Source organism: Gossypium arboreum, chromosome 10 (assembly GCF_025698485.1).
Source record: "Gossypium arboreum isolate Shixiya-1 chromosome 10, ASM2569848v2, whole genome shotgun sequence".
In the NCBI taxonomy this organism is placed as follows: domain Eukaryota; kingdom Viridiplantae; phylum Streptophyta; class Magnoliopsida; order Malvales; family Malvaceae; genus Gossypium; species Gossypium arboreum.
The window spans coordinates 13,614,972-13,687,060 of record NC_069079.1 but is presented as its reverse complement, the minus strand read 5'-3'; the positions used below and the strand labels follow the sequence as shown (position 1 = coordinate 13,687,060).

The window sequence follows — 72,089 nt, the reverse complement described above, 5'->3', positions numbered from 1 at the left end:
AGACGACTATTATTCTGCTATGTTGAAAAACACTGAGTCGGAATTACTTCAAGAAGTGCTAAAAGAAGTCACAGTTCCTAGATCTAAGTGGGTAATTAAGAAATACGACAGTCACACTTGCCAAAGAGAGTTTCTAAACCTAACAAGAAAGGTACGATTTTATTTCATAAGATTCAGCCTTATGCCTATCTCACACAGTTCCACTATCATGATGGAATGAATATTTTTGTTATGTATGATCATGATAGAAAGGTCTATCAATATGGGAAAGATTATCCACAAAGAAATTCAAGAATGTGCTACTAAGCGGGCTGGTTACTCTCATTTTCCATCATTATTTACACTACTATGCTTGCAATCTCACATCCTTTCGAAGGTAGATTTCAAAGCAAGAAACCACCCAGACATATCACAGACAATGACGTTGCTAGAATAGTAAGTGGCATTGCTAGGCAAAAGCAACCAGCTAATGAACAATTCGATACAGAACCACCCGATCATCTAGTTGAGCCGGAGCCTGATTTCATGACACCCACCAGACCTATTATACTAGAATGGACCGAGCCTAGAACTACCTTTCCATCATCCAAAACTACTGCATAATCGAGCCAAACTGAAATATGAGTATGCTATAGTACATGTATCAACAGTAGTAAGCTTATTGGAGATATGCAAAAATCCGAAACAATTTGGTAAGGGGTGCATTTAGAAAACTCACACATAACCCATTTGATTCTATGCATGAATTTCCAGATTTTTTCTTCAATCCATGAACGCCAACTTCAAAAGCCAAGTGAGACAAATTCATCACCCCGAAAAGAAGATCTAAATACACAAAGGATCGTGGGAAAGTGGAAACAATTTCAAATAGTGAGGATTTTATCAAACAAATAAGGGGTTTTTCTTTTTTCTTTTTTTTTCATTTTTGGACATGTTAATTTAATTATTTCTTTTTATTTTCATTTTCTACAAAATAATAATTAAAGTTGCAATTATGATTAAATTGGACAAATTTGCAAATAAAAATTTTTAAGTCCACGAAATATAAGAAGTGTGGTAATGATTATGTATATGTCTAGGATTGGATCTATCACAGCTTGGTATTTAAGCAGTTAATTTGACTCACCTCCCTTTCTTGGGATCCTACCTGGTGCATAGTTTCTTTTCACCTTTTTTTTTTATTTTTGTCCCTTCTAATTTACATTTTAAACAATGAGGACATTGTTTCTCTTCAAGTGAGGGGACCAGAAATAAATTTTTTTAGGGGGATTTTTTATGAGAATTGAATTCTTTCCATCAAGTTATGTTTAAGTAAAAGGTTGCTCAGAAATTTAATTTTTGCTTAACTATGTTAATTTTAGTATGTATAAAACTCTATTATTTCAACTATTTTTATGTTAGCTTAATTATGACAAAAATGCATAACTTAGCAACTGTGTATAAGTTAACCCATAAAAAATTAATTTCTTAGAAAAATTAAGCTTGAATGAAAGTTTAAGTCTTTAGAATTGATTAGTAACTTCCTTGAGGCGAAATCCTAGGAGGCATGGTAATTTGGAAATAATTTAGACAATTTTTTTTTTACTGTTTGAGCCTTTCAAACCAACCTTAGTAATGATTATCTCTTGAAACCTCACTTTGAGCTGTTTGGCTTGACTATTTTCTAAACTTTACATTACTGAGCCATCTCTTCTTGTAAATTTATCTTTACTTGTCTCAAATTTTAGACTCGATACATTTAGAATATCTTTTTTTATTAAGTTTGGGGGAAGTAGAGCATGTTGAATTATTTGTTCGAATAAAGCAATAATGCTTAAAAAATAGAGTAGTTGAAAAAGATGTACAATGAACATTAGTACTCAAAGACAATAGAATTGGATAGTTGGAAGGTTCGAGGTAAGTTGAGTCTAAGGTTTTTAGCCTAAAAAGTTTCTATCTCTTTTCTATACCTTAACCCTATCCCCATTACAACTATATGAAAGACTTATTGATGTGGATTACTATGCCGACTACATTAGTGGAGAGGAATTATCGAGCTCATCATATGAAGACACAAATTAAACTTAAGGATCGTTGCTTAGTTTAATCGAAAGAAATAAAATTTGATTGGGAAGTACTTAGCACACATTTGTTAAAGGAAGTATTTAGTACATATTTCTGTTAGCATCTTAATGTTTGGAATAATTGAGTCTTATGTATACTATAGTATACTATAATTTTTCTATTTTAGAGCACGATTTTGCAAAACATGACTATGGGAAAGATTTGATTTTGTTTGAAGGGATTCTTGAAAAAATGGTTCTTTGAGTTCTAATGTAAGTTAGCATTACTGAGGACGAGTAATGAATTAAGTTGAGGGGAGTGATAACTCTAATTTATATAGACTTTTTCAGTATCTTTTTACTAGTAATTCATGCAAGTTCTAAGTATTTTAATAACGAATTTTGTAATTTTATTACAAAATCACTTAGACAAAATTAAAGACAAATTTACATTTTCTTTTTTTTTTTACATGTTAATTTCACATAGTTTTATGCAATAGGAGGAAAATTGACCTCGAAGCTTACCTACTTAACGCTTAATGTTTTAACATTTTTCTATAGCAAAATCCATGCAAAAGAGGGTTGATAATTAATTAGCTATGGACGTCAAAATTTTATTATGTTATGGATAATGGATAGACTTGACCTAGTTTAGAAATTGGATCAATGAAGTAGTCAAGCCTACTACTCAATGTTGAAGCCAAATCGTCCAATTAAGGAGGAACAAGCCCAAATTCAACTACAAGCAGCTCATTCGTCCATTTCATATTTAATTTAGGGTCCTTAAAATTGTAAAAAAATTACAAAATAGCCCCAACAACTTTGTTAACTGATCGTTCAACTCCCTTCTTGAAAAATGCCTTGGACTAGCTATTTTTAGAAAATACAAGCTACTCTCTTCTAGTATAAATACCACCCCTCACTCCCTCATTCATCTATCTTTCTCTCTTGTCTCTCTTTGTTTTCCTTTCCCATTTTCCTATTTTTCAAGTGAGTTGTGCAAAGATTTGAGAGTAGCCCACTCAGCCATTGGAGGATAATTTTGACTTGAGTGCTACGCCAAGGAGTGAAGCACAAAGGAGGGGCAAAGAAGCTATGCCACAGAAAACCATTGGAAATGGCTTTGCATTTCTTTCCCTTTACTATTTTAATTTATTGTTGTTCAATTTAAGAAACATGTTTGCAAATAAAAGTTTATATTTTTAATATAATTATGGTTGTTTAATTTCTGCGGTGTTAGAATAATTTAATTTTCATAGCTTAGATTATTTATGTTGTTAGTAATGTTATGTGCCTCGACTATTTATGCATTTAGATAAAATTATGACTATGTTATTCACGCATTATAAATGTGAGGAATGCAATTGAGTTAATCATTAAATCCTAACTGAACTGTAATTAATTGACACACTATCTAAATGGTGCATTTTTAATATATACTCGAGAGAACCTTAGTACCTTGCATAATCATAAGATCATGTGATTAAACGGTTTCAGTATAAAAATATTATTGTTACCTCACATAAATATTTTTTTTCTGCTTATTAAATTTACTAAGTTGTTGACATAGACCTATGTTATACTTAATAATTTAATAAGTTGAATTATTAGATGATGCTTGAAATGGTAGCCTTGAAGCTGTAAAAGACATAGATATTTGCAGATAAGAGGTTAAACTTCAGAGTTCGAGAGAAGCCAAAGTACTCGTAATTAAAATAGGATTAATAAATACTGAGTTTCCATTTAATTTCCTATAACATCAATAATAGTATTTAAATATTTCTAGGTTAGGAAGGAGAATTATTCTAACACACGCATGATCTTGTGATTTCTCTAAAAGACTTGCATACTCATTCCTTCATTTATTTAATTTAATTTTAAGCATATTTAGCTTAGTTTAATTTAATCAAACCCATCACTCAAATTTATTATCATCACCAACCAATTTGCTTGTAATTAATTTTGCAATACTTGATTCACATAGATAGTCCCTATGGAGATGATACTCGATAGATTTATCACTTTTTAATTTGTTAATGATTGTATACACTTGCACCTCAATCGAATCATCTCGAGATAGTAATCACCTTAGTGGCAGTCTATAGTTGGCACTACTCAACAATTCTCAACTTAGTATGCCTCAACAAAACCCTTTGCAACTCAAGAGAATTAAAAATGAATAACCTGCTTGGTGTAGAATGAGTTAGAAAGTTTGGCAGGAAAGAAAACCTAGGGTTACTATTTTTTGGTTGAAGTAAAGGAGAAGAATCAAGAAAATAGGTATGATTCATTAGGTTAAAAGTTTCAATTTTAAATTAAGAGTGTTCTTTCTTTTCTTTAAGTTTAAGTTTAAAAGAGAAAAAAGACGTCGTGGGGTCCTAAGCCTGAGATAAAACTAAAAATATACCTAAATCCAAAACAATGTCATTTTGATTATTTGAATTTTCAGATATTTGAGTTGTAAAAATTTTAACTCGATTAACTTGAAAAATGAACTCATTTATTTGAATTGACTCGAAAAATCAAATAACTCAATTCAAATAACTTGAAATTCAATTTTTTTTATTCGATTCAATTTTTTCTCAACCGTAATAATAGATGTTTAACATCACTAATACCCCCTGAGATGAGAATAGTGTTATTTTTAGAATTTGCACATATTAGAATTTTTAAAGTAAATAAAATAGAAATCATGAGTATTAGGAGAGAAGGTAGTTGGATACTACAAGGAATTAAAAAGTTTTTTGCATTGAGAGAAGTTGAATTAAGGTATTGACTAAATTGAAATAGTGTGAAAAGTTTTGGGGAAAAATGTGAAATTTAAAAATAAGAAATATTGAAATAGATTGATAAGGAAAAGAGGAATGACTAGAAGTAAAGTTTAACTAAGAGAGTACAATAAATTATGGATGAGATTGAAATTGAATGTGGGCACTTGATGAGTATAATGATGTTTAGAATTTTTTAAATTAAATATTATTAATAATTTAAAATATTAAATTAAATATATTTTAATAAAGAAAGATGTAGAAAAATCTCTCTATCATCATCTTCATCTCTTGCCTTTCACATCATTTCCATCTTCCTTCTTAGCCAACTTTCATTTTTTTTCATTTAGTCCTTTTCACCATTAAACTTCAAATTTATTTCTTGGATTTTAGTGAAATAAATAGAGAAATCTCATAGAAAGCTAATTTTATTGTAAAGTTAGCTAGTGGTCACATTTGAGGAGAGAGAAAAGTGAAGTTAGGTATTTGAGTAAAAGTCAAGGTAAATATGATGAGGCTTTTTTTAAGGATTTCATGTATATTCATTGAAAGTGAATGGAAATTATATGTGATTATGGTTTTGGTATTAAATTTTGTATGTGTGTATTATGTTAATGAAAAGAAAGAGAAGAGAGGTGATCTATAACAGTCAATTTTTCAGTGGTGATGGAAACAGTAGTTTCAGGGCCACCAAATCCGACGAGTAAGTTCGTAAATATTATTAGTTAATATCTACAAGTCAAATTTGATTTTGAAAAGGTTTTTGATTTGATAATTTATGTTATTTAAGCAATTTATTAAGTCTGAGTGGTAAGACCCTAAAGTTAAGTGGTTTTAGGAAAATAAGGTATCAAGACCTCGTTTCTATGTCAAGCCATAAATATTTTTATAAATATTTACAGAGTGTCATTAAGGTGGTATTAAAGTTTCATTGAAAATTTTTAATGTTTCAATAGTTAATTAAGCAAAAAAGACTAAATCGTAAAAGTTGAAAAAGTCAATCGCTATTAGTTTAAAGGTGTTAATTGCTTAAAGAATTATAGTTGGATGGCCTTAATGGGTAATTTACCCATACCTAAGATAGTGGGACAGTTGGATGCTTTAAAATCTTTTAATTTTATATGTTTTATAAGTAATTTATTATTATTAAAGTAAAAGGTTAATAAAGTAATAATAATTCAAAAGTGCCCATCTTCAACATTAAGCTTTCTTGGTTTCAACCGAAAGCCATGGCTATGGTGAAGTGAGGTTCGGAAATGTTTCAATTTTGTGCATATCAAGACTGAGTGAAAAATCGAGGAGAATGGAAAATTACCAAAATATTGGAAAATTACCAAAATATCCCTGTATTTTGACATTTCTGCAATTTAGTAAGGTAAGTTCATAATGTTTCAATACATAAATAAATTTCGACTTGCGTTTTTATAATATATTTCTTTAATCAAATGTTCATAGTTAATTATTAAATGATTGCACTTACATGCCCCAGTTTGTACTTCGGTACTCTTGATTGTACTTACGTGCCTCTGTTTGTACTTCAGTACCCTTGATTGCATGTACATGCCCCTGTTTGTACTTTGGTACCCCTGATTGCACATACGTGCCCCTGTTTGTACTTTGGTACCCTTGATTGCACTTACGTGCCCCTGTTTGCACTTCAGTGCCCCTAATCGCACATTCATGCTCCTAATTGCACTTTGGTGCCCCTGTTATACATTTTTGATGCCCTGGTAAGGTGTAGTTATCTAAATATCTGAGTCAAGTTACTAGTTCAACGGTCATAAAAAGGTAAATAACGGTAAGTGTATCGAAATCTAAGTTAAGAACCTATGAAAAGGTATGAATTATTGATGATCCAAGTATGAATATTCATCATTATGAAAAGTATGATTTAAGTGATGCTATGTTTATGTACCTTATCTTACCATGTGATGATATTGCTAAGTTATGTGTTTAATCACTAACTTGGGTTGTTAATGATGCTTAGGCTTGTGCCAAGCTAGTAGTTGGATTATATTATGTTAGTTTTAAAGTTATGTATTGAAATAGTAAATGACCAAATGGAAAGATGCTTATGTTCATGAAGAAGTGGTAAGAATCAAAGTATGTAATTTCTTATGAAATGTTTTATCATGTAGTTGATTTTAAAAGGGTTGTGTTTAAATGCACTAGCTTGTGGCTATGGTTGATGTTATGTTTATGCCTTATGTGTATACAAATGAAATGAGTGAGAATAAGTAATGAAATGATAAGTGCATAGTTGAGATGTAATGTGATGAAATAAAAAGATTGTCAAGTTAAAGGACTTACTTGTAAAGAAAGAAATTTACTTATGCTATATGTGAATTTACTTATGTCATGAATAAATATACTAATTTGTGAATCGATGATGTTATTTAAGTTTATGTTAAGTAAATGGAATGGTTCATGATCTATTGAAAGGTTTAATGATTATGTAATATGTTTTATAAAAATTCTATTGATACGTGATATTCGTGACAGGTTTTAAAAATTTATAATTAATAGTTCTTAGAACTAACTATTATCACGATGAAAGCAAGTGTACCTATCAAACAGTAGTATAGCTTTAGCAAGACCGGATTGTTGAACCCAAAGGAACCAAGAGTACTAGTAATTACTTTCTTTTTATTATATAACCTAAAAATTAAGGGATTTGTTTACCTAAACTAATTAACTAAACTAGGGTGCACAGAGAGAAAATTGGGAAAAAGCTTTTGGGAAAACTCGATCGATTAAGACAATACCCAAGGAAAAATCCACCTAGACTTCACTTGTTATTTGACTCTCAATCAGACGATTTATTCATTTGACTTGATCCGTAGAAATCCCTAAGTTATATTATTATCTCTCTCGAGACTAATAACGTCTAACCCTAGGTTGATTAATTGAAATCTCTTTCTAATTAATGCCCTAGTGTTGCATTAACTCGATCTATGGATCCCCTTATTAGGTTTCACCCTAATTCGGCAAAATCTTATTACCCTATCTCTAGGCGTGCAATCAACTCTGCTTAATTACGACAAATGTACTCTTGGACAAGGTCTATTCCTCCTCTGAAAAAGAGCATTAACTTGAATCAATATCCTGGAATATTAAAACAAGAATTAAGAACACAAAATTAAGAACAAGTCAAATATTTATCATACAATTCAGATAATAATAATAAGATCTGTCTTAGGTTTCATTCCCATTAGTTATTTAGGGGGTTTAGTTCATAATTATAAAACAAGAATTAAAACAAGAATTAAGAACACATAATTAAGAACAAGTCAAATATTTATCATACAATTCAGATAATAATAACAAGATCCATCTTAGGTTTCATTCCCCTTAGGTATTTAGGGGGTTTAGTTCATAATTATAAAAGAAAACATCTCAGAAGAATAATGAATACAAAACAGAAAGAAAACCCAAAACCCCTTAATGGAAATTGAATGGAGATCTTCAGTCTTAACGATGAATCCGGCTTCTAAGATGGACAATTCAACTTCCCTTAAGTAATTCCTTGCCTCCTTCTAGGTGCCTCCTTAGGTGTTTAAATAGGCTCTCGAATGCCTAAGAGCCCTCAAAAGTGGCCTTTTCTGAGTAGGACTATACTTGGGCTCGGTAGGGACGCGCCCGTGTAACACGTCCGTGTGCGATTACTCTAGCCCATGGTCAAGGTTCTTGAATAGGCATGGGGGTGTAGTCTACCCGTGTAAGTCGTGCTTCAATCCTGCCAAATGGACACGCCGTGTGACACGCCCGTATGACACACCCATGTGAGGAAGTCCAATCCGTGTTGATTTCCTACATGGGTCCATTTTCTCCATTTTCGGCCCATTTCTTGCTCTTTTTATTCTCCTATGCTCACCTAAGTATAAAACATGAAATTAAAGAATTAAGAGCAGCGAATTCACCAAATCTAAGGAGAAATCATCCATAAATGTGCTAAGTATGGGATAAAAATATGTATAAATTATTGTTTATCAAATACCCCCACACTTAAGTGTTTGCTTGTCCTCAAGCAAAATCCTCAACTCACAATCAAAATAAATTCTTCTCAATTTATAATCCCTATCAATAATATCTCAAAATAATCCATAAGTATTCATACATTGAAAATTCAACTAAAAGTACATCAAAGTTTCAAACATTCCAAGTTGAGCATTTTATCATGAAAACATAGGTGTCCCCCCTCATCTATGTAATCACATTTGATCAAAATATCACAGAGTTAAACTTCCTCACTAAAGGTTCACTCAAATCACTCGAGGTGTTTAAAGACATCAAATAAAGCACTCATTAGTCAATATGAAAAGTTATTACCATAGGCTTACTTAAAAATCAAATCTCCACCACTATATATTAAGATGATACATTAATCAAAAAGGTCTTTAGAGGGTTGTAGTGTGGGGTGTGGTCACAAGCTAAAAGAAAAGGTTAGAATCGGGATTGAACTGAAAAATTACCTGGCTAGAAAAATAACTAGTCATCAGTTGAATACAAGTGAGCTTCTTCTCAGAATATGGAATTAACATTTAAGCTCAAAAATGACAAATTACTACTAATATGTATGTATTGTATTTTTTTTTAGAACAAGTCAAATAACATAGAACTTAATTATTGCAACGAAGAATAAAACATAGCTATGCAATTAATTCAAAATCAAATCTCGACAAAAATAAGGATCAAATTAGGGGATTTCAACAATAATGGGCTATGGATTAATATTGAGGGTAAATCAATTAATGGCTTGTTAGGCTCAAAGGGGTTCACTAAGTATTAATTATGAAGGTAGGTTTTTGTGGAGTGAGTGGGTTAAACCTAAGTGCCTTTATCATCTCGACATATCAAATTAAATGGTGTGGTCTTGACATGCATAATCAAGCAAGTTCTAGAATAAAAAATCAATACTGACGCACTCATAATAAAAGTGAGCATAAAGGAAATAGCATATGCTTAAAAGGCTCAAGATCTTACAATAATTATGGCTTTTTGATGTTTAAATTAGTGAATTTCAATTCAAGATAATACCTAAACTTAGGGAAGTAACCTAAAAGTTTTTAATTCTTTAAAAATCAACTTATCATGCTTGATTCCCTAATGTCTTAAAATTTAAACAATCAATGCATAAATGCCTATGTTTTAATTCAAAACATATCAATAAAAATCATAAATTAATTAAAATTTATTCTAATAGTGATATGAGAAGATCACGTGAGAGCAAGTCCAAATTCAGGGATTTTTGATAATGATATAAAAGACCCCCCACACTTAAGATGTACATTGTCCTCAATGTACAAAGATGGATATATTGAAATATATAGATTTAAGATCATAAGATAGAGAGAGAAGTGAAACTTCTTGAATGATGAATGGGCTCCTTGAATTGGAGTTATAGAGAATAATCGGCCAAGGCAATGATGAGAGTGGAGGAGGATACTCCGGTGGTGGTAGAGGTTCATTAGTCCATAAGTCCTACGCCAAAAGAATATTATATCTGGTAGTAGCTATGGTCGTGGTCGAGCAGGACACAGCAGTCGTGGAGAACCTTTACCAGTGGAGTTTTTAGTTCCTGTTTGATGATGAGCTTTAAAGCTCTTTATAATTGTGATAAAATCAAGTACTCTTTAGGAAATATAAGGAAGCATAATTACTTGTAATGAAATAGCCGAAACAAAAAATTATTCAAAAAAAATTATAAAAACCAAAATTAAAATAATATTAAAGGAAAATAAAATAAAAGTACTTAAAGAAGATAAATAAAGATAAAAGTGAAAATAAAAATAATAAATAAAAAGTTTTTAAATATCGTCATCGTCGGATGGTTTGCGAGGTGGTGGTGGCGATGAGATGTGAAGGTGCTAACAAATCTGATGAAGAGTAGCATCAATGAAATTAAAACGCTAAAAACACTGCTACTCAAATCAAGGCGCTCAGAGATGTCAGAGTATGAAGCCGCCGCCTGAACTGGACGATGGATGGGTGGTGGCTGAGATGATGGGTCCTCATGACGTGGAGGGACATCATCAATAATTTCCTCTAGGTCCTCCTCCTCGGTGGACTGGATGAGGCGGTACTAAGGAGTGTAGGTGCCACGTCGTTTGTCAATCATCCTCATAGCCTGCTCGAGATACCCTGTGGGGACATCTAGCCGATGAGAGTGAAGGAGGATAATTGTGCCACTATGTTGAGGAGCCCGAAGTGCCGAGCCAATCGAGTCACATAAGGGCCAATGGAGATGACTCCCTTCCTACGTCGCTCCGTCTGATGGCGGATGGTGAGGGCAATAAAATAGGCAAGGTCGAAGATGTGCCCATTCACCATGCTCCATAGAAAGTAGGCATCGTGAGTGTTGACGACGTTGGTGCTCTCTCGTCTCCCTATTAGAGTGTGGACCAAGAGGGTGTGTTGGTACTTTAAGGAAGGAGGGAGAACCGATGCCTTGGAGCTGCTAGGGTCGTAGGTGGCCGAGGAAGAGACTAGGTCCCTCCAGCATTTGAATGGTGAATAGTAGATGTGACGATGAAGGGTGTCGAGTTCATTGTCGTCCATGAACTCCTTCGTATACAGCCCTAGTGCAATTCCAAACTCTGGGACACTCAACTGGCGCACTAGACCACCAAGGCAAAACTGGACCGTTCCAGGATCGTTGAAGTTTGTCATGACGACTTGAAGATGGAAGGTCGAGCAGAGTTCCATTGTGAGCTCGAGGTATGTCGGCTCGACGATCTCAAAGAAGAGCCTCCACGGTTCAATCCTCAAAAGGGCTCGGACCGTGTCAACCATTTGAATTTGTTCGAGTGTGGCCCAGTTGATGCGACGGCCCATACCGAGGGGTCGGGCCCATAATATCTGAAATAGTTCCTCCTAGGGTCCCAAGGAGAACTGGAGAAACGGGTGACGGATCTTAGCAGTAGGACCCGAGGAGGACGTTGCTCCTTTCCTTTTCTTTGAAGCAGGAACGGCGGTTTTCTTGCCACATGAGGTTGACATAGTATACCTGCAATGGCAAGTTGAAATAAAAATAAAATTACTCTCCAACAATAGCATAGAAAAATATGCATGGGAAAACTAATAGAGATATTTCCTAGAAGTCAAGTATGAAAGAACAACTATGCTAAAAAAGAAAAATAAACCCAATCAAATAAATTACGTCATTACTATGAAAAGGACTACGAAAGTAATGTTAACAGAAATATTTGGTGAATGAATGCATGTGGGTAAGCATGAAATCTATGGAAACAAGTAAAATGGATGAATGCAGCAAAATATATTGACTAACATGGCAAATTTCTTAACAAAGAGCATAAGTATTCTATCATGATAACTATGAACAAACGCAAGAGGGAGGAGCTTTGGATCATCGAAGGCGGTGTTGTAGTTGGCGCACGGGCGTGGAAAGTAGGGCATGTGAAGTTGCAGCGACTAGGGTTAGGGATTTTGGGGAAGAGGATGATAAATAGTGAGGTGTTTATATAGATTTTGGGGCACACGGTCGTACGGCACACCCGTGTGACCTAATCTTTGCCCGTGTGTTTCGAAATTTTTTAAATTTGGGCGCGTTTGAGACTCGCACACGCCCATGCTCTTTAGGCATGTTAGTGCACACGGCCGTGTCGTACAACCGTGTCCTACTTATTTCGCTTCTCCCACACTCATGTTCTAATGCGCAGCCCGTGTTGTTTTATCAACCTTGAGCACGGGTGATGGGCAAGGGCATGTCGCACGTCGGTGCTAAATTCTCAGTTTCAACCACGGTTTCTAGACACAGGCGTGTCGCACGCCCGTGTCGATTTGACAGACTCGCCCACGGCCACGTCACACAGCCGTGGACACTTATCGCATCCCGTGTTAAGGAAAAATTTTGCCCTATTTTCACACAGCCGTATCGTACGGTCGTGTTACATCCCGTGGTATGTGCACGGCCTATGGCACACCCGTGTGCCTGGCCGTGTGTTTCTGGAAATCCTGTGTTCAGTGACTCAGTTAGTGAATTAAATGTTAAAGACTAAAATTTAAATAAGTTAACGCCGTTAGTGCTCGGATTGCCTCCCAAGAAGCGCTTATTTATAGTCTAAGCTCGACTTACCTTTCTGGTGCATGGTCATGGTGGTACGAGGAGTTTACACTCCTCATCCCTGCTATCAATTTTATAAACATAAGGTTTTAGACGAGTATTGTTTACCTTAAAAGTGCCAAATTTGGGATGAATTACCTCGACTGTACCATATGGAAAAATACTGAGTACCGTAAGAGGGATTGCTCCGTTAGGTTCAGAAGTGGTAATACGAGGGTCTGCTGCATCTAGTAGTACTTTGTCTCCAACCTTAAGTTGATTTGGTGCAGCATTGAGCTCGTCATGGCGTGGTTTTGGTTTATCGTGTGTCATCGGTTTATGTGTCTGCCATCCATCTAGTTCTTCGATTTGTAGCCTACGTTCTTCATAGATAGGTCCTTTGTTGTTGCTTGAACATAGCTCATATAGGTTCTTCGAACTTATTTCCTGCAAAGTAGGTTGCACCACAGGGTCAGTTTTAGTAGAATGATTTATACAACCACCTTCAATTTTTGATGTGTTACTCGAATTACGAGCTTGAAGGGTGATTGTTTCATCTCCTACACGAAGTGTGAGTTCACCTTTGCCAATATTGATTATTGTTCTAGCAGTTGCTAAAAAGGGTCCCCCTAAAATTAAAGGAATGTTACTATCCCTTTCTATGTCTAGAACAACGAAATCAACTGGGAATATAAATTTGTCAATTTTAACGAGTACATCTTCAATAATCCCCCTAGGAAATCTGATTGTTTTATCGGCTAATTGAATACTCATCCTAGTTTGTTTGGGTTTCCCAAGACCTAGTTGCTTAAACATTTTGTAAGGCATGACATTGATACTAGCCCCTAAATCAACCAAAACATTATTAACATCTAGGCTACCAATTAAACAGGGAATCGTAAAACTCCCTGGATCTTTTAATTTGTTGGCCAGCTTATTCTATAGTATGGCTGAGCAAACCACATTTAGCTCCACATGCGATGCATCATCCAACTTCCGCTTATTTGTTAAAAGCTCCTTTAAGAATTTGACTGCGTTTGGCATTTGTGAAAGAGCTTCAATAAACGGTAAGTTAATATATAACTTCTTTAATAATTTAAGGAATTTACCAAATTGTTCTTCTGTGCGGTCTTTTCTTGTTGCGTTTGGGTATGGAATACGAGGTTTTTATTCTTTACTTACCGGTTTCTGGTTATTGTGGTCCACCTCACCTTTACCTTTACTTACCATAGTTTCTTGCCTCGGTTCTGGTTCATGTGCAGCTAACCCTTCCTCATCTTGAATGGTAATTGCATTGATTTTCTCCTTTGGGTTAGATTTAGTGTTACTCGGTAGGCTACCTTGTGGTCGTTCAGATATCAATTTAGCGAGCTGCCCTATCTGAGTTTCGAGCCTTTAGATCAACGCTTGTTAATTTTTAGGTGATGTCTCGGTATTCTGAAAACGAGTTTCTGACACCGAGATAAATTTTGTTAGCATCTCTTCAAGGTTTGGTTTTTTCTCTTGTTGGTAGGGTGGTTGCTGGAAGCCTGCAGGTGGTGGTGGTCTCTGATTCCCTTGGCCTCTCCATGAGAAATTTGGGTGGTTCCTCCAACCTGCATTGTAAGTATTACTATAAGGATTATTTTGAGATCGAGGATTATTACCCATGTAATTTAACTGCCTGTTCTCCATGTTGTAGCCATAGGGTGGGTATTCTGAATTGCTTGATCCACCTCTACTTGCTTCACACTGCATTACTGGGTGAACCTGTGAAGAACCAAGAAAACCATCAATTTTTCTATTCAAAAGTTCTACCGGATTAGAGAGCATGGTGACCGAATCGACGTTAAAAATGTTGGCTGTTTTCGTTGGTTTTGTCCTCATTACTTGCCACTGATAATTATTCAGTGACATATCTTCTATAAATTCATCAGTATCCTCAGGTGTCTTCTTATTGATAGTTCCACCAGCAGATGCATCAATCATCTATCGAGTCGAAGGATTCAGACCATTATGAAACGTTTGAACCTTTAGCCAGAGTGGTAACCCATGGTGAGGGCATCTTCACAAAAGGTCATTGTATCTCTCCCATGCATTGTAGAGTGCTTCTAAATCCATCTACACAAAAGAGGAGATATCATTACGTAATTTAGCTGTTTTAGCCAGCGAAAAATATTTTAATAAAAATTTTTCGATCATTTGTTCCCAAGTAGTGATTGACCCTCGTGGTAACGAGTTCAACCACTGTTTAGCTTTGTTCCGCAATGAAAAAGGAAATAACTGAAGGCGAATGGCATCATCTAAAATGCCATTGATTTTAAAAGTGTCGTAAAACAATAAGAAATTTTCCAAGTGAGCATTGGGATCCTTGTCCTGCAAACCATCAAAATGAACAAACTGTTGGATCAATTGAATGGTGTTAGGTTTTAGTTCAAAATTATTTGCAACAACACCAGGCCTAACTATGCTCAATTCAGTTCCTGTTAAAGAAGGTTTAGCATAATCATACATAGTACGTGGAGTAGGATTCTGATTAGTAGCAATTGTAGGAGGTAGTAGATTTTCTTGGTTTTCAGCCATCTCCTCGGTTGTGGTTGAAATATTGTCATCTTGCTCTTCCTCTGTGTATCTTAAGCTTTGCCTTATTTCTCTTCAGTTTATGCGAACTGTGCGATCGATCTCACTATCAAACAGTAATGGTCCCGACGGGTTTCTTCTAGTCATACATTATAAAAACCTACCAGAAATGAATAAAAGAAAAATTAGAAAATAAAATAAAAATTTAAATTGTAAATAAAGTAAAATGGCTAAAGTAATAAAAATCGATTGTTCTTAATATCTTAGGTCCCCGGCAATGGCGCCAAAAACTTGATACGTGATATTCGTGACAAGTTTTAAAAATTTATAATTAATCGTTCTTAGAACTAACTATTATCATGATGAAGGCAAGTGTACCTATCGAATAATAGTATAGCTTTAGCAAGACCGGATTGTCGAACCCAAAGGAACCAAGAGTACTAGTAATTACTTTCTTTTCATTATCTAACCTAAAAATTAAAGGATTTGTTTATCTAGACTAGTTAACTAAATGAAGGTTGCACAGAGAGAAAATTGGGAACAAGCTTTTGGGAAAACTCGATCGATTAAGACAATACCCGAGGAAAAATCCACCTAGACTTCACTTGTTATTTGACTCTCAATCAGACGATTTATTCATTTGACTTGATCCGTAGAAATCCCTAAGTTATACTATTATCTCTCTCGAGACTAATAACGTCTAACCCTAGGTTGATTAATTGAAATCTTTTTCTAATTAATGCCCCAGTGTTGCATTAACTTGATCTATGGATCCCCTTATTAGGTTTCACCCTAATCCGACAAAATCTTATCACCCTATCTCTAGGCGTACAATCAACTCCGCTTAATTATGACAAATTTACTCTTAGACAGGGTCTATTCCTCCTCTGAATAAGAGCATTAACTTGAATCAATATCCTGGAATATTAAAACAAGAATTAAGAATACATAATTAAGAACAAGTCAAATATTAATCATACAATTCAGATAATAATAACAAGATTCATCTTAGGTTTTATTCCCCTTAGGTATTTAGGGGGTTTAGTTCATAATTACAAAAGAAAACATCTCAAAGTAATAAAGAATACAAAACATAAAGAAAACCCAAAACCCCTGAATGGAAATTGAAGGGAGATCTTCAGTCTTGATGATGAATTCGGCTTCTAAGATAGACCAATCGGCTTCCCTTGAGTAATTCCTTGCCTCCTATTTCGCGTCTCCCTTCTAGGTGCCTCCTCAGGTGTTTAAATAGGCTCTCGAATACCTAAGAGCCCTCAAAAATGGCCTTTTCCAAGTAGGAGTATACTTGGGCTCGGTAGAGGCACACTCGTGTACTATTACTCGAACCCGTGGTCAAAGCTATTGAATAGGCACGGGTATGTAGTCTACCCGCGTAAGTCGTGCTTCGATCCTTCCAAATGGACATGCCCATGTGACATGCCCGTGTGAGGAAGTCCAAGCCGTGTTGATTTCCCACGTGGGTCCATTTTCTCCGTTTTCCATCCATTTCTCGCTCTTTTTATTCTCCTATGCTCACCTAAGTATAAAACATGAAATTAAAGAATTAGGAGCACCGAATTCACCAAATCTAAGGAGAAATCGTCCATAAATGTGCTAAGCATGGGATAAAAATATGTATAAATTATGGTTTATCACCTATTATTTAAGGAATGAAAAAGAAGTGGTGTTGATAGACTTCATCATTTGTGATTTGGTGGTTAAGTAGTTGATAAATCTTGAGGCATTGGTATAGCTTTTATTTATCCTATAAGTTTCATTTTTGAAGTGGAATGTATTGTTTAAAGTTTAAATGAACTTATTAAGCATCCATTGCTTACGTATTTACTTTCCTTTACTTTTTAGATTATCAAAAGCTCGATTGATTTGGAAGCTCATCGAAGATTTATCACACTATCCAACATAAATTTACATAAAGTACGATGTTTTAGTCATGGTTATAATGGCATGTATAAGGGAATTATGTTTGATGATCTGGTTGTTATGTTTGGCTTGTAAATATGGTAATATGGTTGGTGTGTGTTTGATTCTTTGGTGCCTTAATGGTTGCTGTGGATGTGACTAAATGAATTTATGTTTTGAACTACCAGTTTGATATGTTTAGATGTGGTTTGGAATATGGTCAATTGTGCTATGGCTTGGTATAAAGATAGGTAGTTATGTGTGGTTGATTTATGCCCAAACATGTTTATTTTTAGTTGAATTATGACCATTTTGGCATTAATTTGGTATATATATTTTGGATGTTGGAACCATTTGGTAATGGCTAGTTTTGTATCATTTATATGATTTTGATATATGAGAGAAATGGTTCAAATGGTAAAGTTATTTTTCTATGACATGAATATAATATGGTAAGGTTGGTATGGGTCAATTGTGGTATGTGTTGGTATGGAAACAAGTTAGTTGCTAAATGGTTAAATATACACATGTGTAAGTATGTTTAATGAATGTGTGTAAGGTGCCTTTATGGCATATTGGCTGTTTGAAATTGTTCATTTTATGTATGGTTGAACATGTTTTGATACCTTTGTCATGTGTGAAAATGGCTTGTTTAGGTGTGCTTGAATTGGGTGAAAGAAATGGCTTGAGCTTGGCCTATTCCTTTTCCACACGGCTTAAGACACTGGCGTGTGTCTCAACCATGTGTGACACATGGCCATGCAACATGGCTATGTGTCTCCTATAGGTTTTTAATGGTTACTTTTCAAGAGCTACACGGTCTAGCACACAGGCGTATGGCTTGACCGTGTGACCCAAGTCAAAGAGTTACTCGGGCATGGACACGAGCTGGGACACGGCTGTGTGTCCCTACTTTGAATGCCCACACGGCCTGAGACATGAGCTTGTGTCTCAGCCGTGTGAGTCACATGGCCGTGTGACCCCTATAGTATGAATTTTTCCATCTTTTTCCATGAAGTTCAAAATGTTTTTGATTTGGTCTCGAATCATTTCTAAAGTGTTTCTAAGGCCTTGAGGGATCAAAAAAGGATGTTATGCATGTGTTTGGAATGGAATATGATGTGTTTTATAAATGATTGTAGTCAAATGTTTTAAGTTAAAAGTTTTTGGTAATGCTCCATAACCTTATGCTGATGACGAATACAGGTTAGGGTGTTACATGATCAACAATGGCTTGATAAGGGGAAGGGAATAACAAAAGAGTGAAGGAAAAAGCAAAGAGCTCATTCCAAGTATTTGATTATAAGTAAACTTATCTTGAAAATATTCTATTAATGTACAAGTATGTACAATCGTCGACAAGTAATAAAGTAGTAAGTAAGAGTTATTATCTCCACATGGATTGTTTATGCAAATTAAAAGTTGCAAAATTAACACTTAACAAATTGGTTGGTGATGAGATAAATTAAAGTGCAATGGATTTTCTAGTTATATTAAAAACTAATCTAAGTATGCACAAAATTAAAATAACACAAAAGAATTAAGTATGCAAGTTTTTAAGAGTTAATCACAATAGCATGCATGTGTTAGAATAATTTTCTTTCCTAACTTAGAATTATTTAAACAATGTTAAAAGATGTTACAAAGACTCTGTGGCAAGTTGATAGTTTACTAACCTTATTTAATTAAGTTACAATGTTAAACTTATTTAATTACTAAGTCTATCTAGCATATTTCTATGTTTAATAAACTTATAATTTCTTAAGAAAGCATCATACAAGGTTAAGTAAGGTAATAATATTTTGGTATTATTACTAATTTAATTTCTAAATAATTAAACATACACCATACAAGTATCGTTCCAAATAATTAAAATCTTGGTCGATTAATTAATCAATTCAGTTGTTTCCTTTATTTGTAATACATGAGAAACATATTCATAATTTTACTTGTATAAGTAAACAAATCAAATGCACAAAAAATCTTTAACAGAATTAAATAATCGAAGATATGAAATTTAAATCATTCTAACACCAAAAAAATAATGCAATCATGATTATATTAAAAGCAGAAAACTTAGTTGCCATAATTTTTCTTGAAATTTAAAGCCTTGCAAACACTTTTTGAAGAATGAAAAATGGGAAGTGAAAGAAAAGAGAAAAGGGAGAAGAAATGGTGAGTGAAGGATGAGTGAATGGATAGGGGTATTTATACTTGAAGAGGCTAGCTATTTTAGCGAATGAGAACCATAAAAGTTCTTTCTCCCTATGCCCTTGAGTTAAGGAAAGAGGATGGTTGATTTGCTATTTTTAGCTTGATTCAATCTTTATTTATGAGAAAGAACCTTGAAATGGGGAGGGGAGTTGAATGATCAAATGAAGAATTTTTGTGGCTGATTTTAATTATTTTGACAAGTCCTGGGTGGCTAATTTAAGCACCTCAATAAACAGTTGACTCCCCCATGATCGAGTTGGGCTCTTCCTCCCTTAATGGGTGGTTTAGGCTTCATACTTGGTAGCAGACTTGTCCTCATTAGGGACCCATTTGCAAGCTGGGTCAAGGTGAATTTGAGAGTCAATAACTCCCATGTTGTTTGTTTAACAGCCCATGTCTGCATGGCCTATGTTGTAGGAATGCCACAGCATCGAGCATCAAATAGGTGAGCTTGAAGACTAACTTTTCTTCTATTGCACCAAATTGCAAATTGGCAAAAATATGTAAAATTAGCATGTAAATAAGTAATAATACAAACTTAAATTTATTTTTTGCCTAATTTACAAATTTCTAATAAAATTACAAAATTCGCATGAATTACTAGTCAGAAGGTGTTGTAAATCTCTGTATAATTTAGAGTTATCAGTACTTCAAAAATTTTACTTTACCTAACAAAAACCTAAGTGAAAAACTTGTTAATTTGGTATAGTAATATTTATAGGATTAATCTATATAAGAAATTCTTAATGTGTATTATGGAATTTATTTTAAAGTAAAGGTGTTAGAAGGTAAATTTAAATAATAAAGTGAATAGCTTATGTGTAGTAAATTTGAAGTAAAAGGGCTAAATTGCAAAATGTAGAAAAGTTAGACAAGTGAAATAAATAATTATATAAAGAACTTAAATGATGGGTTAAATAATAGTAAATCAAATGTCAAGTGATATTTTGATGATTGTTGTCTTTTATATAAATAAAAACTGAATTGTAAAAAGTGTAAAGCATGAATTGCCTTTCATTGTTAAGAGAAAGAAATAAATTTAATGTATAAATTGCCATGTAGACAAAGTGTGAACTAGTAAGATATAGATGACATGTCATTAAGAAATTATCATGTGCGCTAGTGATAGTGGCACTCTAGTGAAATTTAGTGATTTCATACCACAATGCTAGTGATAGTGGCACTTTGGTGTAAACTGTAAATTTTACACTTCAGTGTAAGATAGTGTATGTTTGTTTGTGCAATTAACTCAATGGTCATTCCACATATCCTACGTGCTCTATTGAGTCTACAGTTGGGCTAAAAATTTAACAGTCAGTGGACTTAATATTGAAATTAGTAAGTGACTTATAAAATGATAATTTGGTATTTCACTATAGTTATTCTCTATTTAACTTCATTGTATGTAATTATCAATAGTTAAATTCATATGTTAACATTGGTTAATTTCAATGGTAAGTTTAATTCTTGATATACTTACTAAACTTATATAAACTTAACGCGTTATTTTTCAACGCATTGGTAGAGATCTGAGTTGAAGCTTTAAAGGGAATAAATCATCTCAACTCATCACATCTCAAGGCTTAGAAGAGTATGATTTTTATGTTTTGGTTTTATATTATGGAAACTACATAGGTTAATGCAAAGCTCATGGACAAGATTTCTAGTTAAAATATATGAAGAAATTTGATCATTTTGTTAACCTTACAAATTTAGTTAAATTATGATTGAGTTATATGTTGAATTATATGATGTTGTAATGGAGAATCATGTTTTATATTGTTTAGAAGTGGTATGGAATGACTTATGATTGTTTAGACTTGGTTTTAGTGTTCCAAACATGTTTTAGGCAAATTGTCTCCGATGTTGCGACATTGGAGTCAATAGGGTAATTTGTCTCCTGTGTCGTGGCATTACTCCTTCAGTGTCACGACATTGGTTTCTCTGGAGAGCAAATTGTTTCTGGTGTCATGACACCAGTAGCTCAGTGTCGCAACATCATTCAACCTCGTGACACCCACTTTCCAATGTTGCACCATTGACCCTATTTACCCTGTTTTGACCAAAATAAGCCCCGATTGGTGCCCATTTGTAACCAAACTTTAAGAAAAGCTTAGAAATGACTTGAATACCTCCAAATGTAACACCCCTAACCCGTATCCATTACCGAAATAGGGTTACAAGGCATTACCGATAAATCACAACATAATTTATACATATATGTAATCATATTCAAAATCCATTCAACTCAACCACATTGTCCCTTATAAGGTTCTACGAGACCTCAAAAAAATGCTTAGAAATGGTTCAAGACTAAACCGATAACATTTGCAAACTTAAGAAAACTTAGAAAATTTTCTTTGATTTAAGGGTCGTGTTCCCATGTGAACATGACGTGTGCCTCACACGGCCACCATACATGCCCGTGTCACAAGCCGTGTGAAAACAGGGCATACATACTAACTTGTACCACATGGCTGGAGACACGCCCGTATGCCATAGCCATGGGAAAAATAGGCAAGTTACTGACTTGGGCCACACGGCCGACTACACGCCCATGTACCAGCCTATGTGCCACACGCACGGCCAATAGACACGCTCGTGTGCCTAGACTGTGTCAAAACTGTAAGGTATACTGACTTAATTTGAAAGGGTACCCAGGGGACACACGGCCATGTAACAAGACCGTGTGTCTCACACGGCTGAGACACATGCCCATGTCTCTGCCCTTATGGACAAAAATAGGACCTTTTAAATAGCCAATTTGCCACCATTTTCTCATGCACATCTAGCCATCAAAAGAATATCATTTTAACACATATATAGGCAGCCAAATTTTTCCAATTCACACACATATCATGCCATCTATCATCAACCAATTCAACTACTAAATTCCATATTCAAAACATACCAAATCAACATGCTACACTCATCAAATTTACATAACTTCTAAATGAATTTTCTTATCTTTCTATCAACCAATTCATGCTTCTCAAACATACCAATTCTTCATCCATAAATCATACCAAAATATACCATATCTCAAAAATTAATACCACAACATATATCTATCCAAAAGAGCATCCATACAACCATTCCAAACAAGCCAACACTTAGGACATTATATACATCACATACATCATTTATCAAACATGTAATTCAAGCCAACTTAAATGGCCAAGTACCAACATTTACAAGCCAAATATCATGGCTATAATCATAATTCAAGACATACCAAAATGACACTAGCCTATACATGTCATATACCATATATACAAAGCTTCCAAAAGTACCAACGAGATGATCGATAGTGTGATGACGTTTCTCAATGATCCCCGAGTCCGAGCTAGCTTTGATAATCTATAAAACACAGACAAATAACACACAGTAAGCTTCATAGCTTAGTAAATTCGTACTAATAAAATCTACATTTCACAATATTCAATCATCAATTAATAAACACTTAATAAGTCTCATATCATCACTCAATTCTAGCCCATGACCATTTATCATATATATATATAGATCCATCAAGCTTCATACACATAGTATCAACTACAACATAGGTTTCGTACGTACCTGTACTCTCCCGTATTTAATTATTACATTTTCACCGCTTTGTTAAATACGTTAATCCATCCAGAAATCTTTCAATACTCAAGGAACTCACACACTTAGGGCCAAAATGATTAGCCGAAGCTATAACAATATCACACACTTAGTTCCATCTCATTAAACCGAAGCTATCTCAGTACCGCACACTTAGTGCCACATATAGCTGAAGCTATTCCAATTCGCACACTAAGTGCTATATATAGCCGAACCTATCTCGAAAGGCACACTAAGTGCCAAACATAGTCGATTTTTCATCGTACGCAATCATAGTCGTATATATATATACAATTTATGCATTATTAAATCATTTAAAAACATAATTGTAACAATGTTTATCACGTACGAACTTACCTCGGACGTAAAAACGACGAAACTAGTCGATTAGTCGAGTACTTTATTCTTGCCTCGATCTAAGTTCGGGTTCCTCTTATCTTGATCTATATTATAACAAATTCAACTCATTTAATCACATAATTTTTCAATTTAGTCCACAAACACATATTTGGGCATTTTTACACTTTAGCCCCTAAAGTTACACATTTATTCAATTTACTCCCTATTTCATCAATACACAAAATTTAAAAAATTCAATGTGACCTATGCTTAACCGAATTCTCTATAGGTCCCTAGCAGCCCATATTTTTCATTTATTTCATAATTTAACCCCTCAATTTAAAATTTTCTCAAATTAATCCTTAATCGAAATTTTTGTCAAAAAATCACTTTACAAAACATGTATATTAAACACCAAGCTTGCATAATTCATCATAAAACATCATAAAACTCATGGATTCATCAATTGAATTTTTCAAAATCACTAACAAACTCAAAAATTAAGGTACAGGCTAGCTAGTACTCAAAGCAACGATCACAAAAACGTAAAAATCATAAAAAAGGGGAACAAAAACGGACCTTCAATTGAGCATCAACATGGCCGAACCCTAAAACATCATCTTTGGCTTCTTTTCTCTTGATTTTCGGTTAAAGATGAATAAAAATAAGATGAATTTTGGCTTTTGTTTTGTTTTAATTATCATTAATACATAGTTTACCATTTTACCCTTAATGAAACCATTATAAAATCATTTAATATATGCCCACTTATGTCCATTCTTACTATAAATGGTCTAATTACATCATAAGGACCTTTCATTTAATAAACCATAGCAAATAGACACATTTAACTTATAGCATGATACTTTTGTATATTACGCGATTAAGTCATTTTCTCAAATTAACCACTTAAACGATAAAATTAGCACACGAAACTTTCACACATATCTAATTTCATGCCATAAACACAAAAAATAATACTAAAATAATTTTATGACCTCAGATTTGTGGTTTCAAAACCATTATTCCAATTTAGCTAAAACCGGGTTGTTACAACTCTCCCCCCTTAGGGATTTTCGTCCCCGAAAATCTTACTAGTGAATAAATTTGGATATTGCTTTCTCATAGCATCCTCAGGTTCCCACGTAGCTTCTTCTACCCTGTTTCGATGCCATAACACTTTACTAATGCTATTCTTTTATTTCTTAGCTATTTAATTCGGTTCTTCACTACACGACAAATCTGATTGAATTTTAACCTCAGAAGGGGAAATGACATGTGATGGATCGGATCGATATCGTCGAAGCATTGATACATGAAATACATTGTGAATCTTCTCTAAATCAGATGGTAATGCTAGCCGATAAGCAACTGGTCTGACTCGCTCAATAATCTCAAACGGCCCGATAAATCTCGGACTCAATTTGCCTTTACGACCGAATCGAAGTATTTTCTTCCACGGAGATACTTTCAAGAACACTTTATCCCCGATCTGAAACTCAATATCTTTTCGTTTCAAGTCTACGTATGATTTCTGACGATCTGACACTGCTTTCAAACTATTACGAATTACTTTCACTTTCTGCTAAGTCTCTTTAATCAAATCAACCCCAAAAATCTTATTCTCACTAAGTTCAGTCCAGTACAACGGTGTTCAACACTTTCGACTGTATAAAGCTTCATAAGGTGCCATTTTAATGCTTGATTGAAAACTATTATTATACACAAATTCAATCAACGACAAATATTTTTCCCATGTACCTTCAAATTCAAGAATGCAACATCTTAACATATCCTCGAGTATCTGAATAACTCACTCGAATTGACCATCTGTTTGTGGGTGAAATGCGGTAAAAAAATGTAATTTTGTACCCAGTGCATCTTGCATTTTCTTCAAAAACATTGATGTGAAGCTCAAATCTCTATTCGAAACAATAGAAACAAGTACTCTGTGTAATTTCACAACCTCAGAGATATACAATTTGGCTAACTTTTCAAGCGAATAATCTGTACGCACAGGAATGAAATGAGCTAATTTTGTCAATCGGTCAACAATAACCCAGATTGCATCTTTCTTACTCGAAGATAAGGTCAAACCCAAAACAAAATCTATATTCACTCTATCCCATTCCACTTAGGAATCATGATAGGTTGTAATAAACCAGACAGTACCTGAAATATCATGTTTCATACCATGCCACCAATAAATTTATTTCAAGTCATTATACATTTTCGTGCTTTCCGGATGAACAGATAAACGACTACCATGTGCTTCGTTCAAAATCATTTGAATTAACTCTAAATTTCTCAGAACACATATTCAACCTCTGAATCTCAAACAATCATCTGAATCAACTTGAAACTCTGAATTAGGGTTTGAATCACATTGAGCTCGTTTTGCTAACATTTCATTATCAACTTTTTGAGCTTTACAAATCTGTTGTACAAACAACAGTCTCGCTTTCAACTTAGCTACAATCGATCCGTCATCAGATAGAGCCAATTGAGTATTCATTGTACATAAAGCAAATAAAGATTTCCGGCTTAATGCATCAACAACATTTGCTTTCCCCAGATGGTAGTTAATTACTAACTCGTAGTCTTTTAGCAATTCTAGTCATTTCCGTTCTCGCAAATTCAAATCTTTTTGAGTCATCAGGTATTTCAAACTTTTTTTATCTAAATACACATGGCATTTCTCATCGAAAAAATATGGCGCCAAATCTTCAATACAAACACAATGGCTGCTAACTCTAAATCATGTGTCAAATAATTCTTCTTATGCGGCTTCAGTTGTCTCGAGGCATAAGCTATTACTTTGCCTTCCTACATCAAAATGCAACCCAGACCATTTAATGATGCATCACTATAGATCACGAATTCTTTACCTGATTCTGGCTATACTAATACCGGAGCTTCAATCAAAAGAGCTTTCAGTTGATCAAAACTTTTCTAACATTTCTCAGACCATTCAAACTTTACATCTTTCTGAAGCAATCTCGTTAACGGTGTCATAATCATAGAAAAGCCTTTCACAAATCATCTATAATAGCCAGCTAATCCCAGAAAACTGCGGACTTCAAATACATTTCTCAGAGGCTTCCAATCTATTATTGCAGAAATCTTGCTCGGATCAACTCAAATACCAGATGTTGACACAATATGCCCCAGAAAACCAACTTCACGCAACCAGAACTCACATTTATTGAACTTTGCATATAACTACTTATCACGCAGAGTCTGCAATACAATTCTCAAATGCTCGACATGCTCAGTTTCATTACTCGAATAAATCAAAATATCATCTATAAACTCAAGAACAAACTGATCTAGGTACGGTCTGAAAATACGGTTCATTAAATCCATAAAGACAGCAGGTGCATTCGTTAGTCCAAAAGGCATAACCAAAAATTCATAGTGACCATACCTCATTCTAAATGCAGTCTTTGGCACATTAGAATCTCTAACTCGCAACTGGTAAAAGCCCAATCTCAAATCTATCTTTGAAAACATTGTAGGCCCTTTCAATTGGTCAAAAAATCATCAGTTTGCATTAGAGGGTATTTTTTCTTAATCGTCACTTTATTCAACTATCGATAATCTATACACATTCTCACCGTACCATCTTTCTTTTTCACAAACAACACGAGAGCACTCTAGGGTAAGAAACTCAGTCTTTCAAACCCTCTGTCAATTAATTTTTGCAACAGAGCTTTTAATTCTTTTAACTCTATCGGTGCCATTCTATATGGAGCTATCGATATTGGTGTTGTACTCGACATTAACTCAAAACCAAATTCAACCTCTCGAATCAATGGTAAACCCGGTAACTCTTCAGGAAACACATTTGGGTATTCACACAAAACTGGCACTGATCGATCTTCCTTTTCTTCACTTTCGTATCAAGCACATAAGATAAATAAGCTTCACAACCATTTCTCACATATTTCTGAGCCAACAACGATGAAATCTCTACTGGCAAACCATTCAGATCATCTGACTCAATTCAGATAATTTTATTATTTTGACATCTCAAATCAATCATCTTTCTTTTTCAATTCACAACAGCATCATGTAACTATAACCAATCCATACCCAAAATTATATCAAATTCGTCAAATGGTAACAACATCAAATCGGCTGAAAAGTAATTATCCCAAATCATCAACGGACAGTTCTTGCACACTTTATCAAGCAACAATCACTTGCCTAAGAGATTTGATACTCTAATTACAAATTCAGTAGACTCTACAGGAAAAGTCTTACTAGATACTAAATTCACACATATATACAAATGAGTTGATCTAGGGTCTATCAATACAATAACTTTAGTATCAAAGAGAGTAAAAGTACTGGTGATAACATCTAGAGATGATGGTTCTTCGTGAGCACGAATAGCATAGGCTCGTGCAGGTTCTCTAACATCAGATCTCGTAGCAGTGCCTTGTGTCACATCTCTACCACCACTCACATTTCCCATGTTTTTGGATGGTCTACCTCTAACTGCAGTGTTACTCGGCCTCATATTCTGAGCATTATCTTTTTCAGCTAACTCTGGGTAATCTTCAATAAAATGATCTCGTGAACCACAACTGTAACAAGTTCTATTATTATTTTTTACCCAACAATCTCCAAAATGTCGTCTTCCATACTTTTGACACTCAGGTTTAACATCTTTTACATTACCAACACTCAATACCGATGTGGCTTGAGTTTTAGGGTTGGTGTATTGCTTTTCGCGATCTCTATTCTGATATCCCACTGAAGCTATCGATCGATTAAAATAGTCTCTAGATTTCTTCGACAATGAATGATAAGATTTACTCATTGATCTCTTCGTCGAATCTCTTGCCTCTGAATCAGCCTTTCTCTTTTCTTTGTTGACATCCTCAGCTTTACAAGCCTTCTCAACCAGTACTACAAATTCCTTCAATTCAAGTATCCCAACTAACAGCTTTATGTAACAGCCCATTTTTAGGTCAAATCGAAACAGTAGTCTCGAGACCATAAATCAGAAGTAAAAATATTTATTTTATTATTCTAATAAGTTTTATAGCATTATAGAATTATTATGTTAAAGTTTCATAAAGAAATTTTACTGTTTGAATGCTTAATTCGGTATAAAGGACTAAATCGCGTAACGGGTAAAAGTTGAGTTATATTGTTTAAATGTATTAAATAGTTATGAATCATTAAATTAGAAGTCCTTATACTGAAATTTGACCATGATTAAGGTTAGTGGACATTTATGTCCATGAATTATATGATATATTAAGGTTTTATAATAGGGTTAATTTTGTAATTTAGTTATTTATGTTAAATAAAATAAACAAAACAAATTAAAGCTTAATTCTCATCTTCATGCACTGAATATTGAAGGAAGAAGAAGCTAACCTAGTTTTTTAAATTTGGCAACCTTGGATCCGTCAATTAGAAACAGTTTTTGCTCGGTTTTTAATGATTTCTACGTTTTTGTAATCGTTGCTTTGTATTCTAGCTAGCCCGTACCTCAATTTTTGATTTTTTTCATGATTTTGGAAAGTGACATTGTTGAATACTTTAATTCTTGATGTCTAATGATAGATTATGGAAGCTTGATGATAGTTCTACAAGTTTTATAAAGTGATTTTTGATAAAAATGTCAAATAGGGATTAAATTGTGAAAATGTAAAATTTGTTAGTTAAAAGTGTAAAATAATGAAAGATTTGGGCTACTACTAGTATATAGGAAATTCGGATATCATGGGTTATGGTCTAATTGTGTAAGTTTGCATTTTTATGTGTTAAGGACTAAACTGCAAAGTAGTTAAATGTTTAGGGGTAAATTTTAATTTAGCCAAAATGAATGTTTTAGGCTAAATTGAATTGAATGAAAGTTTAAATGAGTTAATTTGATATTATATGGATCAAGATAAGCAAATACTGGAACTAGATCAGGGAAAACGAAAAGTGGACAAATAGCCAATAGTTTTATTCGAGGATACGAGGTAAGTTCGTTAATTAGAATTGAAATTCTATATATTTGAAAATATTTAAAATGAATATTTTTAATTGAGAATTGATATAATTGAATTAAAAATGCATTATTGATATATATATATATATATATATTATATTTGTTACGGGCCCCGTTTGAATTATTTGAATTCATAGCATACGAGTGACTTGTCACTAGGGTTACTGATTTGGTCGAGCTCCTGCATTTGTTGCGGACTCACCACAGCTCATATGAGCTTACCGATATATCAACTCGTATGAGCTTACTGTTTTCAGCTCATTGGAGCTTACCGTTTCAGCTTATATGAGTTTACTTTTCAGCTAGATAGAGCTTACAATTTCAGCTCGATAGAGCTTACAGTTTCAGCTAATAGAGCTTACTGTTCATTAGCTCAGGAGGAGCTTACTGATCATAGCTCGAAAGAGCATAAATGATAATGAATTGACGGATTACTGATGTTATTCACTTGAGTATCCTTTGAATTTCTAATAGGTTCAACGGGCATAAAAATACTGTTATACGAATGAGTTATAGTTTATAAATGTTACTAATGTTATATATGTGATATGTGAATTTTGGAATGATGCAAAGTGTTGTGTTAATGGATGGTTTCATGTATTTTTCAAATGATTAACATGTGATGGATACTTGTGATTAGGTGTTGGTTAATTGAATTGTTGCCATTTTAATATTGCTTTGATTATGTATGAATGGTAAGTTTAATTCTGAATTATACAGGCCTACTAAGCTATAAAGCTTACTCTATTTCTTTTTCTATGTTTTATAGAGGCTCGTTAGCTCGCTCGTTTCGGACAAGTCGGAGTTGCACATCACACTATCCAAATTCTTATTGGTACTTTTGAACGTTGGATATGTAAATATGGCATGTATAGGCTTGTTTAAGAGACGTTGATTATGTTACTTGATATCATGGTTTTGGGATGCTTTTGTGTATAAGTTAAGCCATGTGATTTGGCTTATTTTGATATTATATTTTGGTTGTGTATATGTATTCAATTATGGTATAATTTAGCAAGGAAATGATGGAATGAAAATGTGCAAGTGAGCTATTGATACAGATTTGTTAGATGAATGGATTATACATGATGTTAAATAGGTAATTGAGTATGTAATTGTTAGATTTTGATATGGAAAATAATGTGTATTGAAATGGTTATCTTGGCTGCCTATTGAGTTGTAAAAATATGGTCATCTATGCTTGTGAATGCTTGTGTTTATAGGGTGGAAAAATGGCTTTATAAATGGTCTATTTTTGTCCATAAGGATAGAGACACGGGCGTATGTCTCAGCCGTGTGTGACACAAGGTCATGCTGCACAGCCGTGTGTCCCCTAGGGTACCCTTTGGAATTAAAGCCAATATACCCTACAGGTTTGACACGGTCTAGACACACGGACATGTCTACTGACCGTGTGTGGTACACTAGCTGGCACATGGGCGTGTGGCCGGCCGTGTGACCCAAATCAGTAACCTCCCTAATTTTCCCACAGCCTGACACAGGCGTGTCCTTATTCGTGTGGTACAAGTCAGTTTGTATGCCTTGTTTTCACACGGCCTGTGACATGGGTGTGTCTGGTAACTGTGTGAGGCACACGACCTGTTCACACGGGTGTGTGACACTTGAAATGTGAAAATTTTTCTAATTTTCCAAAATTTTAATATGTTATCAATTTCGTCCCGAATACTTGATTAAAACTTTGTATGCTCGATTTAAGTACATATTGAATGTGAATGAATGATATTGACAGAAATGAGATGTTATTTGATTTATAATTGTTCTGAATTGAGTTACAAGTCAAGGAATGCCTCTTAACCTATTCCGGCGACAGTTACGGGTTAGGGGTGTTACACTTTATATTTTTATTCAACCCGTTAACAAATCGTTTGCACATGATTTCCTCAATAGATACATACTCTCGAGCATATTTTCTTAAACGTACGAATTCTCTTTCATATTCTGTCACTGTCATCCGACCTTGTTTCAGCTTCAGAAACTATTTATGTTTCTTATCAAGAAATCGTTGGCTTATGTACTTCTTTCAAAACTCAGATTGAAAGAACTCCCAGGTAACTCGTTCCTTAGGAGACACCAATGTCAACATTTTCCACCAATGATATGCATTATCTCTAAGCAAAGATACCACACATTTAATACATTCTTCAGGAATACAGGACAATTCCTCGAATACTCTGATCGTTTTCTTGAGCCAAAACTCAGCTCTCTCAGCATCATCATTAACTGTAGCCTGAAACTCTTTGACCCCGTGTTTACGTATCTTATCCACTGGTGGCTTACTCAATCGAATTGGATCTATCACTTGTGCCACAACTAGGACTTTTTGAGGAATAGGTGGGGGTGGAGGTTGTTGAGCTGTCCGATTTGTTAGTACGAACTCCGTGAACCACTCACTCATCATTTAAAAGAAGGCTTGCTTAGCCTCTCCCTCTTGACTACTTGAAATAGGCCTAGAATCGGCCGGCGTTGCCACTTGAACAAGAGCAGGCACATTACTTTCCACATTATCATCTATGGCTCGACCGGGATCCATTTTCTATACGAAAAACACATTTTAACTGTCAGGAATCATCACACTATCGCATTTTATATATATGGCATGTATAGCTGGACTCTCACACGTTACGTTAGTCCTAGAATCGACTAAACCGTAACTCTGATACCAATTAAACGTAACACCCCTAACCCATATCCATTACCAGAATAAAGTTACGAGGCATTACCGATAAATCACAGCATAATTCATACATATATGCAATCATATTCAAAATCCATTCAACTCAATCACATTGTCCCTTATAAGGTTCTACGAGACCTTAAAATATGCTTAGAAATGGTTCGGGACTAAACTGATAACATTTTCAAACTTAAGGAAACTTAGAAAATTTTCTTTGATTTAAGGGTCACACGCCCATGTGAACACGCTGTGTGCCTCACACGGCAACCAGACACGCCCGTGTCACAAGCCATGTGAAAACAAGGCATACATACTAACTTGTACCACACGGTCGGAGACACGCCCGTGCGCCATGGCCGTGGGAAAATTAGAGAGGTTACTGACTTGGGTCACACGGCCAACCACACGCCAATGTGCCAGCCTGTGTGCCACACACTCGGCCAATAGACACGCCCGTGTGCCTAGACTATGTCAAAACTGTGGGGTATACTGACTTAATTCAAAAGGGTACCCCAGGGGACACACGGCCGTGTAACATGACAATGTGTTGCACACGGCTAAGACGCACGCCCGTGTCTCTGCCCGTGTGGACAAAAATAGGCCCTTTTTGCATAGCCAATTTGTCACCCTTTTCTCATGCACACCTAGCCATCAAAATAATATCATTTTAACACATATATAGGCAGCCAAGCCATGCCAATTCACACACATATCATGCCATCTATCATCAACCAATTCAACTATTAAATTCCATATTCAAAACATACCAAATCAACATGCCACACTCATCAAATTTACATAATTTCTAAATGAATTTTCTCATCTTTCTATCAACCAATTCATGCTTCTCAAACATACCAATTCTTCATCCACAAATCATACCAAAATATACCATACCTCAAGCAGTAATACCATAACATATATCTATCCAAAAGAGCATCCATACAACCATTCCAAACAAGCCAACACTTAGGACATTATATACATCACATATATCATTTATAAAACATGTAATTCAAGCCAACTTAATTGGCCAAGTACCAACAATTACAAGCAAAATCTCATGGCTATAATCATAATTCAACACTTAGGACATTATATACATCACATATATCATTTATAAAACATGTAATTCAAGCCAACTTAATTGGCCAAGTACCAACAATTACAAGCAAAATCTCATGGCTATAATCATAATTCAAGACATACCAAAATGACACTAGCCTATACACGCCATATCCCATATATACAAAGCTTCCAAAAGTACCAACGAGATGATCGATAGTGTGATGACATTTCTCAACGATCCCCAAATCTGAGTTAGCTTTGATAATCTATAAAAAATAGACAAATAACACACAGTAAGCTTCATAGCTTAGTAAATTCGTACTAATAAACTCGACATTTCACAATATTCAATCATCAATTAATAAACACTTAATAAGTCTCATATCATCACTCAATTCTAGCCCATGACCATTTATCATATATATATATATAGATCCATCAAGCTTCATACACATAGTATCAACTACAACATAGGTTTCGTACGTACCTGTACTCTCCCGTATTTAATTATTACATTTTCACCTCTTTGTTCAATACGTTAATCCATCCAGAAATCTTTCAATACTCAAGGAACTCGCACACTTAGGGCCAAAATGATTAGCCGAAGCTATAACGATATCACACACTTAGTGCCATCTCATTAAACCGAAGCTATCTCAGTACCGCACACTTAGTTCCACATATAGCTGAAGCTATTCCAATTCGCACACTAAGTGCTATATATAGCCGAAGTTATCTCGAAACGCACACTAAGTGCCAAACATAGTCGATTTGTCATCGTACGCAATCATAGTCGTATATATATATATATATATATACAATTTATGCATTATTAAAGCATTTAAAACATAATTGTAACAATGTTTATCACGTACGAACTTACCTCGGACATAAAAACGACGAAACTAGTCAACTAGTCGAGTATTTTATTCTTACCTCGATCTAAGTCCGGGTTCCTTTTATCTTGATCTATATTATAACAAATTCAACTCATTTAATCGCATAATCTTTCAATTTTAGTTCACAAACACATATTTGGGTATTTTTACACTTTATCCCCTAAAGTTACACATTTATTCAATTTACTCCCTATTTCATAAATACACAAATTCACAAAATTCAATGTGACCTATGCTTAGCCGAATTCTCTATAGGTCCCTAGCAGCCCATATTTTTCATTTATTTCACAATTTAACCCCTCAATTTATACTTTTCTCAAATTAATCCCTAATTGACATTTTTGTCAAAAAATCACTTTACAAAACATGTATTCAAACACCAAGCTTGCATAATTCATCATCAAACATCATAAAACTCATGGATTCATCAATGGCATTTTTCAAAATCACTAACAAACTCAAAAATTAAGGTACGGGCTAGCTAGTACTCAAAGCAACGGTCACAAAAACGTAAAAATTATCAAAAATGGAACAAAAATGGACCTTCAATTAAGCATCAACATGATCGAACCCTAAAACATCATCTTTGGCTTCTTTTCTCTTGATTTTCAGTTAAAGATGAATGAAAATAAGATGAATTTTGGCTTTTGTTTTATTTTAATTATCATTAATATATAGTTTACCATTTTACCCTTAATGAAACCATTATAAAATCATTTAATACATGTCCATTTATGTACATTCTCACTATCAATGGTATAATTACATCATAAGGACCCTTCATTTAATAAACCATAGCAAATAAACACATTTAACTTATAGCATGCTACTTTTCTATTTTATGCGATTAAGTCTTTTTTCTCAAATTAACCACTTAAACGATAAAATTAGCACACGAAACTTTCACACATATCTAATTTCATGCCATAAAAGCCAAAAATAATATTAAAATAATTTTACAACCTCGGACTTGTGGTTCTGAAACCACTATTCCAATTTAGCTAAAATCGAGTTGTTACACCAAAGGAGTCTAGTTATGTTAAAACGAAGTTTTAAAACTGATGATTGAGTTGAGTAGCTTAGTGTCCAAATGTGACATCTCTTACTCCTGATGTATCGATTCACTCCAAGTAAAGGATTGTTACAAGATGTCAAGTCTTATACACATTGTTGCATACATAAGGCTTCCTCTTACAGAGTAAGGAACTTTCTCTATTTGACCATTTTCTTTTAGAGTTTTACGACACATTCTTTTTCTTAGGCTTTCGCCTCTTGCAACAGGAGTATCATTTAACTTGTAGTCTTGCATTCTAAATCGTTCTAGGATTTTTTTTTTTAATGTATGACTCCTAAAAATGAGCTATTAGCCTCTTAAAATTGTCTCAAGTAATCTTTACTTCAAGAATGTAAATCTATTCACCCAAGTCTTTCATTTCAAAATAAAGAATAACCAACCTTTTACATAATTATATACTTCTTATCATTTTTAGCCAATAGTATGTCATCCACATAAAGTGACAAGATTACAAATTTATTCTTGTCTCTTTTGACATACACACAGTGATCTTCATCAATCATGGTAAAATCATACGAAACAATTGTTTGATGAAACCTTATATACCATTGTTTAGAAATTTGGTTGAGGCTATAAATTGATATAAGTAACTTGCACACTTTGTGCTCTTAACTCTTGTCAACAAAACCTACAAGATGTTCCATGTAGATTTCTTTTTCTAGTTCTCCATTTATAAAAGTAGTTTTCACATCCATTTGATGCAACTCCAAATCTAAACGTGCTACTATACTCAAAATCAAACGTGTTGAGGTAAATCTCACAACAAGAGAGAAAGTCTCTTCGTAGTCTATTCCCTCTTATTAGGTATAACCTTTTGCTACAAGGCGTGCCTTGTATCTCTCAATTGTGTCATCGGATTATGCTTAATTTTGAGAACCCATTTGTTCTAGATTGTTTTACGTCATTTTGGTAGATCAACCAATTCCCAAACATGGTTCAATCTCATTGACTCCATTTCTTTTTCCATTACTTTCATCCATTTATCTTTTTTTATCAAAAGAAAATATTTCTTCCACATCTCTTGGTTCTTCATCTTGTGGAGTAATCATGAAATCATTTCCCTCTATGTGAAGATGATGTTGAGGCATATGCCCACGACTACTATGCTTAACATAAGATTCTTGTGAAACAATTTCCGCATCTCTTCTTAAGCTCTCACTCGAATGAGGCAATAGTGTTACATTTTTTAAGAAAATGTAATAATTGATTCGAACTAATCAAATCATCAGGATCTCTTATTTCATATGGAGAAAGTCATGTTTAGTGTCACCTCTATTAGGAAAATCGTTTTCTAGAAATATGACGCCTCGAGACTCAAATTTGGTAATGCTCCCACTTTGTTGTTCACCTATGAACACATATCATTTTAAAAGTTCATAGTATCTAATAAATATACTATTTTAACCTCTAGGACCTAATTTGTCATGTCCATGAGCGAGCTTATGGACATAAGCAGTGTAACCCCATGGTCTTAAATCACTAAGATCAAGTTTTCTACTAGTCCATAATTCATAAGGAGTCAATAACAGATTCGAAGGGTACTCAATTTAATTCTAAGTAGCTATCAATAAATCATCACCTTAAAAGGTGATGGGCAAATTTTCTTCTACCAACGTAGAGCTAACCATTTCCAAAAGTGTTATATTTCTTCTTTTAGCGACATCATTTTGTTGTGGAATCCTCGAAATATGGTTGGCTGCCTATCTATCCCTTTTTTATCTCACAATTTTTTTAATTGATTAGACAAATATTCATAGCACCAGTCAGTTCTCAATGCCTTGACATATTTATTTAACTGGTTTTCTACTGATGTAACATACTTTTTAAAGCATTCTAATGTTTCAGACTTTTGAGAAATCAAATAGACAAAATCGAAACGTGTATAGTCATCTATAAAAGTGATGAAATATACACCTTCATTTCGTGTCCTAACATCTATTGGACCACAAGTATCCGAATGTATTAATTGTAATGGAAATTTGGCTTGAGTTCCTTTACCGAATGATTTTCTCGTCATTCTTCCGGCTAGATAATTTTCACATATAGGTAAATTAACAATTCTGATTAGGCTTAATAATCTCTCTTCATTAATTTGTACATTCTATGTTGTTCGATGTGACAAAAGTCTAGCATACCAAATATTCACATCCACATTTGAATAATGGGAAGATGTAATAAGTGAATAACTATAGTTTTCATTACTACTATACAAAGTGTAGTCTACATCCAGTATAATAAAATCATTTAGTAAATAAGTAGATCCATTATAAATTTATCTTAAAAAAATATCCACACTAATACTAGAGTAGTTCGGATTATAATTATAGCGAAGAAGAACTATTACTGAGATCAAATTTTGTCATATCCCATAAGCAAATAATACATCATGTAGGATCAAGGGTCTTCCACCACACAAGCTCAACTTGCAAGTGCCAATTTCCTTGACTTCAACCTGTAAGTTGTTGCCTACAAAACATCTACATATACCTTTGAGTCTTAACGATCTTAATCAATTGCCTAAAAGATAACACTTCGAAGACTTCTCCTAAAGAAGTCGATTACCCATCAACAACTCATAAATAAAAGTAAATGTTTTTTTCTTAGAACCGAAAAAAAAAATATAGATTATATTTTTTAAATTCTTTTAAAATAGGCTTTGGGTAAAGTTGAAAATATATAGGATCGTGATTCTTTTATATTTTAATAAAGTTTAATATGATGTTTTAGGATTATATTTTTTAATTAATTTTTATTTTTAAATATTATTTAAAGACTTGACAACTCTCTGATATTTTATTAATCCGAGTTAAAAAGCTCCCATGCCTTTTATTCATTTATTTTCTCTCTTTGGGTCTGAAAAGCTACCTTGATACGGAATGTGTTTAAAATATTCGAAGTCCATATTTTCCTTAATAAATTAAGGTTTACAGTCATTGCAGCTTAATTCTAATATTAGTTTAAGATCAGATGAACCCTAACTTCACCTTCAGTGTTCTATCTCAAATACTTTCAAGACTGAACCAAATCCGAAACAGAAACACAAGTCATATCCATATCTATAAATCCGTTTACCGATGTGATGCACAGTTTCAACTTCTCTACTAATGATTTTTCATTTTTGAGATATGACCCATTTCTCAACGATGGCAGTTCCTAATCCACAACATCATTCAGCAATACTTCGTTTATTGCTAACATATACCAGGGGAAGTCAGTTGTCGGTCATTTCATCATTGAGAAGAAACTACAAAATAGTTCCGATGTCCGGTTTCGTTCCCACGGTTCCTGGAGGTTCCCACCCTGCGCTGCTCAGCTCTTATGAAGTAGATCATAGAAAACCTTCGGCTTTCTATACTCCGAGATGCACAAGGCCTGAAACCAAATGTCTTTACATTTCAGCAAATACACCAGATTCCACACTTTGGTCTTGAATATGAAAACTCAAAATTGTCCGGTTTATGTTATGTTCTCAAGAGTGAAAATAACCCGACGTAGATGCCAGGATATGAAAGATGAAACGAAGGGATACATTCGGAGAAGCAAGTAGCTTACCTGCATTGCATATGCTACATGCATTAATGTAGGTTCCGACCAAGGTTTCCCTATAAACTGAAGGCCAATCGGCAAACCTGCTTTGTCATAACCGACCTATCAAGAAGACAAAGAGAATTGATATTAGTATAATTGTAATGATTGAATGAAGCTAACGGTCAATTCGCAATATAAAAATCATAAAGATGAGTAGTAATAAATTCGTACAGGGACAGTCACAGCAGGTAATCCCAAAAAGTTTCCTGCTATCTGATAACGGATAAGGGCAGCTGAAATAATGAAAAAAAAGGATGAACTTCCACTTTTATGTACACTGATAAAGCACAAGGATTTAAATGTAAAAACATACAGAAAATTCAGTTGAAATTGATACCTCCATTTATGCAGTCTACTTCACCAGTCTTTAGAGCATCATCAACTATCGAGTATGCAGTCCGACTGTTTTGACAAAAATCTCATTAAACTTTAGGCACCGTAAGATTAGGTCTCGGAGAGGGAAGTTGAAGGGAAAGACTACGGTGCTAATAAAAAGCTTATTTTAGAAAAAAAAAAAAAAAACTTTTTTCTACTCAAACAGATGCAAGCTGTAGCAGTAAAAAAAACAACTTACCCTGTTGTTGGAGCAACTATGACATCTGCCATGGCAAATATATTGTTATGAATTTGCATCTGTCGATTCCTGCATATGTGTAGTAACGGTAAATTATCATAGCAAGTTTGCGGAATCTAAAATCATAACCCATGTTACTCGGACTCGGGTAAAGGTGTTGGAAAATGAGTATATGCCCGACCCAAGTATGTTCAAAATTTTTAAGATTTCCATGCACTTGGAGAATTATATCCCCATACCCATGTCTGAATGTGTCATATATTGGTGTTGGGCATGGTACTTTAAGCAAAATGAAAAGTTACAATAGCATAGATCATAATAGCTTCCTTTAATTTGAAGCACACATACAAATATATAGATTGCTAAATTTAAGTCGACTTTGGAGAAAACTTCATTGACATTTGCTCTTTACTTCTTGAAACGGTTTCTATTTCACAAGTAAAAAGCTTTGAGCTCTTGAGAAAATAGAAGAAATGATTGAATTGAAAAATCAAAAGAACGTTATCATATCATTAACAATCATTTACGTTAAAAGTTACGAATTACAGAAAATCAATCAATCAATTAATTAATTATTGGCTACAATATACCTCATTTTCTGGGCCTGTATATACTCTTTGCCATGGAAAGCACCACATACCCTAAGTGCTACCCTTACATCCCATCCTATTTCTGCAAAATCGCTGTTTCGACAAGTTTGTATTGTAAGATACCAACTTGTAAATCCTGAATAAAATAAACATAAAAGCATAATATGAGCATTGAAGTCAGCAAGATAACTTACAGTTTTTCCATATGAGAACTCAGTGAAGTGCTGCATTCGGAACTAATGGTCACATAATGTGCAAGGAGCATCGATTCTATATCTGGTATAGTAACCCCTACAGTCTTGTGAATGATATAACTTCTCAGACTGCTGAGCAATCATTTTAATACTATATCATGAATTTATTGTATTTTATACATGCGTTTTGTTTCTCAGAAGGTTAATCATCTGATTAGGTTCTAACAAAGGAGAAGTTGATTGCTCCCGCAGTCTATTTATAGCAAATTATAATATCAAAACATGGGTAGTTATTGCTTGTAAAGAACAACCACTGAATACCTTCCACTTGTAATGGTCGCAAAGTAAGTTCAGAGCATTGGAGCAGCATATTCTGATTTCATCGCTGCAATCATTGAACCACTAATTGAGCCAATTAGTGGTACAAAAATAGAACGACAGGAATTAGAAATCATATCTTTTTAAGTCATAATTGATGATAAAACCGAATGTAAGTTAATTGATCATAATTACATCACTAACCTCTCCATATTTTGCAAACCTGATATTCGATATTGGCTTTGTTGAGTTCAGCAGCGGAAATTGCACTTTGGGCTGGAAGTATCCATGTGTCAAAGAAAAAAAGGGCAAAAGTGGTCCGAACTTAGAATGGCTCGTATAAATACTCTATGATTCAGCAGAAAAAGGCGAGTTTGAACCGGACTTGTTAAAATAAAGTATGATCATTTAGAGTTGATATTCCTTCCAGCATTTTCTGATAGTTACCTCATTGCTCATTTCTCGTCATAAAGGGAAAAATGGGAAAAACAAATGCTTTGTTTCTACTATTTCAGAAAATCTCCAATTTTGAATTTAAATTTTTTTTTTATCTACTCTCAGTATCAGAACTAGAAGGAAAAAGAAAAAAGGATGTACATGTATCCGAACCCTGTTTGGTACCATAATCAGCTTTCTCTTAAAAGGTTGATGGTCTTGCATAGTTTTTACTGATCGTATAGAACTGGTACTTACAGGTAAAGTGGTTGGCTTATGTGATGGAAGGTCGCCACTAATAGCAGCATAACTGAAAAGTTAAAACAGAAAACTAATCTGAGTCCAATCTACAACGCACAAAGTAACCAATCTACACTCTTAAAAAAAAGTAATCTATAAAAGTTAAAAAGGAAATAGATTGATAAAATGAGAGAGGGAATACTTACACAATAAATGCATCATCTAAGGTAGCTGCTAGTATTCCAACTGTCCCCACTGTCCAGTTCAGAGGAAGAACACTAGAAACAGCATATAAATTTTCATATATTGTCTAAATTTGACATAATGAAACTTATAGAATTATTTTACTAAACAGGTTCTCACCCTGAATGAGGTATGCATCCAAACGTTGGTTTGAATCCAAAAACACCACAAAGGGATGCAGGCATCCGCACAGATCCTACACAGAAACCATAGATGAAATACACTGGTTCTTTAAACTTATTCACGTGGTACGGTGTTGTACAGGTAAGCCAGCACAATATTTTGTTCTTTCAAAATGCTAATGAACATACGATTCCTTAGAGGGTGATAAATGATCTTGTGCATAACTTCTCAATCAATAGGAAAGAAAGAATGTTACACCAAGTAGACTTTCATAATATTGATGAAGTACACAAGTCTTGGGCTGAATAGTATCTAGTGAAAACATAATGAATTCAACATACTTCTTTCATGGAGGTAAATAGTATTATCTCTCATATTATTATTCATGAACCAACTGAACTCTAAACATGTTTTATCAGAACATTGTACATAATTTTTCAACAAACATTTTTGTGATTTTTCAGTTAAGTATTAAAAAAGTTTTTACCTCCACTATCCACACCAAGGGCAACAGGGCATAAGCCTGAAGATACTACTGCAGCAGATCCACTCGAAGAACCACCACAAATTTTTTTCGGATCATAGGGATTTCTAATAGGCCTGCATCAATCAAAAAATGAACATACTACCAATCTTTAATGGAAAGAACTTAGACAGGATAAAGGAAAGTTTGTTAAATTTAGCGATGTTGTTTGCCTGTAATAGAACTTGTAATTAAGACTCTATGCAGATAATTAATCTGTAATTAAATGTTATACAGATAAAATGGAGAATAAATTCGAGCAGGATATCATTGAATTTAAACATGGAATTTTTGGTTAATCAAAGGGAAAGAAAAAGGAAAATTCTCACCCGTAGTGGGGATTTATCCCACTTACTCCAGCTCCAAGTTCATGCATATTAGTCTTTCCAACAAGTATAACACCACAGGATCTGAGGCGCATAACACAGCATGCATCACCAGTACAAGGTCTAAATTTGTGAAGCCACTTTGTACCTCCTAGAAGAATCAAGAGCAAGATAAGGACAAAAAATACCACTAAGAAAAGAAAACTTATGTGCAAAAAAGACAGGGTAAGTGGAGAACTTAGGAGACCTGTGGTTGGATATGGATAACAATCTATTTCATCCTTGATAGCAATCAGGACTCCATCTAGAGCAGATATTGGATTCCCTACAGAAGAGAACAATGAGAAAACCATATGAATGTCTAGACGATATTGACAGAGGGATATTATAAATCAAAAAGATTAGAAATCAAAATGAAAGTCCACTTCTCCTATGTTTGAAAATCAACTGCTAACTTGTTTTTCTATTAGACCTTCAGCTAAGGGTTTGAAAATTAAACCATTGTGTAGAATGCGTATGTTCTTGTGGCTCAAAAGAATGGCACAAAGATGTCCCCATAAAAAAGCACATTAGGATATGTCAACAGTGATTAATTAGACTAAGTTACCTCTTTCATATCGAAGTGTTGACTCTGTAGCTTGCCTTAGAATATCTTCAGCATCAGAGTTAATGAAGAAGGACATTGGCAAAGGAGGACTGCAAGATTCACGCACAGCATCTATAAAGTGCTCCGCAACCTGCAGGATTGAAAATTTATTTCCATGACCACAGTAAACCAAAAATTATGGATACAGACTATCAAGAAAAGTCTCAAAAATCAGTGAAAAAATAATGACATAAAAATGGGAAATCAGAAATTTTCCATAAACTAGATAACCACAAATAATACCCTCAGAGGAGTTATTTCTCCAGTACTATAGGCTCTTGAATAATCTGCTATTGTCCAGCGCCGGAAGCAGCTTGATTTTAGATCTAGTGACTTATCTGAGGTTACAGGAACGCATTTTATTGCCTGTTGAACTCGTTCTGGTGGAGATGCATCAGAGTCAATTTGTTTGACTTCTTGTTGATTAAGGTCTGTTTTGATGCAATCTAATTAGACACAAGACCGGAAACACCTTTCAAAAGGAAATGCATATTGGTTTCAAGACATGAGGGTGTGAAATATGTTTATATGATGAAAACAGAATCTTAAACAAACTAATAGCAAAAAAAGCTGCACAAATATATATATATGACATGTCCCATTTTCAGTACTTCATACCCTAAGCAAGATGCACTTCTCTTTTCCCCGGTTACTTCGACCTACCTCTACTAGCAATTTTGTATCCAAGCACTTGATGATGTTATGAACATTCTTATTGTTGTATCTTACAATTTCAATAGATAAAGCAATAGAAATTCATCAAACACCTTTGGAACATAAGAAACTTCCAATGTCTGGAATCAAATTTGGCATCATGTAAAAAGGAGAGTATTCTATTTTTCTTCCATGTTGGTTTCTCGTATATGGAGGAAATAAGAGATAGTAGTGGCCTCTATCCTGGGCATTCCTTTCTTGGTCATTGCAAAAGGAAGGGATAGAAAATTCATAGATATTTTAGTGGCAGCCAATATTATGACGCTATGTTTAACTAGTTCTAAAATGCTTCCATAACCAAACCTTACTGTAGACAGGACCGAATTCCGATTTTATTTATGTAAAGAAGATAAACTATCAGCTGTATGCATAATGTAGCAATCTGAAGTTTATGAATTGTGACAAGTATCTTGCCTATACATACCAGTAATAGGATGCAAGGGGACGAACATAGGTGGTTCCTCCAGAGTTGCATTCGAAACAAGCTATTCAAGGTAAGACATGGTGAGAAAGAAATTCATAATAAATAGCAGATAAGCAACCATGTCAATTATAAACTTGACTCCTGGGGAGCAAAGATAAAGCTTCTAAGTTTCCAATATTGCAAGAATAATGAATGCCACTTCTATCACAGTCTTTATGGCCGGTTGGTTAATCTTCCATTTGACAAAATGTATAATGGTTCTCTTCATATTAGTATTTTACAAGCATATAAAGAGCAGAAAATTCCCCTCTTCTTCTTTCTTTTTGGATGAATCCCATTTTTTCTAGAAGAGCCTTATCAGTGCAGTAAACTATACATCAATGACTGATTTCTAATCAAGTGTATAAGCTAACAAGTTCGCACCTTGTGAACTTGATTGTTCTTCTTCACTATGTACAGCAACAACGCTCCAATGATCCTTGACTCCAAGAACCAGGCAAAGATTTTCAGCAGAAATCCAGCCATACGAGGAGCTATATACAGAAAAAAAATTGGTAAAATCCAGTCAGAGAGATTAGAAAGAGTCTGAATTAGTGAAAAAGAGGCAAAATGTGATAAGAAATAGTCAATTTTTTTTTTTTGAAACAAGAAAAAGTGAACGACTACTATCGAGTATGAAGCTATTTTAGTAAGTAAAATGTACGTAGAAAGAGAACAACCGCGATTCATCTTGAATTTCTTGATTTCAGTAACTAAACAAAAGAAATTCTTAAACAGTTTGATGAGACAAGTTTCTGAAACTAACATCACCTTATACTAAAATGAAACAAGTTTCTCATTTGCAGCAACAGCATTTGAGAATTTGTTCAAGCAAGAGTACTAATCACTGAAATTTAAAAAAAAAAATCCAAGCATGAATTTTGATGTAAAGACAAGAAATCGGTGAACAGAAGAATGATGGTGATGATGATTAATGCGCAAAAAAAAATGATTTGAGTGAAAAGAAACCTTTATCGGCTTTAAAATATGACTCATTGCTGCAAGGACCAAGATCAATCTGCTCTACAGGCTTGTAGACGACGCCAGCATCCCTCAACAATCCCATTTTTGCATGAAAAATTTTGGAGTTGGTGTGGGTAGTGGTGGCTGTTAGGGCAACCTCAGCAAACCAGAATCAAAGTCAATACAGTTCAACCACTATAAATATAAATGTATGTGTGTGTATATATATATAAAGGCCTTTTTCTCGGTTTTCATATAAAAGCTTCTATTAAACTCTTCACAACTATAGAAAAGAATTTTCTGTTACTTATTTACTATATTCGAGTTAATGATTGAATTAATCTAATTAAAATTAAAAATTTATTTGATTCCATCTTTGATTCAATTCTTACGACATTTATATATATAATTTCAATTTTTAATAAAAATACTGCATTCAACATGATATATCTAATAATTTCTATAAATAATAGAGACCTCTTCTTACTGTTCTTAAACTGCTATAAAAACGTGCAGTGAGAGAATTGCCATCATAATATTAATGACATTAATATATAAACTCTGATAATAAGTATGTTATAATCTAATGCATATACAATTAAATGAAGTGTTAGTTCTATATTTATTTGTTTTTCTTCCAAATTTTAAATTATATTTTATAATGTAATAATATTATTTTAAATTTTATATTTTAATAAAATTAATACACATATAATAAAATTATAATCTAAAATATATTACTTAATTGAATGTATTAGTTGGACATTTAATTGGTTTTTTCTCAAATATTAAATTATTGTTTCTACTATCGAAGAAGACAACAGAAGTAATAAATAGCATCGTCCAGAAAAAACTAATAAATAACAAAGAATCAGTGATATCACCAACTTTAATGATTTTGTCGGTACTGACTTGAGATTCCTTTTGAAGTTTTTATTTCCTTATTTTTTAAAAGTGACTGTTTATTTAAAAATTATTATAGAATTAGTTTTTTTAAACATATCAAAACGTTTTATTAAATATTTTAAAAATATTAGTACTAACGTATCATTTATATTATTTATTAAATATTTAATTGAATTATGTTATAACTTACCATTAGATATTAATTAAATTGAAAAATTTATTAATTTAACTTTACTTTAAAATGCAACTAATTTTTAAGGAATAAAGGTTGATTAATGTGAGGTAAACTCTATCAATTGTCCTTGAATTTTGATTAATATTATATTTTGATCACCTAATTTTTAAAAGTCATGTAATTATTATTAATGTTATTGAATTATTACATTTTGATCACTCATCTATTGACTTTCATTAAGAGGATGATATGATATGTTAATTTAAAGAGTTGATAATAAATTTAGTCATTAAATTATAATTAAAATATCTTTTTCTTAATAATAAGTCTAAAATTTTTAAAAATATTAAAAATAAATGAATAAAATTTATGAAAAATTGTTTTTAGAAAAAAAGCATATTTATAACTCAATTAAACAAGATTAAAACACAATTATTTTTAGAAAATGAAGAACAATGTTCATAAAAATGGATATAAAATCCTTCTACAGACAAAGTAACGATATGAATAAAACCTGACAAAAAAACAAGAGAGTTTGAATTGGAAGTACACAAACAAATTAAAACCAAAAAGCCAGAAGAGAATGTGTCTGCAACGATGTAGATAATGAAAGCAAGCTAAGAGTGAGGCACAAAAATAATATATTTGTAAATCATGAATTCAAATCCAGCTAATTTGAAACGAAAAAAATTCCAACTTCAAAAATTTTAAAATTAACAAAATTCAAAAGCTTTATATGTATAATTCTGGATAATTTTTAAATTTCAATAATGAATCAAACTAGACTTCACATTTATGTTCAATTAGTAAACCCTAGTGAACAGTTACCAAAAAGGAAAGTTTTTAAAAACAGAAGTACAATCAATAAATAAAATTAATATTAATATTAGACAGCAAAATTCGAAAATATTTGATCTTTTTACCACTAATTGTTTTTGAAAAAATTCAGTGTTTTTAATCTTGTTTAGTTGAATTGTAAATATACGTTTGTATTTTTTAATAAAAGTTTAATATATTTTTAAAAAATTTAACAGTTTATTTATTTTTAATGTTTTTAATTTTTTAGAATTATTATTAAAAAATTTAAAAATATGAAATTGATATTTTAGTTATAGTTTATAGGTTAAATTTGTTATTAACATTTTAAATTAACATGTCACATTATGCCTTAATATTATTATTAAGTTAACGAAGGAGCGACTAAAATATAACAAATCGATAACATTAGTAACAATTACATCACTTTTGAAAGTTAGGTAATCGAAATGTAGTCTTAATCAAAGTTTAGAGACAATTTTGTAGTTTACCCTTAATATTATTATAAGAGATATTTTTCCTTTTAGTATTTTATGTAATCTTCAAATAAAACAATGGAAAATTATTACTTGGAAGTGACCAACAAATTCATATAGAAATCTCTTATCACTCTATTGATAATCATTTGTTGAAATAATTTTATAAATTTATTTTTAATATAAAATATTTGTATTCACCCATATAATGGATATGATAAAATCTAGTTTCTATTATTAGAAAAATTGGTCTTTGTATGTTAGCATGACATACATATGGCACGCCATTTGTCACTATCTGGTTATTTGTCAGGCAGACCCATTTTTAACAATACAAATAGATGAAAATTTTAACAGAAATAACTAATTTGCTCTTTGATCTAATGTACAGGGACTAATTTGACCATTTTTTAGTAAAAGGGACAAAAATGCAATATGATTCTTAGTGCAAGAGCCTCTATGGTACTTTTACCATAAAAATTGTTAAGGATAATGGCACCATTGGCCCCTTTACATTGGGGTTTGTTCTATTATGGTCCCTAAACTTTCAAAATGTCCAATTAAGCCCCAATACTTTATTTTTGTTTACTAAAGTGGTCCTTGACACTAACATGTTAACTGTTTTGTTGGCATGGCAATTTGACCAACTGGGTAAAGACACATGTCTCTTTGTTGACTACTAACTTGGTTGACTAGGGGCATATGAGCAAATTGTCCATTTTATTAATTTCTTTTTCCAAAATTAATTTTTTTAAAAAACATAAATTTTATTTTCATTTTTGATGGTTCCTTCTTCAATTTATTCACTCTTCATTCATTGCAAGATATATTGGTGGGTCTTTGAGTCAATGTTTTGCTTTAGGTGTATACTAACTGTTTAGAAAAATCTTTTAGGTTTGGTTTTCTTTCCTCAAAATAATTTTTTGGGTATTAGATTTTTGCTTTGAAGTTCCTTTCATAATAAAATATTTGAAGCATTTTTAGAGAGAAAATTAAAAGAAACGGATGAAAAGGGAAGAGGGCAAACTTTGAGGAACAAAGATCGTAAGTGGAAATTATATAGGTTAGCTTTAAAAATAATTCTTTTTTTTTGAAAAAAAAAAGGAAATAGCTTTGTTGATGTCTTGGGAAGAGACAATACTTACCAAATACCTTGAGTTGGGTTACATGAAAAGGACACCTTCAATTTCTTCACTCTCCAGTCGTAGGTTATGATAAATTCGAAAAAGTTCATGGACTCATCATTAAACTCAGTATGTGAAGATTAGGTTTTCACTCAATATGGTTTCTTTTCAAATATGGGAAAGTCTATTGATGCTTGGCCAGTTGCAGTAGTTGTCTGAAGAAGTGGAAGACCAACTATGAGAAGGTGGATGGAAAAATGAATCTAGCTTCAACATGGTGGAGTGTCATTGGTGGCGAAAAGGAGTTGGAAATTGGAACGGGGGAAGAAAATGGCGATGCTCGATGTTTTCCTTTTTTCATAGATTTGAATAAAAATTACTTTTATCTATTTTTAATACTTTTAACCTTTAAAAAAATAAAGAAAGAAAAAAGGAGTAATTTTGAAGTATAGGCTTAGATTATGTTAGGACTATATTAGAATGTGGTGAAAAGTGTTGGATTTCATGGTAATGTTATATGATAATATGAAATGGTAAGCAAATGATTTGAATATGATATGATTTTGTTATGTAATAACTTAATTATACTTGTTCATCTTATCTTCAAAGCATGATAGTATCACTGAGTCAAATTGCTCAACTTACAATTTTGTTTATTTCCATACACAAGTAACATTAGATCTTGAGGACTCCAGAAGTACGACAACATCTAGGATTCACTTATCAGCTCAACAAAGCTTGTATAGCTTTTGATATATTTTATAGCAAGTTGGACTATACCTAGTGTCATAGCTTAGTTTTTTTAACTTATTTTGATGTTTCGGTATGTGTCATGTTAAAGACATAATTTGAATATAATCATACAAGTATGGTGGTATGTATCATTTAGTCATATTTATGCTATGTTTAAGGTATCACTTGCATGTTAAGTAAGTTGTTTTAATCCATAGAATTGGTAATGAAGTAAACATGTCTGTGATCATGTGTTTAAAGTTTCTAAATATGCTTGAAATTGTGTTTAAAACTTGTTTAGATGATTTGGTAACTTTTTGGACTAAACTAGGTAAGTTTTGTGGTCGTTTTTGGGTCTTGACAAACTTCTATTGATACAAGTGGTTAGAAACCAAAATGACTACAAAATCATCAATTTTCAACTCAACCATCAAAATTACATCCTAACAAGTCTAAAATGCAATTAGCTACAAATTAAAACCTTACACTACATGCAAAAACACTTAGATTCAATACTCAATTATTCAAATATTTACAAATTTTGGTTCATTCGCCACAAGCGGCGAGTTAAAAATTCAACTTTGGGCGGTCAGTCACACCACCGAAATGATGTTTCATCGGTGCCCTTGACACTTGAACACATCTCTTGTTCAGCACACGACCAAGGCCTCTTGAGAACCGCAACGCTTTTCTTATCCTCGTTCGCCTCCTGATTCTCTTGTGTGGCACACAAACACTTGAAAAATTACACCATTCCATAAAAGTTGGAAACCTATTAGCATGATAAGTTCTCGTCTCAATTACTTGGCACTTATACTCTTATGATGTCGACACCTCCTTAGACTTAGATTCAAGCTCAACATATTTGAAAACTTTTGTTTCTCCCCTGATGTCCATAGTCAATTCACCCCATCCTACGTCTATGGTAGCTTTAGATGTGGCCAAGAAATGTCTCCCTAAGAGTATAAGAATTTCAAGATCTTCTTCAAAGTCAAGCATGATAAAGTCAATGGAAAAAATAAATTGCCTCCCTAAGAGTATAAGAATTTCAAGATCTTCCTCAAAGTCAAGCATGATAAAGTCAATGGGAAAAATAAATTGTTTAACCCTTACTAACACATCTTCAAGGACTCTCTTGGGATGTACCAAAGATCAGTCAGCTAATTGAAAAGTGACTTTCATTTCCTTAAGCTCTCCCAAACCTAACCTCCTATAAATTAATAATTAGATGAGGTTAATCTTGACACCTAGATTACATAGGGCCTTCCCAAAACTCACTCCACCTATTTCAATGGGGATGGTAAAGCTACTAGGATCTTTTAGTTTGGGAGTAACTCTTCTAGACACAATCGCGTTACATTTCTCATTAAGTGCAATTTGCTCTCCTCTCCCTATTTTCCTCCTTCGAGACATGACATCCTTAAGGAATTTGGCATATTTGGGTATTTTCTCAATAAGTTCTAACAATGGGATGTTCACATTTAATGCTTTAAACATTCTTCCTTATCCCACTTCTTTTTCTCTTCTAAATGACTCAGAAAGGGTATGGGTTTCGGGCTTGGTGGTGGTGGTGGAATGATTCTATCCTCGGGTTCGTGTATGGGTTTACTCTCAGGTACTTCCTTTTCTACTACCCCATCGCTAAAACTAGGAGTACGGATGCTCTCGTCCTTCTCACTCACTTCTTTCTCCTTTCAATTTGGTCAGATAGGTTCCTTAACCATAGCTCCTAATCTAAGGGCAATCACCTTGGCATGATCCTTTCCTTCCCTCTTTGGATTAGGTTCGGTATTACTGGGTATGCTAAAGGCTAAATTGTTTTGCAACAATTTCAAAACTTAATCTAATTAACCACAAATTTGGCGCACATCGGCTTACACTACATGCAAACCTTCCTCTATTTTTCTCACCCCAATCGAAAATTTAGGATCACTTTTATATGCTAGTTTTCTCTCTTGATCTAGGGGTGTCTTAAAAGGTGACGAAAATTGATATGGTGCATTCCGTTTTAGAGGATTAAGGTTTTGGTTCCCTTGATTTGAAGGTCCCACTTGATTCCCTCCCCACCTAAGGTTAGGATAATCTCACCATCCCGTGTTATAGGTGTTGGAGTAAGGATTATATCTTCTATTCCCTACATAATTAACCTCCATATGGTTGCCCTTATCATCGTGTCCATATGGTTGGGCTGGTTTTGGACTTGCGCCTTGGTTGCATTCATCTCCAATTGATTTAATCTTTTAAGGACTTGTTGATACTTGTCCTCGCTACAAATAGTGTTCCTTATCGATTGTTTGGCTTGATATGTGAACCGCTCAGCCAACCACATGTAAGAGTTCATCGCTATGCCCTCGATAAGTTGACAGGCCTCAGCGTGGTCTTTGACATGAATGCTCTCGCGGATGCTCAATCAAGACTAAAGCATAAATTTCTATCAAGCCCATTGTAGAAAACTTAAAGTTGCAACCAATCTTGTAAACCATGGTATGGACACTTGCGCAACATCAACTTAAAGTGCTCCCATGCCTTATATAATGACTCTCCTTCCAATTGTTGAAAATTCGTAATATCCATATGAAGTTTCATAGTCTTGCTCGAGGGAAAATGCTTTGCCAAAAATTTATTCATTAGCTCGTTCCAAGTGTTGATGGAATCCACCAGCTACGAATCTAACCACATAAAAGTATTGCTAGTAAGATAGAAAGGGAATAACCAAATAAAAATAACATCATCGGATACCCCATTATATTTGAAAATATCACAAATGGTTAAAAACCGCTTAAGATGTTGATTTGGATCCTTATTCATTGACCCTCAAAATTGAAGGTTTGATAGTATCATTTGGATCATGGTCGATTTGATTTCAAAGTTGTTAGCATCAATTGTCGAGCGATTAATCCTACCTCGAACTACATTTAAATTAGACATCGTGTAGTCATGCAAAGTTCGTTGCTCCATGGGTAGGTGTGGTGGTTGTCGAATTTCACCTTGCGGATGTTCGGTAAGCTACTCTCTTAGTGGAGGTGGTGCATCTCTAGGATGTTGCGCCGTCCTCACCTGTGTGATGATACATTCCAGTTCCAACTCAAATGGTAAGACACTGTTACCGATTCAAGTCATACAACACTTCCTCCAAGCACAAGAGAATGAAGAAAATTAATTAAAAATTGCAATAAAATAAAACTAACAGAAAATAAGGTTGTATCTATAAATCTTACTTTAGCTACTTATCTCTACCCAAAAGTGTACACTAAAAATTACTCAATTTTACACCATCTTCGCTAGAAATGGTGCCAAAAACTTGACCGACTACACACTAAAACAACAAATTTATATAACAATTTTGAAAGTCGGGTTTTACTACAAGTATATAGTGTCATTTGTAATATTTAAAGTTCCGATGGAACACGAAGTGTTCCAAGAGGTCAAACCCAAAGGAAGTGGTGATTAAGCAATAGCTAACATATACAATAGAGTCTAAACGGCTACTAATACGATTTTATAGTACAATAATTCATAACAAGATAAGTTTGATTTATCTTCCGATCTCAATTTCACCGACTCAATAGCTAGCATATCTTCGAACAAGGGTTATAAATTGCGCAAATTACCAAGTGGCTCTATTTTATCTTTTGATCTCAATTTCATCGACTTAGAAGAATTAGGTCAAATTTATCTTCCAATCTCACTGATTAATCCGGGACTAATGAATGGGCACACGACAAGATTATCTTCTAATCTCACTTTATCTTGATATTCCCTTAGGGGCGTCACTACCTAAATTGTAACACTCCTAACCTGTATCCGTCGCCAGAATAGGGTTTCGGGAATGCTACAACAAGTTAACAAAAATAAATAGGTAAAATCATGATCATTACAATATAATTTTTCAAATACCATAAAGTAATTTAATTACAAAAATAACTTACATTTACAAGGCTTAAATCGAGCTTTAGGGACTAAATAATTAATCTTAAAACCCTCAGGGACTAATTTGAAACAAACCAAGAAATTTTAGGAAAATATGAAAAATTTCAAAAATAAGGGACACGCGGCCGTATGGAACGCCCCAGACCGTGTGACTATCGAAGTTGGGACATACGGCCGTGTCCCAGCCCGTGTCTTAAACTGTGTAACTCACTGACTTAGCTCACATGGCCGTGTGTCAAGCCGTGTAACTCTCTGACTTGATACACAGGACCATGTCCCAGACTGTGTATGGCTGTGTGGCAACCCGTGTCCCAGGCCATGTGCACCTAAATGAACCTTAAACATCAAGTTTACCATTTCAAGATTTCTTGGACACTAAGCAATCCATTTACCAGCCATTAGACCTATTCAAAATGCCATTAAACATGCTCAAATCATGCTAATTCAACCATCTTAATTGCCTAACCAATGTATCCTCAATGGTACCACAAGTATACACACTTATACAACAATATAAATCATCAACCAAAAACATACCAATTCACACCACTTAAACTTCTAACCAATATGCCTATCATAAGTATCTTAATTCAAAACAATTCAATATAACCTATTAGTCATACATATGCTAAAAGTTTGTACCAAAGACATCTTCCATCATTCATAACTCATAATAAGATATCAATTAAACATTTACCAAATGAGCATCAAAATCATTATAATGATGCTTATGTTTTAAACTTGCATTTAGGCACACTTTGTATATTTACATACCAAAACAAAAGTAATGACATAACAAGCCTATTACATGCCATATAATCCAAAATAAAAGTTCAAACACTGCCGAAATTGGATGGATAGTGTGACTTGAGTGCTGATCTGATCGTCCAACCTTTAAAAGTATCTACAAGAAATAGAAATTAACACAAGTAAGCTTATTGAAGCTTAGTAAATTCAACGGATAGAAACAATAAATGTTACCGAAATAAATATAACAATCAAATAAAAAATGATTCAACAACACATGTTTCTTGTCATCCACAATTGCAAACCAGTGAATAGCATACTTCAATTCAAAGCTTAAATAATAATCTCTGGGAAAACATACATATCCATGACGGAGTCAATTCAAGATGTCAAGTACATGTCATGCCATTCAAAGTAATTAACAAGTTATAATATAATAATTTATGACCTGATGAACGATTTATAGATACGAGTACACAAGTAATCCAACCGAAACACAACAAACGCTCATGAGAGCTAATCCAATTGATAACACGCTAAACGCTCATAAGAGCTAATCCAACCGATAACACGCCTCGGCACTAAATGCCTAGCCCATAGGCTATATATCTGCCCCCATAACATGTCAGAACAGGATAGTATAACACGAGGGTTTGCAACAAATGTTGAACCTCAGTATACTCAGGAAAAATATATAAAGTACACCACATCACTCTCCACTCCAATCCCCATATACCACGCCGTCATTCAGTTGTATTCTATTTTGCGTTCATTTAGCCCAAGTATCGAAATTTGATAACATTTTCCCAAACAACTTAACATCATCAATAGAAAAATTAATATCCAGTATTTCATATCATATCATCATACAATTCATATAGATATTAAATTACAAACCGAATGAACTTACATGACTGATTTGCAGTAACGGTCCAGAATAGCTCAATCAATAATTAACGTTATGTCAATTCATTAATTTCATTTTCAATTACACACATCAATATAATTCAAACATTATACCTTAAGGCATATAATATATTTAAAAATGTACTAAATTTAAACCATACAAACTTACTAGACTAAATTACAGCAACGACAAAGCATAAGGGCTATTTGGTAATTTTCTCCTTTCCTTGATTTTCCACTCGTTCTTGATCTAAAATAATAATTCCATTCAATTCACTAAGTCTAACAGAAAAATTAGTTCATTTTATGCAATTAAGTCCTTTTGACATTTTTTATAAAATTACCCCCAACATTTTACTTTTATACAATTTAGTCCCTAAGCCCAAAACATGCAATTTAGCCATTTTTATTTAAAACCCACATTGACCATTTATTCAAAGGTCTCCATACGGCCCCTATTTGTAATTATTACACACCAAGTACAAGTAATTTTACCACTTTAACAATTTAGTCCTTAAACATTAAAATCATCAAAAACTACTTTACAAAATAGTCCTAACTAACAACAAAACTCAATAATCTTTCATAAAACTTCATGAATAACTCAAACTCATCAATGACATAATCCAAAACATTTGATAGTTTTACAAATTAGTCCTTGGGTTAGCTAGATTAAGCTAATACAAGCTCAAAACATAAAAATTACTAAAAAGGGATGAGGTTTACTTACCTATTTGGCAAACCCTAGATTATTGAAGCTTTCACCCATTCAAAAAGGGCTATTCTATTTTTTTTATGAAGAAACAAGAAGAAAATGTTTCTTTTTAAATTTTGATTTGAAAATTCTTAGCTTATTTGCAAAATTACCATTATGTCATTTGATTTTAATTAAAAATTCATGTAATTAATCACATAAATCGTCCACTATAGCCATTAATGGTTTAATTACCATTCTAGTCCTTTAATTTCCCTTTATAAGTAATAAAACCATCTTTTTCAACCTCTACTTTTTAGTCATTTTTAATTAATTAGGATATAAATGTAATTTATCACAATCTAGATAATTCCACGTCGTTCCTATTATTAGGTCATTTAAGGAAGGTCCAACTACACAATTGGTCCTTCAATTATATTAAATTCTAATTAAATAACTTAATTACAATTTAACCTTAAACTAATTAGAACTTAATGAATAAATATCCCAAAGGTTAGTGGAATGATTTCCATCCACCACCGCTTGGACTTTTGGCAATGGTATAATTGCCAAATTAAACCCTCTGCTATTTTAAAATCTACAATGGGTAAGTTTTACCTCTTTTACAAATTAATCGTTTTACCTTAATTTAACAGTAAATCATCAAAATTACCCGACTAAACTTCAATTCACATATGATACTACTCTATAAATATTTAATAAAAATATTTACGGCTTTAATTTACGGAAACAAGGTCCTAATACTTCATTTTTAATAAGTACTTGACTTTTGAACCAAACCACTTATACTAACTTTTAATTCAATTAGTTCAATTCATCAAATCAAAATTCAATATAAAAATTATTATTGACTCGTTTAATTTAAATACTAATTATATGAGTATAATTTAAATACTAATTATATGAACTTACTTGTTGGATTTGTGGTCCCGAAATCACTGTTTCTGACACCACTGAAAAATGGGTTGTTACATAAATTCTTAGTTCTATTCGATTTAGTCTAATTTATTATGATTTAGTCATTTTTCCAAAAGTTTTAGTTTGCCCATATCTCCTTCAAGTTTTAGCTACTCATGCTTAAAGTGAAGAAAATAAACATGAAAATGTAAAACAAGGCAGCCATGAAAGTAAAACTTAAGAAAAATGTAAAAATTGATATTTTTATGCAAGAAAAATTAAATAGAATGAAACCAAAAGCATTTAACAGGAAAATTTAAAGCAAGAAGCATAAAAGGAATAAGCTATAATATATTAAAAGTAAAATAAACAAAAATATATTAAACCAAAGTATAAAAGGTCTTGAAACAAAGGTACAAGGACTAAAAATGCAAATAAACCTTAGCTACAGTAATAACCAACTTAACTAACACTAAGAATAACAAGAGCAAGAAGTAAATGCAGAAAAATAAACTCTAATATAAGGTAGAAGAAAAAAATAAAAACTCTAGAAAAGTGCAAAGAAAAACTAAAGAAAACCTAGAGAAAACTAAGCTAATGTGTGTCTCTTTCCTACTCAGCAATTTTTGGCTATTTTGAAATGTATTTTGATGACTTTTTGTTGCCAAAAATCCCCCTACACGAGCCTTTTGTTATTGGTGGACTGGGTAGACAAAGACTAGTCTTTTTGTCCAAGTTTGTCCCTATAACGAAGGTGATATCGCGATACCCAGAAGAGGATATTACGATATCTCAAGCAATGTTAAGCCTTGGGGTCTTCCTTGGAAGATGGATATCGCAATACCTAAAAAGGATATCGCAATACCATTGAAGCGAGTATTCACTCTCCTATACTATTAGAGGTATTGCAATTATAAGGTGTGGATATCACGATACCCTTTCCCTTGGTACCATTCTCGTTTGTTTTCAACCTCCAATATGTCCCTACATCACTCAAACACACGTTAGGCCTCTCAATGGCTCTATAGGCCAATTTGGGTCACAAAATAGACAAAAAAGAGACATTTTCACTATATTAACTGAAAATATGAAAATATCGAAAAACTACACTAAAGACATTATTTTATTCGATAAAAAGCTCCTTAAGTGCATCAGAAAAGCCTAATTTGCCACATCGATTTGTGGCAGATCAGAACCTTTCTCATGTTCTCTCCTTCTTCCGTTGTTTTAGGACAATCTTCTGAAGAGAGATGAATCGTGATACGGAGGGTTGATTTCCCTTCTTCAAATCTATCATTGCATAACACTCCAATATCTTGTCTATGATGAAGTTTGAGACAGTGCTATCATTTTATTCTTTCGATCCCTTAGGATTCGAATACCTAGAACAAAATTAGCTTTTCCAAAGTTTTTCATGCTAAACTATTGTTGGGTTAACCACAGTTTAACCGATGACAATGTCCCTACATCATTTCTAATTTGTAGAATGTCATCGACATATAGAACGAGAAAGACCACATTTCTATCCCTTAAACATTTGTAAACACAAGGTTCATCTACGTTTTGTTCAAATCTAAAATTCTTGATCGCTTAATCAAATCTTTGATTCCATGAACAGGATATTTGCTTAAGTCCATATATGGATCTAAGCAATTTGTAAATTTTATGCTCGCTTTCTTTAGCTATATATTCAAGGGGTTGCATCATGTAGATGCTCTCTTTAAGATAGTCGTTCAAAAATGTTGTCTTGACATCCATTTGGCAGACCTTGTAATCCAGAGCTGCTGTAATGGATAGTAATATGTAGATTGACTTGAACATAGCAGCAGAAGATAAGGTTTCTTCGTAATCGATGCCTTCTTTCTAAGAATAACCTTTTGCTACAAGTCTGGCCTTATAAGTTTCCACTTTTCAATCCACATTTCTTTTCCTCTTGTAGAGTCACTTGCACCCTATGAGTTTTATCCCTTCCAGTAAGTCTATAACGTAACACCCTTAACCCGATCTTGTCGTCGAATTAGAGTTACAGAGTATTATCGTACAAAATAGAACATTCCATGTCAAAATAGAAAAAGTTATACAAATTAAATATTATCAAAAATATATAGCAAAAGTACTCTTACAACCCTTAAGTCGAGCCTACGTGGCAAAAAAAATAATTTAGGATCAATCTGGGATCAATTTGAAACAAAATAGAAATTTTTAAAAAAAATTAAAATTATGGAAATAATGTCACATAGCCCAGACCGTGTAGACATTCAAAGTCAGGACACAAGGTTATGTTCCAGCTCGTGTGTCCGTCTGAGTGAATAGTCGAAATAGGGTCACATGGCTGTGTCGTAGGCTATGTTCCAAACTTTGTGTATATTTGAATTATGGACACATGACCGTGTCACAGGCCGTGTGCCAACCCGTGTGTGCATTCGATGTTCAGTCACATGGCCGAGTCGCAAGCCATGTGCCAGACCATGTTACATACTGACTTGAGACACATGGCCATGTCACAAGTCGTGTTTCTGACCGTGTAAATCCTACACTTAAAACAATATATAACACATGGCTATGTGTGGCACACGGTCATGTGTAGAATAGATAGCCTCTAAAATAAGCCATTTTCAAGCCAATTTTTTATGTACCAAGTCATACCTTAACCACATGTTTATAAGGTTTTAAAACACATTCAAATACACTCAAAACATCCTAAAACAAACAACCTATGTTCCTAACCAATGTTTCCTCATTGACACCTCAATTCACTAAACAAATTCATCCACAAAACTTAAGCTAGAATTTGCATTTAAGCTTATAAGTTCTCACAAAAGAATACATACCATCATTATCAATTCAATTTAACCATTCACAACCAACAAACCATTTCTCAACTACTTTCCAGAATTTATACTAACTAGCCAAACCATGGTTATAAGCACACTTATTACTAAAGCCAAAATACATTTACAAGTACAAAAGTTCATCCAAAAGTAACATCACCCAAATTTAACAAGCTATATAGGTAAGAAGTGATTAATATAACTACAATTCACTTATTACATGTCATATAACCTAAAATGAACATTCAAAAACTACCAAAAGTTTTCCTAGATAGTGTGATTCTTTGAGCCGATCCGACCACCTAATCCTTCAAAAATGTATCTATAATGAATAAAAAAATATAACACAAGTAAACCAATTTAAGCTTAGTAAGTTCAATGGTTAAAAAAAACACCAAACTTACCGAATTAACATATCTATTACAGAATACAAATAATAAGTCAAAATCCTATAAATTACAATCAAATTACAGGTGAGCTTTATGTTTAACTTCAATTGATACAATCCAATCAAGTACATTATACCATTGTAAACATGCCTAATGAATGTTATCATAGACTCGGATACACGGTTAACTATCCAAAACACACCTAATCGCTCAAATGAGCTAACCATCTGGTAACACACCTGGGCACCAAGTGCCAAGCCTATAGGCTAGCATCCCTCTGAAACACACCTCGGCACTAAGTGCCATGCTTGAAGGCCTCATCCACCCTAGAACACACTTGAATCACTATAATATAACACGATAGTTTGTAACAAATGCTGAACTTTGGTATATTCAATAAACAAAAACTACATCAGAATCATCATCTCCATACAAATCAAATCTCAAAAAACGCGCGATACAACCTATTGGCATGCCACTTGTATCCTATCCTACGTTACCGGCTCAATTATTTATCGAATAATAACGCTTAATATAACTATTTTTTCAAATCAACCCACTTAAACACAATTCAACATTTTCAAGGCATTTAACAATGTCAATTCATACATAATGAAATATCTAAATTATACAAAAATTTAACCATACAAACTTACCAAGGTTAAATTACGAAAACTACAAAAGTTTAAGGACTAATCAACAACCTTCCCTTTTCCACGATTATCAACTTGCTCTTGATCTATAATATAATTTATTTCAAATATTAGCTTCAATTTCATATTTTATTCAATTCCATACATATAATTCCTTAATTAAAATTTTACACACTTGCCCAAAACTTTTACATTTTTCTCAATTTGATCCCTAATACCAAATCAAGTTTATTTCACAAATCAAAACTTAAACCCCTTATGCGGAGCCTTTAATTATAAATTAACAGCCCTTAATTTTTAAAACTTAGCAATAATACACTTTAAAACTTAGCATATTTCTACTTATGTCTTTAAACTTAAATATAAACAAAAATGGCTTTACAAACTAGTTCAAACCCACTATCAAGCTTCCAAATAATCTATTTACAATTCAAGAGCTTCAAGATCATTAATGGTAAAATTTTTAAACTGTCACAAATCCACAAAATATTCCCTATACTAAATGGAGATCTTGACAATAATTATAAAAACATTCAGATTCAAGAAAAAATAGTTCAAAATAACTAACATGCAATAGGAAATAGTAACCGAATCTCCTAGCTCTCAACAATGATTTCAGTTTTGAAAAATGGAGAACGGGGAAAAAGACTAATTTCTTTTCTCTTTTGTTTTTACTATTATTAATATTAAACTAATATTATTTTATGTTATAACATTTAATAACAATATCACGGTCGACCACTCACTTAAAAAGTGGTTTAATTGCTAAATTAAACCTTCCTATTTCACTATAGTACACTATAAACTCCAAATCACTAATAATAATTAACTTTTATACTATTTACAATTTAATCTTTTTCTTTAGTTAACTAACTAAATGATAAAATTTCTTAACCAAAATTTAATATAACATTAATGACTTTGTAAATATTAAATAATTAATATTTACGGATTAACATGTCAAAATTGTGGTTCTGAAACTACTATTTCTGATACCATTGAAAATCAAACTATTACATACAAGTTCCTATACTGAGTTGGAATACATGGAGTCCATCTCAACTTTCATAACTCTTTCCTAGAGCTTGGAATCAGCATTCTGTATTGCTTCATCATATGTGAGTTGGTCATCATATTGCTTTTCGGCATACTTAGTGTTAAAAATAATTCCACCAGATTAGAAGAACTCAGGCCTACAAGAGACCCTTCCACTGCAATAAAGCTCCCTTTGTTGTTGATCATTTGCAGTTCTACTATTAGATGTTGGTTCTGGAACCATTTCTGTAAGGTTTGTATATTTTCCAAAAGCTCCTCGAGTACCTCTTTACTCCGAGGTTTGAAGTCATTCATGTAACTTTCTTGAAGGAAAGTAGCATGACTTGAAATTATAATAGTTTCTTCTTTCGGGTTATAAAACAAACAACCCTTTTGTTCCCTTTGGATATCCTACAAACAAGCTCAATTCTGTCAGTTAGTCTAACTTCCTCGCATCTTTATCCAATGCATAGGTTGGGCATACTGCAATTCGTATGGAGTTTTCGATGTTTCCTTAATTGGTACATTCAAAATGTAACAAGATTTGTATCATATAACCCCAAAAGAGATTGACAACTTTGAATAACTTAACATCAAACGTACCATCTCTAACAATGGTCGATTCATTCTCTCTACCACACCATTCTATTATGGAGTGCCCAATGCAGTTAATTGGGATAGAATCTCATTTTCTATGAGGTATCCTAAGAATTCATCAGATAAATATTCCCCACCTCGATCAGACTGAATACCCTTATGGGTAAATTTAGTTGTTTCTCCACTTCTGCACAAAACTCTTTGAATTTATCAAAGGTTTTACTCTTGCGGTACATCAGTTATACATACCCATATCTGGAATAGTCATCAATAAAGGTTACATAATACTTGTAACCACCTCTTGTACTAATGCTCATCGGCCACATGTTGGATATGGTGCCCTTAGTGTAGTATTTTCGTCTAAGTACACTTGTAATTTTTTCGAACAGATTAGTTAATAAAATTATTCATGAATTACATTAATACTTTGTATATTTTCCTCACATGGTTTTTGAACACAAAGCAAAATGGATGCAAATGTTGCTCATTGGTTGTCTCATGTTAACTAATACTAAGTGGTATTATGTTGTCAAATTGTAGTACAAAAGACAACTTGTATTAGTAGACGAACCTAAATATGTTCTTAGTCTAATCGAAAATGAGAAAATTGATTGAAAGACTAACATGTCATCTATCAAGTCCAATTAGGAAGATGCCTTGTCTTGGGCATCGAAGCTAATTACTCGTAAAATATAGAGACATAGATGTGATTGATTATACTGACAATATACCGAACAAGACCCAAGCATAATAGATCATGAATCTATTTATGGATTTATTCACTTGTGATGTTCATAGTGTGACATACTTAAATCATGAGTGGATGGTGGACTATGTATGTGTGACTCGTACACTTTAATGTAAATAAAAGCCTAAGTTCAAATAGATACGAAGCCGAAAGCTGATACCTTAGATATACGACTTCTTTAGTATGTAGTGTCATTCACAATAGTGGAATTCATATCCCAAAACATAGGTAAATGATATCCTCACATTGGCATTACATGGTTGGTGAAAAGTAAATGTGGCCACAGGTCATCCGTCTTTATGATGGATGACTTGATCACCATTTGATAGTGATTGAATTTTTATGAAGGAAGATGTAATGGTTACTATGAGATAAAATAGGATCACATTGGGAGAATGAATATTATCCCAAAGAGATCAAGGATATCCTATGAGGGTAACATACTTATGACAAAGTCATTAGACGAGTACTGAGTAGTTACTTTTGTAATGGTATGTCATTGGGTAGAGCTCAGTCACGATACTGTACTAGATTGACTTAGTGACTAAATGAGTTTAAAATGAATAGGTGAAAAGTTGAAACTTAATTATAAATCATTTGAGCCTCAACTTCCAATGTCCAATCGACTCGTCTGCTAAGTCATTGAAACCAGAAATGAATTGTGTGTTTGAATAAAAATGAATAAAATGAATAGAAAAAGAGAAATGGAAAAAATTCAGGAATGATTATGGTTTTCTTCAAAATGGAGAAAACTAATCATTTGGAAATAAATGTGTCACACCCAAAAATGGGGTTTAAAAGTTTCAAGGGTAAAATCAAGATTTTAGCTTTAGCTCGGGAATTTCGTTATCATGGTATTTAGAAATGTTTTTGTTTATGGCATTTTGAAAATTAAATCAATTTTTGAAAATGATGTCCAAAAGGTTTTCAATTTTAAAATAAGGATTTTTTTTAAATGGGGATTAAAACTAGGAGTATTAGAAGGGCAAATAGCCCAAAACTTTAAAATCAACCTATTTCTTTCCCCCACATACAGTAAACTCACGATAATTATTTTTCCCTCATCCTTTTGTGTCGCCCCTTGATTTCTAAGAATTAATCTTACAATTTGATTTCCAAACTTCATCCTTTTGATTTCTATCATTCTCATAACATTAAACCTTCATAGAATTCCAAGAAAAAAAAACCAAAAAAAACATAGATTTCTCCATCGTTTAGCTTTCGTGTTTTTTATAAAACACACAATTTTTTTGTCAACTAAGGTAACGATTTGATCCTTAATTAGTTTTAAATGTTATCTGGTCTTTTAAACTGAATTTTTAGTTATTAAATTGCATGTTTTGAATAAAAGCAGGAAATTGGGTTGTTAATGGTGGATTTTGGGATTTTGGGTAAAAATGTGGTTTCAAAGTGTATTTCAATTAGTTTTGATGAGATTAGAATGTTTCTAAACTTACTTTGAAGTTTTGTTAAATATTTCTTGGGTTTTATTGAATTTTCGTAGAAATTGTCAAAAGCATGTCAAAAATTTTGATACTGTGAATTGAGTAGTTTTCATAGTTTAAATGTTGAGAATTAGTTGTAGGTGAATAAATAGATAAATAGAAGTGGTTTTAGGCAAAATGATTGAGTATAGATCGAGATATTTAGATATCAAGTTTGTTATGTCGAATGTTTCGGTTACTTGAAAAATTAGCTTAGGTTTATGTTTTTGTTTGCTTAAGTTGAGTCTTTAGCTAATTTTTGAATTTGTTGTTGTGTGATTTTTTGTGTTAAAGCTTTGGATTCATTAATACCATCTACGAGTTAAGGAAAAGCTAGTTTGGCCTTTCAGCATTTTGATGAAAGCGTGTTTAGTGAGTGTTTAGAATAGTTTCTTGTAGACACAATTCAATATGTTAATTGGGAATTTAGAAGTGGCCTATACTCCTACTCTAAATTTTGAGTGTAATCTTTCTCATACTCATGAATTTATATGTGAAAATGTATTGTGAATTTGTAGATTATAATGTGACATTATGATATGTCTAATAAGCTTATGATGGATATTGTGAAAGAGTTAATTATAGGCATGATATATATGCCATATGATAGTGAATATGTTGTGTTTATAATGTGATGATGCAGAGATAAAGTGCAGTGAACGGTAAGTAAATGTGTGTGTTAATAACGAATATTTTGGCTTTGTGAACCTTAAGACCATTGGATATAGTTGGCATGCAATAGGATTTTGAGTACTCACATATGTGTGTTATGTGATTTGGGCATTGAAACCCTGGGACATGTTAGAGAGATAAAGGAATGTAAGCTAAGCTCCATTCAATGAGACATGTTTGGTGTGATGGAGAGTGTTAGCTATATATGCTTCACTTTTTGGGATATGTTAGACTCTATGAGTCTTTTGGTGTGTTGAAGATACATGTATCCAATGAGTGGTGATAGAGCCCATTTTTACGTTTCATAGCTCAAATGTCAAACTATTTATAAATATGTTTATGAGATTGTGATATATGCTTAAATGTTATGTGATTATATGTGTAATTTGATATATGCTTCAAAGTGAATGTGGTTACCATGTAAATGAACTAGAAAATAATGCACGAGTGAAGTATAACATGACACTAAAGTTAGAACTGTTGAGGTTATGCTATATGGTTGCTTCATTAATACTTGATGAATTGTTTGCATGGTAGTTGTTTTAGGCATTCACTGAGCTTGTTAATCTCACCTACTCCTTTTAATCCATTACAAATTAGTAGAGTTTCGGTGTAAGCAATGTGGTTTCGAGGGGTGATCCAAGTAAGTCTTTTACATTAATTTGTAGGTGTTTATTATCCATTTATGATTTGGGAAATAAAGGCAATGTGGTAGAACTATTTCATAAATGTTGCCATGACGTTTTGGTTATTTTGATAACTTATTAATTCTTAGGATTTATGAATATTGTTCTTGTTATATCGCTTTGTTACTCTGACATGATTTCGATGATTGAATTATTATTGTGGTCTTGATGTTTATTTGATAAAGTATTAGTCACATGTTGAATGGTTTATGATTGGGATGGATTATTAGCCTTATTATGCTGTAATTTTGGTGTCTGGAGTAGAGGTATCGATATTCGAGTTTTAAAAACGATACCTCTGTGATATTTCATTGTGTAGGAAGTCAATACTGTAATTTGGTATCGATACCTTATCACGAGTATCGATGCTTGGGGTAGAATAATTGATACTTTAATAAATGTATCGGTATTTTCTGGGATTTGATTTTTAGACGAGAAATAGAATGCTATTTTGGTACCAATTTTTCAATCGGTATCGATAACTTTTAAAGGAAATATCAATACTTTTGTTTCAGCATTGATACCTATGTAGTTAGTTTCAAAATTTTTCTAAACGAGCCCTATGCATGTTTAATTATTTTTGAAAGACTATATGATGTATATTTAGTATGTACTAAGGATGATTAGAGTAAGTTTGACTTATAGCTCGTGTGTGTGTTAAAATGAAAGATGTTTCTGTAGGAATGAGCTCATTCGTACCATGTGTGATGTGAGACGATGGTGTGGCATCCTGATATTTTAGCTTAGCGACCGGGTCAAGTATAGGGTGTTACAGAATGTAGGTTTCCAAAAATGGAAATGGAAATGGAAATGAAAATAGAAACTTGCAATACTATAAAGAATTACTTAAAAAATGATAGAAGAATGAGTTTATGTTTTATTTTTTACTATTTAAAATCCCGAAAATAAAAATAAATCATTCTGTAATAGTGAACATGTTGAGTTGAGACATATTGAATGATTTTTTTCAAAATTTTACCATAGATAAAATAGTTAAAATTTTACCGAGGGTAAAATTTTCAAAATTTTACTGGGTTAAAATTAGGATGAGAAAATTATTTAATATGTAGATATTACAGTTTATTTTGGGAAATAGAAAAACTGAATTGGGTTGCCTCATATTACAATCAACTGGTCAAAAAGGCCTAGAAAGTATTCATAATTTGACTCGATGTAAGAGAGGCCTAAAAACCCCTCGTGGACATTAGGTGGAGGCAACCCTAGTACAAATATTAGGTCAAATCATCCACCCTAGTCCTATTCTAAGTAAGATATTTTTCTACCTTCTCTTCCTATAAATGATGGTACCGGTAGAGTTATTTACACAACTTTTAGAGATAGTTATTTTTGTCAAAAAATAGAAAGAATTTATTCTCAACTGTTACATATATATTTTCCAGAATAACAATTCTACTGGTTTCTATTAGGAAGAGAGATCTTTTGTTTTCACCCTAAAAGGAGAGAAAACTTTTTCTAGTTCTTTGTTCCAATTCAATCGGTTCGAGCCCACACTTGAAGCAGTTCGTAGTATAAGAATAACAGAGAAGATCGTTTGGTTGAAAGGCAAAAAAATCAAGTATCTGCTTATCCAAAAATATAGGTACAAATTCAGTTAAGTTTCATTGTTATAAATATCACAAACTGGGTCGGTTTTCAAAATTTTAATTTTCCATTGTATAAGAAAACCGTTTTCAAATTGGGTTTTTTCCAACACCACATACGTCAATGTGCACAAGTTCTAGGGGCTTTTCGATCATCATTCCTTTTGCATTAAAAGATCGCTTAGTCATCTAACCTTCCAAGCAAGATTCGAATTATGGAAGATCAACTTCTTTAAGTGAACTTAAGATGTCGTCTTTCACAAGTCTAGTAATTCTTTCTCGGTTAATATGACCAAGTCTCAAATGCCAAAGTTACGCCCCATTAGAGTGAGATGTTTTAAGTCTTCTATTTTATTTTTCAGTCTTAAGCAGTGTGGACATCTTTGGTTCGATAAAATAGAGATTATTTGACATCAATGCATTACAGAGAAAATTGCTATTTCTAAATATTGCAATTTCATTATTAAAAGTCACAGTCAAGTCGTCTTTATATAAACATGCAATAGAAATTAAGTTTCTTTTGAAACTTGGTACAAAGAAAACGTCTTTTAAAATAATCTTTCTAAAATTATCAAAATAAAGATGTGCATATCCCACAATTTCAGCTACCACACTTGTCTCGTTCTTGGTCCGCAACAATAAGCTCTTATCTCTAAGATATTTTGTCTCCTTGAACCCCTGTAGAGAAACACAAACATTATATATGGCTCCCAAATCAATGACCTAGTGGTCTATTGAATCTTCCACTAAACAAGCTTCTATCATAAAGAGTTTCATACATTTTCCTTTGGTAGATAGGTATTCTTTCCACTCTTTATAGTTTGCCTTGAAGTGCCCTTTTTTACTACAAAAGAAGCATTTAGACTTAGATAAGTCTTTAGGCTTTTTAATTCTATTCCTTTCCACTTGTGGTGGCCTAGAGACTTTAGCCTTGCTTTTCTTAGCATGCTTTCCCTTCTCTTTGAGGAATAAGAGATAGCTATATTCACTTCTGCTCTTCGGACCCACTAACCGTTGTTCAACATTAACTCATAAATTGTAACTCCTTCATAAGTTGTGTAAGCGTCAGGTTTTTATTGCCAAGGTTATATGCGACCCAAAAACTAGTAAAATCCTTTAACAAGCTTTTGAACACCATATCAATTTGAGTGTTCTGGTCTTGCCTCATTGTCCGCAGCCTCAACAAAATAGCCCATAAAAGTGATCATATGGTTTTTGATCGGAGTGTTGAGCTTTTTCTAGGCATTTATCAAGCTAGTCATGACATACTGTCGAACCAAGGTAACTTCGCCTCTAAACATGTCTTCTAGCTTATCTAGAATTGTTTTAGTGGTCTTACATCTCTTTAGTTGCTTATGCAAAGTACTGGTCACGCTTGCCAGCATATAGCAACAAGCTATCTCATCAGACTCTTCCCAGTGTTTTCTAGCCTCAACTTGAGTGGTCGAAGGGCAGCTAGTATTAAAAACTATTTTAAGTTTCTCATAGCTTAGGACAATTCTTTGATTCCTTTTCCATTCCTTATAGTTGTTTCCATTCAGTTTGTTTTTAGTGAGTATGTTCAATAAGGGAGTTGGTGCAATTTTCAAACTAAAAATAAAACATTCATATATTAATATCTTTGTATTAAGCAAATGTTTGTAAATGTTTTGCAACATTACGATATGTATTAAGATGATGCATGTGTCTTACTTAAACCTTGAAAATATTTGTAAGTTATTGCAACGTTAATTCCTACACCCATTAAATCAAGCCACCTTGTTATCAACTAGTAAGAATATTGATTACCATCCAATTGGTACATTAACCTAATTCCTAAGGCATTCACACGTACTAATAATCATGTAACATTTAACCATCATTCTAACTTAGGCATAGCTCCCTAGAAAGTTACTTAACTAGATGATCTTGAGTGTATAACCATCAACTCAACACCTAACACATCATGAAACACAAATGAGTTATATTGGGACAATCTGACCAAGTAGCATGCTGTTACTAGTTGTCCTTTTTGAAAAAAAAATTCATATTGTATTGCATGATAAAACCTACTATAGGGGTCGGTCCAACTATCACATGATCTTAAGAATATTTTGCATACTTTTAAGAGGTCTCCTCTATGAAATCCACATGAAAACATCTACCTTGAGGCAGATCCATTTCATGTAGTCACAAGAGACTATCAATGAAGGCTGTAGGTCTTCTTTAGGGACCTTCTCCATTCAATATTTTAAAAACATACAAGGTTTTTAATTTTTGTTTTCAATCATGTATGATCAATATATGCATGATAAGTACATGCGTCATTCTTTCCTAAACTATATGACATGCTTATCTTATGTATGCATGACATGCTCTGACAATTTTATAATATTCATATTCAATTATTCACAATAGTCAATTAAACAATTTTGATTCTCCATAGTTTTTCTTTTAAGGGAAAAATCAAAAAAGTGAATGTGAATCGTGCACCAAGTATGTTCTTAGGAAAGGGAGGTGAGTCGTATTTAACCACTTAAAAACCAAACCTTTCTTTACCAGACTCAATCCTAGACATTCACCTTCTTATTACCACACTTCTCATAATAATCGAATAACCTAAATAAGTGAATGGAATAATACAACACATGTATTTTCTCATTACCGCACTTCTTATCTTTAATAGATCAACTGTGGATCATCTTATACATATATATCATAATTATATCATAAATAATTATTAAATAGATATATAAAGAGATGCGTAATAAAATAAAATTGTCAGCCAAGGTTTCCATGGTTCTATTTCTAGAAAATAAATGAAAAACCAAAAAATTACGTAGTTTTTTGCCACAAGGCATTCCTTATGTTTTCAACCATCATCGCTCAATCTTCTCCTTGTCATGGACTCCTTTTTAGAAAAATTATATTTATATCCTATATGCGTTTTCGACTCACAAGAATTCTAAAAATAAAAATAATCCTACGTGGAGATGATAGTCCACAGTTTATTTCCTAATAATCACATTATAAAACAAATATATATAATATTGCATTCATTCACAAACATTCCCCTAAACATGCAAATAATTACAAGAATTCCACATCTGATCAAATATTAATCAAATAAGATAAAGAGAGAGATTTGGTTTCGGTTTACACCATAAACATAGCACAATCTAGCACTCTGATACCAAAAAAATCTGGTTTGAAAATAGAACTGATCCAGTTTATGATATTCATAAAAATAAGCTTATACCGAAATTATACTTGTGTTTTTGGATAAACGGATCCTTGATGTTTTTTAAATTTCAACCAAATAATCTTCTTTGCTATTCTCGTACCATGAAATACTTCGAGTATAGAGTCGAACCAATTTGAATCGAAGCACAGAACTAAAAAAGTTATCTTCTTTTGCGGTGAAAACAAAAATTATCTCCTCTATAGAAAGCGATAGAATAGTTATTTTGGAAAATTATATTTAATAGTTGAGAATTAATTCTCTTTATTTTTTTGGTATAAAAACAATCTCTCAAAAATTGTATAAATAGCTCTACCGGTACCATCTATTTATACGAAGAGAAAGTAAAACCCTTATTGAGTTGTAGTGGTTTATTTCAAATAGAAAATTAACTTCCTACTTAGAGTAAGAGAGGGGTGGATGTACACCCTAGTATTCCTACTAGGGTTTCCACCCCCTTTATGTTACATGAAGAGTTTTGGGTCTCTCTCACATTGAGTCCAATTAAGAGTACTGTCAGGCCTTTTTGACCTAGTACTCTGTAATGCCATCCAACCTGGTTCAATTTTTCTATTTCCCAAAATAAAATTTAATATTTATATACAAAACAATTTCTCATCCCTATTTTATCCCTAACAAAATTTTGACAATTTTGTCCTTGGTAAAATTTCGAGAAAATATGTTCAATATTCCATAACTCAAATGTTCACTATGACTGAATGGTTTATTTTCATTTTCGGGCTTCAAAACAGTCCAAAAACATAAACTCATTCTTCTGATCATTTTTTAAGTAATCTATATAGGATTGTAAATTTTCATTTTCATTTCCATTTTCATTTCTATTTTTGAAAAGCTACACCAATTTTCAAATGATTCCATTTCTCCATTTTGGAGAAAACCATAATCATTCCTGAATGTTTCCCATTTCTCATTTTCTATTCATCACATTCATTTATATTCAAAACAGGTAATTCATTTTTTGGTTTCAACGTACTAGCGGAAGGACCTATTGGACTTATATAGTTAAGGTTGAAATGATTTATAATTAAGTTTTGGCTTTTCGTTTATTAATTATAAATTTATTTAGTCACGAAGTCATTCCACTATAGTATCATGATTGAGCTATACCCAATGACATACCATTAGGAAAGCAACTACTCAGTGCTTGTCCAATGACCTTGTCATAAGTATGTAGGATATCATTGATCTTTTTGGGATAATATCCATTCTCCCAATATAATCTTATTTTATCTCATGGTAAGCATTACATCTTCATGAAATGTCAATCACTATCAAATAGTGATCAAGTCATCCATTACAAAGATGGATAACTCATGGCCACGTTTACTTTTCATCAACCATGTAATACCAATGAGAGGATATTATTTCCTATGTTTTTGGCAATTAAATACCGCTATTGTGAATGACGCTACATACTACAAAAGTTCTACACCCAATGCACTAACTTTCTGTTTATTATCTATTTGAACTCAAGCTTTTACTCACATCAAAGTGTACAAGTCACGCATACATAGTCTACCAT

At 33.2% G+C, this 72,089-nt stretch overlaps 1 protein-coding gene and 1 non-coding gene across 2 annotated transcripts; one reads left to right on the top strand and one right to left on the bottom strand.

The window, feature by feature from the left end:
• Positions 1-38,145: 38,145 nt before the first annotated feature.
• Positions 38,146-45,508, bottom strand: LOC108477013 (fatty acid amide hydrolase-like). Its single transcript, XM_017779537.2, has 20 exons — positions 45,213-45,508; positions 44,628-44,737; positions 44,205-44,265; positions 43,310-43,497; positions 43,028-43,157; positions 42,668-42,745; positions 42,424-42,571; positions 42,059-42,171; positions 41,569-41,644; positions 41,412-41,483; positions 41,224-41,275; positions 40,735-40,806; positions 40,534-40,614; positions 40,213-40,316; positions 40,019-40,111; positions 39,429-39,497; positions 39,192-39,256; positions 39,026-39,087; positions 38,819-38,914; positions 38,146-38,638 (listed from the first exon to the last, which is right to left on the bottom strand). Exons 1-20 carry the CDS (start codon positions 45,307-45,309, stop codon positions 38,576-38,578), a joined length of 1,830 nt encoding a protein of 609 aa, XP_017635026.1. The 5' UTR covers positions 45,310-45,508; the 3' UTR covers positions 38,146-38,575.
• A 6,403-nt stretch (positions 45,509-51,911) lies between these two features.
• Positions 51,912-52,018, top strand: LOC128282753 (small nucleolar RNA R71). The gene has a single exon (XR_008273108.1). It is a non-coding gene; the product is annotated as a small nucleolar RNA R71 (small nucleolar RNA).
• Positions 52,019-72,089: the final 20,071 nt, after the last annotated feature.

Coding starts and splice junctions, on each gene's coding strand:
- LOC108477013 (XM_017779537.2), bottom strand. CDS start 45,309: ATGGGATTGTTGAGGGATGCTGGCGTCGTCTACAAGCCTGTAGAGCAG. Junction 41,645..42,058: donor CCTTGGTGTGGATAGTGGAG/GTAAAAACTTTT, acceptor GTTTCTGTGTAG/GATCTGTGCGGATGCCTGCA. Junction 39,498..40,018: donor ATACAGGCCCAGAAAATGAG/GTATATTGTAGC, acceptor ACACATATGCAG/GAATCGACAGATGCAAATTC.